This window comes from Chanodichthys erythropterus, chromosome 10 (assembly GCF_024489055.1).
Source record: "Chanodichthys erythropterus isolate Z2021 chromosome 10, ASM2448905v1, whole genome shotgun sequence".
In the NCBI taxonomy this organism is placed as follows: Eukaryota; Metazoa; Chordata; class Actinopteri; order Cypriniformes; family Xenocyprididae; genus Chanodichthys; species Chanodichthys erythropterus.
The window spans coordinates 21825835-21882163 of NC_090230.1; the positions used below are offsets into that span (position 1 = coordinate 21825835).

The 56329-nt window shown below is 36.4% G+C and overlaps 1 protein-coding gene across 1 annotated transcript; it reads right to left on the reverse strand.

The window, feature by feature from the left end:
- Positions 1–1020: 1020 nt before the first annotated feature.
- On the reverse strand, positions 1021–25740 carry LOC137028175 (SLAM family member 9-like). The gene is made up of 7 exons (XM_067396944.1): positions 25449–25740; positions 24984–25277; positions 24766–24885; positions 22703–22767; positions 1505–1588; positions 1273–1413; positions 1021–1146 (listed from the first exon to the last, which is right to left on the reverse strand). The coding sequence occupies exons 1-7, from the start codon at positions 25738–25740 to the stop codon at positions 1021–1023; spliced, it is 1122 nt and encodes a 373-aa protein (XP_067253045.1).
- Positions 25741–56329: the final 30589 nt, after the last annotated feature.

Below are 56329 nucleotides of genomic sequence, written 5' to 3' on the forward strand. Positions count from 1 at the left end.
ACAACACTTTCTTAAAGTAAAAGAGGTTGTTATTGAAAACCCTTACATTGTTCATATCACTTCACTTGCATCTTAATTATGAAAAAAAAAGAAGAAAAAAAAAACATTTTAGGTGTTTTAAATGTTTTTGTAGATAATAAAAAGTAAACTACCCAATATCACAAATATTTCAACCTCCCAAATGCAAGTATTTCTTCCCCCAAAATTCATTCACATAAAAGACCAGCAGAGGACAACAAGCAACACAACAATATGACGCCTATACCAAATACTAAAAAAGTGTAAAGCGTTTACATAACATCAAATAGGCAATACATTTTTTCTTACAATGTAAGAACACTTTCAGCATAAGCTCCTCTAACTGAATAGCTTACAGACACAAATCACAAGTCCATGGTTCTTCCTGTGCTGGCACTTTAATGTTGAGACAATACCACCTCAGACAAATTTCACATTGAACCTGGAAGGAAAATAGGAAATGTTGTTAGATTTATTTGCACAGTGTTGTAATTATTAAATGTAGTTGTGAAAACACATGCTTTCACTTAAAACGAAAAGTGTGTGATTATCGTAGTCTTACACAACATGAACTTTGCTTAGTTTCCTTTATTACTGTTTTGGATCTACACATGCTAAATATCTTTTTTAAAACAGACTATCATACCCGAATTTTTGGCATGCCTTTTCATTTCATTTCATTTGTACCAGTCAGAGAGTCAAGCATGAAAAGGGTGTCAGTCTGAGCATATACAAACTAAATTGGATAAAAAGAAACAAATAAATTAGCAAATAAATGTCACTGAAAGATCAAACATGTCTAAATGGGCATATGTAGTAGCTTATCATTGAAATTAGCACTCTTTTACTTACCACAAACCTCCAGTGATTTTTGGGGATATTGACAAAAGTGATGACCCCATCATATTGCTCAAAGTTGACCTGTTTATCAAAAATGTAAAAGATCATGTCTGTGCAGTGTACATGTGAAAATGAAATATCATAAGTAGTTGCACTCACTTTTCAAAATCCTTGCTGTTCCATCTGCTCTTTTGTGCCATTTAAAATGACACCTGTGGTGTAATGGCTTAGCTGGTAGAGATTTGCATCCTCCTTATTAAGTACAGTTCTGAAATAGCACTCAATAGTCTAAAATGATAAAGCATTTCAATTTGAATCACATTACTTGATTGACATACATTGAGGACAACATTTACTGTTACATACAAATATAATTGTAATTATGCATTTAGATTTTTGTTCTGTAATGTGTACCTCTCCAAATAACCATTCATGTGGCCTCAGTGCATTGAATTCCTTGTGATGTAAAAGGAACTCGAGATCCTGGCTAGGAGACTGAACAATTACAACTACTAGCAGCTCTGTATGTTCCTTCTTCTTCAATAGCATCTGGATCTGTAATGATATGACGTTCATAGAGTAAATAATAGCATACCTTCATATATGCAATTAATAGTTTAAAGTTTTGTTCTAATGACTTCATTACCTGTTCATCTACATGGAGTCCATCTGCAGGAGGCTGACATGCATCAGAACTTGAAGTTTCCACTTCCACATCCTTCTTGATCCTCTTTTTGGGGAGCAGGTATTTTATGTGGAACAGAAAAGAATTTGGATTTGGTGGATGGGAAACGTTCTTCCTTCTTCTAAGTTTCTTGAGACTGATCAAGGTTCAAAGGTGCCTCAGGTTGCCGCACAAGCTTTTGAGGAAGTTCAAGCTTGATGATATGCTCTGTATACCTCGCTTGTAGAGATTTGTGCATTTTTCTTATGAAGGTCCCTGGTTTGACTTTTTTTTCTTTATGCATTATGGAATGTTTGACAATTCCAAACCACCTTTCAATGTGACAGTTGGCATCTCTTGTTTTTGGTTGTTTCTTTGTTGTCTCCATGTACTGTTCATGACATTCATCCATCAGGTCTCCCAACAGCAAGCCACTCCAAAGAGGAAAGATAGCAAGGTATACCAAAGAGGACTGTGAGGATGCCTGGACAAAAGTATGGGTTGTCTTCTGTTGCCAACCCTGTGTCATCATCAACCATTTCTTCCTTCACCTCTTTCATAATCTGCTGAAAAAAGGCATAGAATGGTGATTTGCCACTGATGGTCGTTGCATGTGTTCTGTCTTCACTTTCACACATTTCCCAGTCTTCAGATTGGGGAGTTTCTTCCAGTGGCTCCTCTTTGGATCTTGAAATGACACTCTCCAAAATACGCAGACTTTCTTTGACGAGGTCTGTGTTTTGTTGGGTTGTGAGCAAGGCACATAATGCACAGAACACCTTTCTTGATTAAGTCATGTTGCTGGCATTTTGAAGTCTTGCAAAAGCATATATGGCAAAGTATCTCAGTCCTTTGTCATCTGTTTGCCTACAGATTGCCTGTCTGACAGCTTTCAGGATGTGAGCAGAGCAAATGTGTAGTACAATATATGACTTCATTTCATCCACTGATTTTTTTGTTCATGCAGAAGTTATATGCTCTGTTGAGGTAAGTGCTGATGTGCTCTTTGTTGAAAGCGAGCGTCACACTTTGTATTAAAGCCCAGCTATAATCAGTTTCGACCTGGTGAATTTTTATTTGGGTGTATTTTGATAAATGCAAAGTGAATTGCATGAGCCAAAATGTGATTGGTGGTACTGAGTGCTTCATTGGAGAGCATTTCACAAATAGGCAGTGGTGGTAAGATCAAGATGAGGGACACAGGAGACTTACTTCGCAAATGATGCACAAGAATGCTGATCCTCAACTCAGAGTACAAATGAACAATGAACCGATTCACACTGAAATGCTGTATGTAGCCTGGTATTTTGAAGTATTTTTCGTCAATGTCCTTAAATATTGTCTGCATTAAGGATATTTCCATCTTGATGTTAGAGTGTTTAATGAAGTCATATTAACTGAAGAAGTTCAGTATCAAGGGTCTAAGGCTGTTTTGATGCACACACACAGTTCCAGTTCAATAGCTTTTGATAACACACTCAGCCTTTCAAAAGAAGTTGGAAAATATTTATATTAATGTAAAGAACAGTTGAAAAGTGTTTAATGAAGTCATATTTACTGAAAAAGTTCAGTATAAAAGGTCTAAGGCTTTTTTTTTTTTGATGGACACAGACAGTTCCAGTTCAATAGCTTTTGATAACACACTCAGCCTTTCAAAAGAAGTTGGAAAATATTTATATTAATGTAAAGAACAAATGAAAAGTGTTTAATGAAGTAATTTTATCTGAAAAAGTTCAGTATCAAAGGTCTAAGGCTTTTTTTTTTGATGGACACACACAGTTCCAGTTCAATAGCTTTTGATAACACACTCACAGCTTTTCAAAAGAAGTTGGAAAATATTTATATTAATGTAAAGAACAAATGAAAAGTGTTTAATGAAGTCATTTTATCTGAAAAAGTTCAGTATCAAAGGTCTAAGACTTTTTTGATGCACACAGACAGTTCCAGTTCCACATAGTGCGCATTAGCGACATCTGGTGGTCAGACTTGTTTCTCTACCATATATAAATCATCTAAATCACAGATCTACGGTTTGAAAAAGCACTTGACCATAGCTTCGGAAGTCCGTGACATACGGAATCACTCTTGTCTTGAATCAGTTATATCTAATATAAACTAATCTCATCTAAATTAATTAATTTGTGCCTCGAAGCCTCGGTATCAACCGTCCCATCACCAGACTTAAGTACCATGGACAGTGAGTCTTTATCACGCTGTCAATCGAAACTTGCACTTTGTAGATGGTGCCTCAGATTAACGATGACGTCACAGCACTCCATAGAGGTAAGTGTGTTTGTTTGCTGTCGAGTTCTACAGAAAATTGTGTTGTACTTTGTGCTCATAACAGTCAGTAACGATAATAAAATTAGCCTTTTTTAATGCTGATTCACAAAGTTATTGAAAGCGGAAGTCCGAATGTGCGAATATAAAACCAACTTTACCCAAGTTAACTCGATTTGCGCTTTGCCGTGTGTATACATTGCTTCCTGATATCACGTGCACAAACACAAATAACAGTTATTATGTCCGGTCGAACAATGTATGTATTAAATTCAGATTGGATTGTGTTGGTAATAGGCACTTAACGTTACCTTACGCTAAAAGTAAGTTTCGTGCATTGAGCGCATTCTAACAAGTGCTTTCGAACTTCTTTCTGATCTGAATAGTAGGCTAAGTTATGAGGAAAACACTTGCGAGGTCCGACGGTTAAGCAGAGCGGTTAAGATAAAGGCAGGGGCGGAGCCAGACATTGTAAACATTCGGGGCTTAGCCCAAATCTATATTTGTCTAAAGACAATTTAATTTTCTATTAACAGCTTTTATTGACATGAAAGGAGCTTTTAGTGTCGTATTCTTGTTCAGAAAATGTACATTATTTGACACTGTAATTTGTAAAAGTTTGTTGGATGTATCTCCTCTCGCCCCCCCGGAAGAAAATTTAGTACATTTTAAGGTTAAATGCATCAATCTGGTGCACTCTGGAAACTCAAAATTAAGAGCTTCAACCCATGAACAGTGTGCAAATTCAACAAAGAAACAGCATTAACTTGTACCTGGACATTAAAAAGGGTTCAAACATCTTTTTTTAAAATACTTTTGTACTCATTTCTTTTTAAAAGATAAATCCTTGACCTTTTATTTTGATCACCAGATCACCACCCAGCCAGCACAGCATGGTGGGGCCCAGATGGGTGTCACCTGGGCTGCTTAACTGGGGCCCAGCCAGTTTTGTCCACGGTTTCCATGGAGGCCCCACATGGGTTAGCCCAGATGAACTGAACACTGCTCAGTGTGCACACTACAGGCTGTTAAATGTAACACAGAAACATGCTGGAGTTAATGAGATAATTAGGTGATAATGAGCAGAATCACCAAAAGACAGAGAAAAAACTATGACTTACTTCAACCACAACCTTCAATGAAATCAACTGAAGATAAAAGACATTAAATCATTCAAGATCTGATTAAACATCTCCACAAACAGCATTACCAGCTTCACTTATTACTAACCAGACTGACTTTATTTCTGACATTCATCTACAAAAGCTCTTATTGAGAATTACCAGAGGTTTAGATGTTGATGATTTGTTGAAAATAAGTTTGTTTTGATGTCACCGTGATCGAGGTCAGCGCTTACTTCAGTTAGGCAGTTTGAATCTTAATTGTTCTAGCAATAATGTTTCTTAGGCTGCTCTTGCTGTTTGTTATGGCAAAAAAAGCAAGTTTTGTTTAGCTGTTGTCAGCTGTTCAATGATATGACTCTAATAGTCATCATATTATGGCTTTGTTCATAGATTAAAATGTTATTCATTTTGTGCTGGATCATCTCCAGAACAACTAAAAAAAAAGTTACAAAAATCAGAGCAGAAGAATATATCTGAAAAAAACAATGGACATTAAATATTTTAAAACACCTGCAAAACTTGTTCACACACAGACATCAAGAATCAGTGTATGATTCTCAACAATGGTGACATGCCACAATGCATTCTGGGTGCCTTACACAAAACTCATCCATGGCTCCCAGAATGCATTGCAGCATGAAGCATGTCACCGTTGTTGAGAATCATATGCTGATTCTTGATGTCTGTTTAAGTGAAGCTTGCAAGGGGTTTTTAGTGAACAATGTATTTTTCAAACTTTCTAATTAAAATATTTCTATTGTTGTATTCAAGAAAAGATCTAGCACAAAGTTAATCATTTTTTGCTCATAAAAAGCTCAGTCACTACATCAGTGAATTATGCCACTAAATGATGACTACATCTTTATCATTTAGCAGGTGATCACATTGTCTCTTGCTTTTATTGCCATAACAATCAGCCAGAGAATAAATTAAAAGTTATAGGTAAGAGTCAAACTGGCTAACTGAAGTAAGCGCTGACCTCGATCACGGTGACATCAAACAAAACTATTATTTTCAACAAATCATCAACATCTAAACCTCTGGTAATTCTCATCTTTTGTAGATGAATGTCAGAAATAAAGTCAGTCTGGTTAGTAATAAGTGAAGCTGGTAATGCTGTTTGTGTAGTTGTTTAATCAGATCTTGAATGATTTAATGTCTTTTATCTTCAGTTGATTTCATCTAAGGTTGTGGCTGAAGTTGTAGTTCTTGTTTCTCTGTCTTTTGGTGATTCTGCTCATTATCACCTAATTATCTCATTAACTCCAGCATGTTTCTGTGTTACATTTAACAGCCTGTAGTGTGCACACTGAGCAGTGTTCAGTTCATCTGGGCTAACCCATGTGGGGCCTTCATGGAAACCATGGACAAAACTGTCTGGGCCCCAGTTAGGCTGCCCAGGTGACACCCATCTGGGCCCCACCATGTTGTGCTGGCTGGGCAGCTGATCGCGTGCGCAAATGTGCTCACTTCTCTTTAAAACACGCAGCACAGACAGACTGTATATACTTAATCGCTATCTTTTGCTGTTTTATAAAGGCACAAAGCCATATCACAGTTTCGATTTTAGCTCGTTGGCAAACGCAGTATGTTTTAAATTTTCAGTCCATTATGAAACGGTGGCGGCAGTACAGGGTCATTAATGGGAAACACTGAATGAATGTATAGCTGATAAATGTGCTAAAGTTGTCATATCGGTTGTTATATAACAAAAACCCTTCCACCGGACCGAACGAGAGTCTCGAAGCCTGCCGCTGCTCTGAGTGAGTGACAGGAGGCGTGGCTCTGTACAACCGCGGTGTGCGTGCTCGCTGTCTGAGAGAAGAGAGAGAAAGCGCTGCAGGTATGGTCGGATAGCCCATAGGCTACCGACAGCAAAGAAATGTATTCTATAGGCTAGATTATTTTTAAGGTCTATTTTTACAGGCTGTATGCAGTATATGCAAAGCCAAAGCCAATGAAATAAAGCAACTTATGATTTCGGGGGTTTACATAGGCTATTGTCCAGTTTCATATTTGCTCAGTGACAGTCATTACATTCGGGGCTTGACTCAAAACATTCGGGGCTGAAGCCCCGGCAAAATCGGCTGGCGCCGCCCCTGGATAAAGGGGCTTGAATAATTAATAATCAATATAACCTGACGAAAAGATATTTATTAAATGTTATCCACATTATATTTCATCTGCAACAGCATTGTGTACTTTTATAACGATGCGTTTGGTCATTCATTTTTAAATGCATCATGCAAAGATGAGGAGAGTTCTCTGCAAGAAAGACCCATGACAGATCAACGTGCGACTACATTTCTCTCCGAAACGGTAGGAAAATAAATTTAATTAAATGTGGAGGATTTTAACTGTGACAAGATGATTGACAGGGTAGTTTAAACAGTTAACGTTACAGTTTGCGTAAATAAGCGACAGAACGTCCGTTAAAGACGCAGTTATGACGAGGCATGTCCCAAAGCTTGTCTACTCTTCTGCTACACACTCAAAAGTATGTACTTTTTCTTTACAAAAACAGTAAATCCTTTTAGAACGTAGTATAAGTAGGCGAATTGGGACGCAGCTTAGGAGTACGACCGGTCTAAGATGGCGGCCGCAAATCTCAGCGCCCAGCGGCTAATAGGGCGTCTACCTATATGATGTCTATGGTTTTGACGCCTAAATGAGGCCGCGGCCATCTTAGCTGCGCGTCACCGCACGTCACTCCCGGATAACTGAAAATGGGCAAAGAGGCGGGGAGGTGGTTTGAGCTGATATGATTGGTTGCTGAAACCACGCCCGCCTAGCTCGACGTGACCATGTTAGCAGCAAAGGAGCTATCTATCTTAGATACGATCTAAAATATTAATGAAGATAAGTTTTATCATCAGAACGTTCTAAAGGTTTACTGTCAATCTACAGTGTTTTTTTAAGATATAGATCCTCCAACACCAGTAGTGTTGGGTGTGCAAATAACAACATGGAAAATCAAATGGGACTTCATGCCTTTAATGAAATAGAGATCGCGAGATGAATCCAATCTGTGGCACTTGGGTAAAATATGAGTGTCCATTGCAAAACAAAAAAAACATTTCACATTTCTTCTGAATGATCTGCTCTCTGTCATCGTTCTTCAAGAAAGGATGCAATCTGAACAGCCTTTATGTTGTAAAACTGTATATACGATCGTATCTAACAAACAAATGAGACCATGTCCAAAGTATATTTTTTTCAAAATAGTGCAGCAGTTTTAGTTATAATATCCAAGCAGTGCTGTCGGATTTTGATATCCTCCCGCCATTGTCATTGTAGTAAATCTCACAATCAAAACTTTCAGCCAATGCCACGATCCAACAACGTGTGTTCTGTGTCTCTTGTAACTGACCAACTTGTAAACATGTTTTTTTCTGCTATAAACTTGGCCAATTTAACATGGGACTCTATGAGATTCTCTTTTGGAGCCTGTCCCTAGCGGCCAGTCGATGAATCGCAGTTTAAGTTACTTCCGTATTGGCTTCACGAGAGAGAGGGGGAGGTTGCCGCTTGGTCCAAAGCAAGGAAATGGTCCTCACTGCAGAACATTTCCGGTTCGCGAACGAATCGTTCTTTTTAACTGATTCTTTTCAGTGAACCGGTTGAACCAGTTCACCAAATCGGACTGAATCGTTCCAAACAGTTCGCATCTCCAGTAAGCAAACACTAAGCCACAAATTACTACATTTACTCACTTTTTGACGTGCCTGAAACTACCTCTCGCAATAAACCAACATCCCGGAGTTATTCAGTTACTCCAACAGTACAGTGACTTAATCTGCTGTGAAGAGAGAACTGATGAGCACGAGCAGCAGAGTAGCTGATATGAGTGAGCATGCGCGGCGCACACGAACGAATGTACACGGCCTGTCACCGTTCTCGTTCTCGAGTCAAGAACGGGTTGCAACGGTTTTCGGATCATCAGTACACAACCGAGAACCGCTTCTTTCGGACATGTCCGATTTGAGAACCGATGAGCTGATGATACTGCGCATACGTGTAATTTTACAAGAGAACGAAAAGTACATTGGTCAGATTTTGTTGAACATCGAAAGTGTGATTTATTATAAAACACACTGGAAATATGTTTGACCTTTTTGTTGTTGTTTATGAAAGTTTATTGTGCTTTTCCAAATACACCATCAGAGCATACAAAATACTGTACATAATACTGTACATAATAAACTACATGTCAACATGATGATATTTTGTTCACAGATCAAACTAATGTTCAGAAATAATTCTACAAATTTAATTTTCAATATTAATTTTATTTAAAAAGCAATATAGTAAAAGTTGTGCAGTTGTGCTTTCAAGTTAATTTTTTTAAAGATTGGAAACTATTATCTATCAAACTAAACGTTTATTTGTTTTATAAATAATCCAAGGACAGATTATTTCATTTCTAAACAACATGATATAGAGATAAAAATGACGTAATCAAACTACAGCGAGAGCAAACAAGTGACTCCTTTTGAATCGCTCTCGCGGTTCTCGAATCTCAATCTCGTTCTCGAGTAGAACCGGTTGCAACGGTTTTCGGATCAGCAGTACACAACCGAGAACCGCTTCTTTCGGACGTGTCCGATTTGAGAATCAATGAGCTGATCCCACTGAGCAAATTACGTCCAGAAGACGTCTTTTTGAGGTCTTGTCTCAGGTTGAAAAGACGTCCACTGAGGGGCCAGAATGAAAGTTTTTATGACGTCTTTTTTTGACGTCTTCTGAACATCCGATATAGACGAACAAGCACAATCACCAAAGGAGAAAAATCACAATTTTTAAGCCACCATCGTGGAGATGAGTGTTTGCTTTAGTTGGGCTCTTGACCCTTGCCTTATTAATATTAGCGTTTGTTTGGGCAGTTAACTGAGTCATAACAGCCAGACAAGTAAAGAGAAATGATCAGGTGTTGGTTACGTTTTCACATAATCATTATTTGACCTGAATCACTGAACTCATGAAGAGCCCAATCTCTGAGTTAGATTTACATTATTGGTTACAGCAGAACTGTGATTCTACAGCACAAGATCTGCTTTATCAATATAATATAAAGGATTTCACATGATAAAAGTGTCTTTCTCTTAGGCACACACAGACATCAAGAATCAGCCTGTGAATCTCAACGACGGTGACAAGCAACATATTCTGATCAACAGATCAACTCTGAACATTAGAAAACAAGCTACTAAAAAGTCACATAAACGGAACAAAATAAAATATGAGAATAAAGGAAATTACTAAGACAATTAAGCTCATAATTTATTCATGCAGCAATGCATGATGGGAGCCATGGATGAATTTTGATTGGTGGCTCCCAGAATGCATTGCAACATGCTTTTTGATGGTCACCACTGTTGAGATTCACGGGCTGATTCTTGATGTCTGTGTGTGCCTAAAATGAAAATTTTTTTTTGTTCAACACACCTTTTCTGAAATCATTTGAATCATATTGTAAAAGCTGATCTTCTGCTGTAGAATTACAGTGATGCTGTAATCAATAATGTGAATCTAACTCAGAGATTGGGCTCTAAATGAGTTCAGTGATTCAGGTCAAATAATGATTATGTGAAAACATAACCAACACCTGATCATTTCTCTTTACTTGTCTGGCTGTTATGACTCAGTTAACTGCCCAAACAAACTCTAATATTAATAAGGCAAGGGTCAAGAGCCCAACTAAAGCAAACACTCATCTCCACGATGGTGGCTTAAAAATTGTGATTTTTCTCCTTTGGTGATTCTGCGTGTACGTCTATATCGGATGTCCAGAAGACGTCAAAAAAAGACGTCATAAAAACTTTCATTCTGGCCCCTCAGTGGACGTCTTTTCAACCTGAGACCTCAAAAAGACGTCTTCTGGACGTAATTTGCTCAGTGGGAAGTTCGGTTGCTTTTATGTAAAAAATAATTATGATGAACAAGACAGCCAAAGCACTTGCTATTTTTGTTTATTTATTTTTTATTTTTTGTCAAACCTGAAATAAATTCAATGTATGATTCATTTTTGTAATATTTATGATATTATGCAGATGTTCAATCACTGTCGGCATAAAACGGAAGATGCGATAGTCTTTTCTTCCTCATTGTGATGCATATCAAACAAAATGCTTCTGGAACAAGAACAAATGTAGAGTGGGGCTTGATTTTGTCCATGAGGAAATTGATTGGATGGTTGTGGCTTGCTATTGGTGGATCTCACGTGAGTGACAGGTTGTCTCGCCCTTGCGCCAGTAAACACATCATCATAAAATAGTAAAATAAATAAGAATAATCAATTCTGATTTCATGATTTCAGCTCTACTTTTGACTGACAGGTTGCTATATCACATAGTGCAGCCATAGGGTAATACTAAACACTTGTAAGTTAATGACACACCACTGAACTTTCTCAATTCTTTAAGGTTTATGTAATTTTTGACTATACTAAAGCATAAAAAATATCACAATACAATTGCATATATTTAGTAAACATGCTAAGTTCAACTAATTTCTCTGGAAAACAGCCAGAGATTGCCAGATTCTACCCAGCCAACCTGCGTAACCTCAATCTGGCAATCTGAGTGAGAGTCTGAGGAAGAGGGGGAGGGAGAAACAAACCTCTCAATATTTAATTTAGACTGCACTGCAGTTTCCATTTCAACTGCTCACTACATTGTGGCAGTATAGATATTTTCTGTACTGCCTCTGTTTATTTCATGTTCTCTGTCACCGCCTGTCACCTAAACTATAAGCATTAGGATTGGAGGAAAGGACTAATTAAGGGGAAGTGTGAAGGTATATATGGGCGAGGTTTAGAGACTGGAGGCAGAGTTCAACTGACCAGAGACGTTGCGTTTCCTTTGGAGGCGAGGAGGTGGGGTGCTACCTGTTTAGCCTGTCGCTAGCGGGTGTTGTCAGCCGGTGAACGCTCTTCATCAAGTTTGGGGACTGGACTGGAGAGTTGTACTATATTCCAAAAACATCTGCTTGGTGGTGCTTGAAAAAAAGACAGGCTGACGACGCCGATGTACCCGAGTCACAGACACCACCCGTGCTGCCGACTTGGTCAGTGTTGCTCTAATCACAGACATACATTTTTTCTTTCATCTTTCTCCCTCTGTCTCTCTCACACACGTATACACAGCATTATATATATATATATATATATATATATATATATATATATATATATATATATATATTTTTTTTTTTTTTTTTAATATATTTATTTTTTTTTTTTTTTTTTGTTGTTTTTATTTTTGTTTTGCTATTTGTTTTCAAAGTTGATTTATATTGAATAGTAATTGAAAGTTGTTTTTTTCTTTTTTTTTTCAATTTCCCTATTCGTTTAAAGTTGAGTTGTTTTGTTCGTAAAATTTGCCAACCTTCTAATATTTAATTAAAAGACAAAGAAAATTGCATTAAATTTATTGTTTTTCTTTATTGTATAAATGTATGTAACGGATGGTTTTTCTTTTGTTTATTTTATCTATCCGGGGTCATTATCTTATTATATGTGGCAAGTGCATACTTGTCTGGCACCCAAACTAATTTTTTTTTTTCCCCTTGAGGTTTTGGGAATTGAGTCAACTTAGGTCTGCGATCAACTACTATCAGTCCTAATGTAGTCTCGTGGTTAGCACTTAGCGCTACCACACTGAAGACCTGGGTTCGATTCTCTTTTTCTTTTTGTTGTTGGGCACCACCGTTACAACATATTGTACCTTTACACTGTCAGAATCATTCGCAGACTCAATCTCAAACTGATTCACACCGTATTGCTAAGGCCCTGGCTGCATTAAACTCTTTTAAACATACACTTGCGAACTTCCCTAAGCACTTCCCCTCTGGGGAATCACTGGCACCATTTTGAAGTACGTTCAACTTTGTCGAGTGAACGAGGGAAGTTTATTTGGACAGATCCTCAACACCTCGATTTTGACAGAGGTAGAGAGTCTACTCAACATGTACACTTCAGGAAGATCCATAGACCACAACAATGCAAAACGATTATGACATCACAGAAGGTCATGTTTAATTCACCTCAACCTATTTTTATTTATTTATTTATTTATTTATTTTTGACATTTAACTGCATTTAATAGCTACCTTAAGCTGACTGTTTTTCTACAGTAATATAGTTCATTGTATTGTTATCATTTTTTGTGTGTATTTTTTATATTTAACATAAATATATTACTATTTAATATTTGTTGAGAGCCTCCTTTGTGGCCTATATATATATATATATATATATACAAATGGTACACCTCACAGTCTTCTAGACTTAAAGGCCCACTGAAGTGCCTTGAAAAACAGCATTATTCATTGTGTTAACATAAACTGAAACAGGAAGACAGGGGAGTTACAAAGACCTCAAACTCAAACAAAAAGCCAAGAGTCAAACTGCCCAACTAAAGGAAACACTGATCACCAAAATGGTGACCAAACATTTTCAAAAAAACATCAACATCTAAACCTGTTAATTCTCAATAAGAACTTCTGTGATATTGAGTGATATTGATTCGATGCGGTTAACATTGACACATTCAGAGGTGGAAAGTCCAGGGTTCAGAAAGTAAAAGTCCTGCCATAATTTTATTCTACTCACTGAAGCAGTGTTAAAGTTAATGAGATAATTAAGTGATTCATTGAGTGATGATTGAGCATTATTGAAGACACCTGATGATAACAAGCAGAATCACCATAATCACACTTTTAAGTCACCGTCACAGAGGTTAGGGTTTGCTTTAGTTGAGCTCTTGACCCTTGACTTTTTAATATTATAAATTGTTTGGTTGTTGTAATTGAGTTGTAACAGACAGACACGCAAAGAGAAAAGATGATCAGGTGTTGGTTATGTTTTCACATAATCATTATTTGATCTGAATCACTGAACTCATTTAGAGCCCAATCTCTGAGTTAGATTTACATTATTGATTACAGCAGCGCTGTGATTCTACACCACAAGATCAAGATTTTTCCTTTTCTTTTCGTTTTTTAGTAATGTTTCAGAACCAAGACAGACTCAGTCAAAAAAGGTGAAGGCTCATTTTAAAATGATTACAATTTAATAAAAGTTTAACTGGTATTAACATGCAAGACTGACATTGATTTATAGGCCTGCAACTTGTACATGAACTTCTGTGTCAATGCCGGTTTACTCATGGCGATAAGGTAAATAGACCACAAGGTGGGAGTGTTTCCTTCGATTCCTTCATTCCTTCAAGAGATTCTTTTAAAATGATGGCACACGTTGCACCAGACTTAAAGGTGCTAAAGAGGATGTTTTGTTTTATACATTTTTGCAATATTACTTGAAACTGTCTTTACTAACTGATAAAAGACTATTTATTAGGTGCACTGAAAGTAATAATATTAATATACATCATCTGTGCACAAGGTAGGGCCTTAAAAACATCAGCCAATCGTTTACGCGATCATCGCGTAAACGATTGGCCCTCTGGCTTGTCAATCACTGCCGTGACGTTCCTTGTGAGAGACGAGCGCAGCTGCACGCTCCAGTTACTTTCCACACTCCACAGGCGCCGCATGCAATGTTTTTGTCAGGAGACAGGAATAACAACTGCAGATTAACAAAGGGTTATGACACTTACACGTTTTGTCTATTAAGATAATCTTTACAAGTTAAAACAACATAAATACATTTTGAAGCCTAAATAAAGTGGTCAGATATAAAAAGCTAACAGTAGGCTATAAACGGACTACAGCACACCATGGTTGCGGATCAACGTCACCACCACCAAGCTTCCTCAAGCTGTATTTAAAAAACAACGTTATTTAAAAACATGCTCGCTGATTATGATCTGTGCTGTTATGAATACTTATCCACTTTTTCATGAGAAATGTTGTCCAAATGTCCTGTTTCCCTTACGAAAAACTAGTATACTTCAAGTTCATTTGATCAAGTATACTAAAGTAATGTTCAAGTATATTTTTTAAGTATACTTTATGTAGTAGGTATAATATCAATGTACTAGTAGTAAACTTGTAAGTGTACTATTTTAATACCGCTTGGGACTAAATTGGCCCAATTGAAGTATACGTTTAAGTGTACTATAAGTGTAACAGTAGTAAACTTTAACTAGTTCACAGCTACGTTTCTCATTTGTACTGCATCTGTACTAAAAGTGAACTTATACTAGTATACTAGTAGTTTACTATTTTAATACTAGTAGTAGCTACATTTTTAGTATACGAAAGTACACTTTGAAATATACTCTCAGTAAACTGCTAGTTTAGTGCAAGTATACTTTTAAGTTTTCTTTAAGTGAACATGACATCACACTTATAGTTTACTTTTTATATATTATTTTTGCACTTTAAGCATACTTCTATGTTCCTATTTAGGTATTATTTTTTATACTTGAAATACCTTGAACTGTACTTTAACTCTTTCCATTTTAAAGACATTTTATTGTAGCTTCATGAATCCTTTTTATCAACACTTAAATATAAGTAAGTTTAATTTTTTATTTTTTTTTTTTTTTTATTTAAAGTAGATCGAGTCCATAAACAAGTCCACGTATAGGCCACACAGCAAAAACTGCAGTGTTAAATTAACTCTCCTGGGAGTACATGTGAGACCATACTCAAGAGTGTTAAAGTGTTAAAATAAGAGTGTTAAATTAACACTGAAGCGGTGTTAAAGTTAATGAGTTAATTAAGTGATTAATTGAGTGATGATTGAGCATTATTGAAGACACCTGATGATAACAAGCAGAATCACCAAAGGAGAAAATCACAATTTTTAAGCCACCATCGTGGAGATGAGTGTTTGTTTTAGTTGGGCTCTTGTCCCTTGACATTTTAAAATAAAATTTTATTTGGGCGGTTTTAACTGAGTTATAACATCCAGACAAACAAATGGAAAAAATGATCAGGTGGTGTTGGTTATGTTTTCACATGATCATTATTTGATCTGAATCACTGAACTCATTTAGAGCCCAATCTCTGAGTTAGATTTACATTATTGATTACAGCAGCACTGTGATTCTACAGCACAAGATCAGCTTTATCAATATAATCTGAAGGATTTCACAAACAGTTGTTCTGAGCAAAAAAAAAAAAAATCTTTCTCTTAGGCACACACAGACATCAAGAATCATCCTGTGAATCTCAACAGTGGTGGCCATCATAAAGCATGTTGCAGTGCATTCTGGGTGCCACCCATCAAAATTCATCCATGGCTCCCATCATGCATTGCTGCATGAATAAATTATGAGCTGAATAAATTATGAGCTGAATTGTTTTAGTAATTTTCTTTATTCTCATATTTTATTTTGTTCCGCTTATGCGACTTTTTAGTAGCTTGTTTTCTAATATTCAGAGTTGATCTGTTGATCAGAATATGTTGCTTGTCACCGTCGTTGAGATTCACAGACTGATTCTTGATGTCTGTGTGTGCCTAAGAGAAAGATTTTTTTTTTTCTTTTGCTCCGAACAACTGTTTGTGAAATCTTTCAGATTATATTGATAAAGCGGATCTTGTGCTGTAGAATCACAGTGCTGCTGTAACCAATAATGTAAATGTAACTCAGAGATTGGGCTCTAAATGAGTTCAGTGATTCAGATCAAATAATGATTATGTGAAAACATAACCAACACCACCTGACCATTTTTTTCCACTTGTTTGTCTGGATGTTATAACTCAGTTAAAACAGCCCAAATGAAATTTTATTTTAAAAAGTCAAGGGACAAGAGCCCAACTAAAACAAACCCTGATCTCTGTGATGGTGGCTTAAAAATTGTGATTTTCTCCTTTGGTGATTCTGCTTGTTATCATCAGGTGTCTTCAATAATGCTCAATCATCACTCAATTTATCACTTAATTATCTTATTAACTTTAACACTTTTCAGTGTTCTTTTAACACTCTTATTTTAAATGATTATGATTATTTTCATCATACTTCCAAGATGCAGAATCTTTGATTCTGAAATACAGTATCCACACCGGTGCGGTGATGGCAACCCACGTAAAGATGATAATTCCACAAATAACTGCAATTGCAGGTTTCAAACAGAGATGGCGATAAAGAGGCAAAACCTTAGAGGGGTGATGAACTGAGAAATCAAATTTTCCTTGAGCTTTTGGCATATAAGAGGTCATCATACTATAAGAATATCCTGTAAGTTTTAGAGCTGAAAACTTCCTTGTTAGTCCAATAAAAGCTTTAATTGACACCAGACCCAGAAAACGACAGGATTTACAAAGTGGGGATCTATGACGTCAAAGCACAGCAAGCACTGCCTCCGCAGAAGAAGATCAACGCCTACTTCATTCCTGCATGTTTAGCCCCACCCACCGATTCGCGCATGACATGCAATAGAATAGGGAGCCTAAGTAATATAGGCCTATGTTGTGCTAAACCGGATCGAGCTACCAAGCAATAAACATGCCGTTGAGGATTACAAAATATTGTGCAGTGCCTGGACTCGACAGTAATGCAACAACATGTCAGTAACTGTGTTAATTCTAATGCCTGATCTGATATTAATGATTCATGTACAGTCAGATGATCTTTGTCTGTGTGCCCAAAACTGTAAGTATGTTTTACATGTCTTTTAAGCTTATAGTTCTTATTTTAACACTTTAACACTCTTGAGTATGGTCTCACATGTACTCCCTGGAGAGTTAATTTAACACTGCAGTTTTTGCTGTGCAAATATACTTAGACTTTTGTCAAGTATACTTTAGTGCAATTTTGAGTATATATCTCAGAAGTACATAAAGTATATTTCTGAGAAGTATATAAAGAGTAGACTGAAAGTATACTTTCTTATTTTTAGTTTAAAAGAAGTATACTAATTGCACACTTGAATAAACTTCTTTTTCGTAAGGGTTGTCATGATGACGTCTAAAGTCCCAGCCAAAGGAAGTATTCCCTTTTAGCAATTTGAGAAACTATGATCTGGGTTGCATTTCCTTAATGCATCATAAGCATAAGTTGATGATCAACTGCTTTGGGAAATGCAGGCCAGATCATGATGGTTGTGTTTTGATGATGAAATTATCATCATATAATGGCCTGATTCACTGGTCACTTCCAGCTTTAACTGGTTATAAAGATGTTTGATTAATTTTCCATTGCAGTAAGTCTCTGATGTTACCGCTTGAGATCCAGCGGAGCTTTTATAATTTGAAGGGTTTTTTTGAAACACACACAGACATCAAGAATCATCATATGACCCTCAACAATGATGACAATCAAACAAAGTGCTTCATGTTGCAGTGCATGATGGGAGCCACCAATCAAAACTCATCCATGGCCAGAGGTGGACATTCCAGGGGTCAGAAAGTAAAAGTCCTGCCATATTTTTATCTCATCCACTGAAGCATTAATGAGATAATTAAGTGATAAATTGAGTGATGATTGAGCATTATTGAAGACACCTGATGATAACAAGCAGAATCACCGAAGGAGAAAATCACAATTTTTAAGTTACCATCATCGAGGTCAGGGTTTGTTTTAGTTGAGCTCTTGACCCTTGCCTTTTTAGTATTAGATTTTGTTTGGGCAGTTTTAACTGCATTAAAACCAACCAGACAAGCAAAGTTAAAAGATGATCAGGTGGTGTTGGTTATGTTTTTACATAATCATTATTTGATCTGAATCACTGAACTCATTTAGAGCTCAATCTCTGAGTTAGATTTACATTATTGATTACAGCAGCACTGTGATTCTGCAGAAGATCAGCTTTATCAATACATTTTTTTTTTTTTTTTTAATATAAGAGTTCTGGTTTTAAAAAAAAGCGCTCATTTAAACACACAAACATCAAGAATCATCCTGTGAATCTCAACAGTGGTGGCCATCATAAAGCATGTTGCAGTGCATTCTGGGAGCCACCAATCAAAATTCATCCATGGCTCCCATCATGCATTGCTGTATGAATAAATTATGAGCTAAATTGTCTTAGTAATTTCATTTATTCTCACTATTAAAATTTTGCTGTTTTTCTGTGACTTTTTAGTAGCTTGTTTTCTAATGTTCAGAGTTGATCTGTTGATCAGAATATGTTGCTTGTCACCGTTGTTGAGATTCACAGGCTGATACTTGATGTTTGTGTGTGCCTAAAAGAATTTTTTTTTTTTTTTGTGATAAGGACAACTTTTTTTTAAAAAAAATTCTGTATTATATAAGCTGATCTTCTGCAGAAGTGCTGCTGTAATCAATAATGTAAATCTAACTCAGAGATTGAGCTCTAAATGAGTTCAGTGATTCAGATCAAATAATGATTTTGAGAAAACATAACCAACAACACCTGATCATCTTTTAACTTTGCTTGTCTGGTTGATTTTAATGCAGTTAAAACTGCCCAAGCAAAATCTAATACTAAAAAGGCAAGGATCAAGAGCTCAACCAAAACAAACCCTGACCTCGATGATGGTGGCTTAAAAATTGTGATTTTCTCCTTTGGTGATTCTGCTTGTTATCATCAGGTGTCTTCAATAATGCTCAATCATCACTCAATTTATCACTTAATTATCTCATTAATGCTTCAGTGGATGAGATAAAAATATGGCAGGACTTTTACTTTCTGACCCCTGGAATGTCCACCTCTGTCCATGGCTCCCATCATGCATTGCTGTATGAATAAATTATGCAGCTGAATTGTCCTGTAATTTTCGTAGATTGTTCATGTTTGCTTTTATTTTTCTGATGTTTTGTTGTGACAGTAGCTTGCTTTGTGATGTTCAGAGTTGATCTGTCAGTATTTTGTATTTATGTGTTGTCACCATTCTTGGGAATCAATTGCTGATTCTTGGTGTCTGTGTGTCTGAACACAGATGGTTCTGTGCATAATGTATTTTTTGAAATTGTTCAAATTGTTGTTGGATCTCAAAGTTGTAAAACAGTATTGCCAGACATATGATAATTTTCCTATTTGTACGTTAATTTTGACCTCTGCAACGTACGATCAATAATGAAAACAAATCCCATAATGTACGATAATTTCAGAATTTTGGGACACTTCAAATGATGGTCATTATAATTGGCTTATACTGATTGATCTAGTTGTGGATCTTCTACGTCATGATTGTAAGGAGAATGTGAATGTTGTTAGGCATGTCTTCCATCTCATCTCATTACGTCTTCTCAGCCAATCATCATGGAGAATGACTCTCTCTCTCACGAGCTTAACGTTCCTGCCACAGCGCTTAGGTCAGTTGTTTTACAGCTAGTTATTTATCTATTGTGGTAATTTACAGGTCATGTCAAAATGTTATTGGTCTAGATAAATCTGTATTCTGTACGTTTGACTCGTCAAGTCACCTTTATTTATATAGCGCTTTTTCCAATGCAGATTGTGTCAAAGTATAGCTTTACAGAGGTAGAGGGAACATAATTTTGGCTGTACAGCAGTGAATCAGGTCATTACAGGATGATAATGTCATCATCAAAACATATTGTGACAAGATAATATTTTCTCTTGCCACAACAAATGTGCTTTACAATCACAAAGTTGGAGCAGCCATAAAAAAACTAATATTAAAAAGGGTCAAGAGCCCAACTAAAGAAAACACTGAACTCCATCACGGTGACTTGAAACAAAACAAAAAAAACATCTTTTTTGTCTTCCCTTCATTCTGCTTATTAGCATCAGGTGTCACCACTAATGGACAATCATCACTTAATTAATTACTTAATTATCTCATTAACTTTAACACTGCTTCAGTGTTTGTAAAGTGTGGACACATATGTACACTAAGGGGTGTTAATTTAACACTGGGGATTTGTTTCAGGATGTTCCTAGCGAAATGATCATAAAGCTGTATCTTCTTCTCAGAAGACTGAAGTTTGATCATCACATGGTGATGGGTGCATATTCCACACAACTCTCCTCTTTAACTTTCTGTAAAAAAAATAATGCATCACAAGATGAAATATTAAAATATTTAAAATGAGGCAAATTTATTTTTGAAGACTGATTGAGGCTCAATGTGAAATATTTTTTTTGTTGTCTTATAACAGTGATAATCATTGTTATTTGAACATGAAGCAGCTTGAGGTAATACCATCAAACATCTACTTCATTTACTGTATCAGTTGTTCTACTTCAGAACTCAAATGTTACATTGCACATCATTTAACGACCAAAAGTAGCAAAATTGTTAATCTTCCAAAACACTGTTTCCAAACAAATTTCTTTAAAATAAAATATTAAATAATTTACAGACCCTGTGACCCATCGGGGGGGTCATTAATCTTATTTTCTGATATAACTAATTGGGCAGTGGATTGCAGTTCCCAGCATGCTTTGCATGGGACTGCATTAGGAGATTAAATGTTAAAATTAAATGTTAATTTTATGTGTTTTTTGTTAGCGTTTAATGCTTAGTTATGTTTAGTTTATTAAAAAAAATGTGTGTGTTTTTGTGTGGTTATTGTGCTGATGAGTGAAGCTTGTGCTTAGGTTGCAGACAGCAACATGATGTCTATGGTGTGTGTTACTTTAATGAATGATTACTGTGCTAACACAAATATTGAGACTTGTTTCATCATACATAAGAAATAATTGACGACGAGCCGTTGAATTCTTAGAAAATAACGCACCCGAGGTGGTAATGCGGCCACGATGCAAAGTGGAATTATTCCGCTTATACTACGGTTACCACACCTCAAGACACTGTTTCAATGGTGTATTTCAAGACATTTGTCAGATTTTTGTCCTTAAAACACTCTTGAATGTGAGACTAATTTCTTAGGCATCTCATCCCAAGCCTCCGTTGCTAATTCCAAAACATTTCAGAACTAGCAACGAAGGCTTGAGCCTTGATAGCAGACTAATACAGTTGATACAGTTATTAACGCAGTTAGAGAGAGAGAGAGAGAGAGAGAGAGAGAATAAGCAGCATATGTGAATTAGCCTACCTGAGTCTGTGCATTTCTCATGGCAGCACTGTCTCTACTAATAGCGAAACTATAGGTTTATCTACCTCGAGAACCACACTCTAAAAACTGCTGGGTTAAATATGGACAAAACCAGGGATTGGGTTGTTTTCACCCAGCCATTTTTTCCAACCAATTTTGGATTTATATTTTTAGCCAGCAATATATTAATATAGTAAAAGGCATGTTTTTACTCACCCCCAAATAGGGGCAAATTTGTGGGGTATTTTAAGCTGAAACTTGACCAGACCAGAGACTTATATTACATCTTGTGAAAGAGGGCATAATAGGTGCCTTTTAACCCAACCTGCTGGGTTTGTCCATATTTTACCCAACTTGGGTTTTTTTAACCCAGCATTTTTTAGAGTGACACACACAGTTATTACATTGCTAGTGAGTCATGTATCTTTTAAGTTGCTAAACTATTTTACTATTTTATCTTCCGTACTATACAGTGCATGTGTATGTTTGAATTTAAGAGAGACAGCGCGGCAGAGTGTCAAACACTTCTTCTGGAACAACATTCATATGTCTTTTGTGTGTGTGTGTTTTTCATATTAAATGATAATTCTAAATATCTGATATGTGTGTTTGTAAGTGTGTGATTTTTATTATATAAAGACAAGCACACTCTAAAAAATGCTGGGTTGTTTCAACCCAAATTTGGGTCAAACCCAAATTTTGGACAAACCCAACCGTTGGGTTAAAAAAATGCATTTAAAAATTTAACCCAATGGTTGGGTTTGTCCATTTTTGACCCAAACTTGGGCTGAAACAACCCAGCATTTTTTAGAGTGCACAGACACATCTAAATCTTTCTTGCTGCTGAAATGAGACAGACAGAGAATAAATGATCTTACCCATTTATGTGGGTTTCTTTTGTAGAAAACTGGCTCAGTGCAAGTGATCTCTGCATGAGTCTGAACTGTTTCAACAATACAATGACATGCATTAAACAACAAAACTCAAAATGAACCAGTTCTTTTCCTTCACAAAATTATTGTGTGTGACATATTATTATTATCAAGGTACAAATTTAACTGCTAACGGGTTAGCTCACCCAAAAATGACATTTTTGTCATTAATTACTAATGTGACCTTCATGTTGTTCCACAACCGTAAGACCTTCGTTTTATCTTAGGAACACAAATTAAGATTTTTTTATCCCCCCCAGAAAAAGCAACGCAATTACTGTCATTCAAGATCCAGAAAGCTAAAGACATTTTTAAAATAGTCAACGTGACTACAGTGGTTTAACCTTAATGTTATGAAGCAACTTGAATACTTTCTGTGCACAAAAACAAAACAAAAATGAAGACTTTATTCAACGCAAATGTTTTTCATTTCCCTGAGAAAGTTTGCAGTTGCTCTCAAAGAACACAAATGTTTTGAAAGGGAATGCAAAGGTTTTCAAGCAAACACAACATTTTTCAAGAGAATGCAAAACATTTGTGAATTAACGCAAAAGCATTGAAACATTTTTTACCATCACCATGTCCCTTTAGGGGCTCCGTGTTAACCAGTGTCATTATATGCATAAATTCTGATATGGGTATACTCTACAGTAGTTGGCAAACACAATAACTACGCTTATTAGTTTGGTAATGGAACTAGAGACTATTAACTACAAAAAAAATATGAGAATAACTCTCATTAATGATCATTAAAGGATTATTTCACTTTTAAATGAAAATTACCACAAGCTATAATAACCCTCAATGCTCAACTGTCATCATACAATAGGTGTATATGACTTTCTTCTTTCTGATGAACACAATCGGAGATATATTACTTCAAAATCCTGATGCATCTAAGCTTTACATTGGCAGGGAACAAGACCAACGATTATGAGCTGTGAAAATGCATCCATCATAAACGTACTCCACACGGCCCCAGAGGGTTAATAAAGGCCTTCTGTAATGAAGCGATGTGTTTGTGTAAGAAAAATATCCATATTTAACAAGTTATATTTATTAATATAATAAATAGTATAGGGTAAATATACATTTATATACACCGATCAGGCATAACATTATGACCACCTTCCTAATATTATGTTGGTCCCCCTTTTGCTGCCAAAACAGCCCTGACCCGTCGAGGCATGGACTCCTCTAGACCCCTGAAGGTGTGCTGTGGTATCTGACACCAAGATGTTCTAACATCCACATGGATGGCAGAACCCAAGGCTTCCCAGCAGAATATTGCTCAAAGCATCACACAGCTCACATCTCCACTGTTGGCGCTTTCGGCGGTGGACAGGAGTTAGCATGGGCACCCTGACTGGTCTGCAGCTATGCAGCTCCATACACAACAAACTGTGATGCACTGTGTATTCTGACACCTTTCTATCAGAACCAGCAATTTGAGGTACAGTCGCTTGTCTGTTGGATCGGACCACGCAGGCCAGCCTTCGCTCTCCACATGCTTCAGTGAGCCTCGGCCGCCCATTACCCTGTCAGCGGTTCACCACTGTTCCTTCCTTGGAGCACTTTTGATAGATACTGACCACTGCAGACTGGGAACATCCCACAAGAGCTGCAGTTTTGGAGATGTTCTGACCCAGTCATCTAGCATCACAATTTGGCTCTTGTTAAACTCGCTCAAATCCTTACACTGCTCATTTTTCCTGCTTCTAACACATCAACTTTGAGGATAAAGTGTTCACTTGCTGCCTAATATATCCACCCACTAACAGGTGTCGTGATGAAGAGATAATCAGTGTTATTCACTTCACCTGTCAGCTCATAATGTTATGTCTGGTTGGTGTATCTCTGAATGTGTTCATCAGAAAGAAGAAAGTCATATATACCTATGATGGCTTGAGGGGGAGTAAGCCTGTGTTAATTTTCATTTTAAAGTGAACTAATCCTTAAAGATTATCAATTAAAATATTTAGTGTATAAGATTAGTATGTAACACTTGCCTTCTTGATCAGTTTTTCTGTGTTTCCTGCAGATGCAGAAGATCCCGACTGCAGCAACAATCAACAGAGATCCAGCAGAGATCAACACTATCAGAGAGACTGGAGAGTTTGTGTCCAGTGCTGTAATGATTAAGAAAGAAATGAATGCATTAGTCTGATCTACAACAGAAGATATAGATCAGCTCAGTAAATAATCACATATCTCAGCTCTGCTGTACCTGCACATGTGTGACAGAGGTGAGTGATGTCCAGATGTTGAGTCTGATTGCTGATGGGATTGTTCAGCACACAGCTGTAGGTGTTTTTATCCTGATATTCCACCTCCAGAGGTAGAGAGAGACTGATGCTGAGATCAGACACACTGATGCTGGACAATAAACTGTTTCCTTTGTACCAGGAGAGAGTCACATGACTCACATTCACAGCTGAACACACCAATGAACAATTTGATGATGATGATGATGAAGAACATTGTGAAGAGTTACTGCTGATGACAGGAACAGGCAGACGAGCTGAGAAACATCAGAGAATAGAGAGAAATATGGATAAATCTAATCAACAATCTTATTTTCGATTTAGTGTGTTTAATGTGTGATAATGGCAAGTAGTGAGTGTCTGTCATCTCAAGTATTTAAATGTTTAATAATGTTATAATAAAAATTGAGAAAAAAATCTATGCTCACCATAGACAGAAACACTGAAAGTTTTTGATGATGATTTCACTCCACTTATCTGTAGTTTATAATCTCCAGCATGTTCAGTTGTGATGTTTGTGATGGTCAGAGATCCAGTTTGATCGTCCAGCTTCAGTCTGTCTCTGAATCTCTCATAAGTACCATTATATGTGGGGAAGATTAGTTTCCCTCTATTGATTTTAGCTATCCCAGACTTTTCAGCTCCAGATGTCCACTGTATGTAGTCGTCTTTACGTATTTCAGTAAGATCAGTGAATAAAGTGACAGAATCTCCCTCCATCACTGACACTGAATCACCAAACACACCTGAAGAACATGAAGATTATTTTCATGACTATTCCAGACCTAGACATCAAATTTCACATTTCTGATTCTGGTCACAAACAGAGACCTGAATCAGTAGATCTCACAATAATGATTGATAACAGCATATGAAAATAGGCTTATTCCAACACTTGCAGCAGCTTTATTACCCTGAAACAGAAAAAAAAAAATTAAGTTGTAGAAATGTTTTTACAACTTACCGATCAGACTCCAGCAGCACAAACCGAACAAAACAAGCGCATAAAACATTTTCTTCAATAGTTTCGTGAAAAGTCTGACCTAGAAGCAAGCAAAGAAGCATGTTGATCTGGTGTGTGGATCCTCCTCCCCCAATCTAACAACATCAGCCCACACACACAGAACGCATGTAATGTATAGTTACATATAGATGCTCTCCTGACACTTAAAGCTTTAACTGTTCTTTAACTCTAGTGAACTTCATTTTTCATTCATTTCTTCAACTTTTCTTCATGCTTCATATTTAACATTTATAGTTTTTGAAAAGTAGTTGACTTTGTTAAATATGTAATAATACTGTGTGAATGTTGGATCAACTATTTCATGGTAAAATAGAGCCTAACACTATACGTTGATTTTAATATGGTTGTATATATTTATTCAGTTCTCAGTTTTTGTGTATGGAAAAACCAAAGTAAAAAGTTTCACCGAAGTTTAGCTTCTGAGTAAAACCGAAAGCCACTGCGGTCAGTTGTCTTCAGACGTGTGATTTGATCTCTTGGGTGGACAAACTTGTTTCTGAGAGAGGATGGTTATTTAGAGAGCATGTGTGCTTAGTTTGTAGGTGAAGGTTAGTTGTAGGTGAAGGTTTCTTCTTGCTTTTATGAACAGCTTTTTATGAAACGTTAAACCAAGATGAGAAACTGAGAAAAACAGAAACATAATTTCTAATGAAAATGTCATTGTTTTGTTTTTTTAAAGAAATTGATACTTCTGTATCAAGGTAGTAAAAACCATAAACAACATTTTCACATTCCAAAGGTTGTAGTTGGATCATTTATTTATTTTATTTAGAAATTTAGTCAACAGCTCACATTAAATGCAAAGTATTTAGCCACAATTATTTTATAAAAATGTGTGGTTTTTATTATTATTATCTTTATTGTAAAATATGCCGTAACATTGACACGAGTGTCAGTGTCGAAACATGAGGTGGGCAGCAAGCTACTTCAGGGGCTCCATGATGACAGAAAATGAGTGTGAATCCCTAAGCTGGCATCTAAGGAGCATTAATGAATCCTATTATTGCTGAACCTGCTAACCTGGAGTTCTTCAGTATGGCAAAGTGTGGTCCAAACAAACATGAACATGTGTTCATTTGTAGAAGAAAAGTCATACACATCTGGAGTACCTCTCAAGCATCCAATCAGCATTCACAAGGTAATACAATAAATTAACATGTTGAATGAAATTGACTGTTTCAAAGTAACTTGCTAATTGCTAATACAAAATTTATTTTCAATATTTTATTAATATATTTAGTTTTGATAAAATAAAGTTTTGATTAGCTATTGGCAGTTAAGTAGATCCAGAAAGCAGTTTATGCACACCAGCCAAACAACCACAATACGACATCCACCACAGAAGATTGTGTCTTTCTGGAGAGTATTAATAATTCCTTAAAATAATAATAATAACTAGAATGTACATTTTCTGAAGAAAATGTGAATGATGCTTGCAGTGGCAAAACTCGGCACTCGGTTGCTAGGGTGTTTCTAGGCAATTGCTAAGGTGTTTTGGGTGGTTGCTAGGCAGTTGCTAAGGAGTTCTGTGTTGTTACTAGGCAGTTGCTATGGTAACCTGGGTGGTTGCTAGGGTGTTGCTAGGTAGTTGCTAAGGTACTTGGGGTGGTTGCTAAGGTGTTGCTGGGCGGTTGCTAGGGTGTTCTGGGTGGTTGTTAGGCAGTTGCTATGGTAACATGGGTGGTTGCTAGGGTGTTGCTAGGTAGTTGCTAAGGTACTTGGGGTGGTTGCTAAGGTGTTGCTAGGCGGTTGCTATGCGGATGTTGTGGTAACATGGGTGGTTGCTATGGTGTTACTAGGTTGATGGTAGTTGTCACAGATAGTTACTATGGAGCTTCTATAGAGTTCTTAGCATGTTTTTAGCCCACTTAAGCATTTAGCTAATCACTATTAGCATGTAGCTATTCACTAATAGCATGTGTAGCATGTTGGATATCCAGTTTGCTAGCATGAGTCAAAAGAGTTGCTAAAAGGTTTGGTTGCTAGGGAGTGGCTTGGCAGCTGCCAATGATGATACTCCAAAGGCTGCTTGCCAGTATGAATGATATAAACCAATCCCTATTCCTCTGTTGTATTCAGATTTGAAGGTATCCCTCTATGCTTCGGGTTGCTAGGGTATTCTAAATGGTTGCTAGGGCGTGGCTATGAAGTCTTGAAGGTGATTTGTGATTGGCTGTTTGCTGCCTCGAGTCAAATGAGCCCACCCTCTTGTTTGTACGACACTCCTATCCAAAGATATTCCTTTGATCTTTTTCAATGGAAATCTATGGAACTTGTTGCTAAGGTGCTCTATATGGTTGCTAGGGTGTGGCTTGATAGCTTCACAATGATCCTGAGAGACTGATTGGTTGTCTGAGTAAAATGAGCCCACCCCCTTGTCTCTATGTGATCCAGAGTTATGTTCAATACAAAATCCCTATGTAATTTCCCATAGTAGGAAAAACGTTTCATTATTTCTTCTGTCAAGATCCATAAAGGTACTAAAAACACATCTAAATCAGTTCATGTTTACATGAGTACAGTGGTTCAATATTAATATTACAAAGTGATGAGAATATTTTTGGTGCACCAAAAAAAAACAAAATAACAGGTGCATCCCAAGTCCATAGTGTAGAGTGCGTCATTTGGGACGCAACTAACGACTTATTTAGTGATGGCCGATTTCAAAACACTGCTTCAGAAAGCATCAGAGCATAAATGAATCAGTGTATCGAATCATGAATCGGATCGCGGGTCAAACACGCCAAACGGCTGAAATCACGTGACTTTGGTGCTCCAAACTGCAGATTTGACACACTGATTCATAATGCTCCGAAGCTTCCTGAAGCAGTGTTTTGAAATTGGCCATCACTAAATAAGTTGTTATTTTGTTTTTTGGCGCACTAAAAATATTCTCGTCGCTTTATAATATTAATATTGAACCACTGTACTCACATGAACTGATTTAAATATGTTTTTAGTACATTAATGGATCTTGAGAGAGGAAATGTCATTGCTCCCTATGGAGGCCTCACCGAGCCATCGGATTTCAACTAAAATATCTTAATTTGTGTTCCGAAGATGAACGAAGGTCTTACGGGTGTGAAACAGCTTGAGGGTGAGTAATAAATGACAGAATTTTCATTTTTGGGTGAACTAACCCTTTAACAGAGGAATTTACTGTGAATATTCCTATAGGACCTGAAACTGATAAAAATAAAGTCAGACTGTTATTAATACTAGAGATTGCTGGTTATATAATAAATGTTTCAAAGGTGGTGGTGGAGACAATATCGACCCTGGCAAAAAAGTGGTAGGACATGTCCCACCCACCCGCAAATTTCACCTGTGTCACTGCATGTAAAAGTGATCGAGATTTTTTTTTTGTATTATTTGTTATATAACCAATGTCTCATGAGTGATCTTGATCATCATACAACCAATATCCTGATTCAAATATACCCTTCTTCTCTAATACATTTGCACTGGTAACCTACTAAACCCATTAGAAGATTTCTATAGCATAAAAACAGTAAATGAAAGGGTTAAAGGTCACTAAGGTTTGTTTTTTTTTTGTTTTGTTTTTTTGCACAGTGAGTGGAAACTTCACACATTCCCTTACTTACAACAGATGAAAGATGTCATTTCTTTCCCTCCATTTCAGAAACATTTCTCATCATGTTTTGTTGTTGTTGTTTTTTTAAGAGTCTTAAAAAAAATCCAGGAAGAAACTTTTCACCTACAAGCTAAACACACCTGCTGTGAATATACACTCTCACCTACAAGATGTGTCCACCCAACAGATCAAACCACATCTCTGAAAACTGACCACAGCTGCTTTCAGTTTGACTCAGAAGATGAAGCTCAGTGCAACTTGTACTGTGAGATACCAGACGGTTTTAGCTCTGTATCTTTATTTTGGTTTTGCACACACTATAATAGAGAATAGAATTAATATATACAACCATATTAAAATCACAAGGGTTAGGCTATATTTTTCTATGAATCTGGTATTCAGTGTTATTCTTCTACTTCTAGCCTTTATCAGTCTGATAAATACCTTTCAAAAAGTAGACTATGTTAACTGATAAAAACATATTTCCAACCATTAAAAAAGTTAGGCCCAGATTCACAAACAGGGCTAAGGTAAGCCAGGATTAGCCCTTAGTTCAACTAGGAAGTTCACTTGTAAATGTGCCTTAGAAAAAACATTACTGGTGTACATCTTAAGACAAGACAACGAGATTGATATATTTTAAGATTAAACACCTAGACAGTTAAAACCGCCCAAACATGCATTTTAGTCTGGGACTAGACTTAAGTCTTGTCTGTGAAACCGGGGGTTAAAGTCATAATAAGGGCCAGATAAACTACAACATTATATCATATGCAGATGCAGTGTGTTTCTTCCTATTTTACAGTAATGAAGCTGCTGCTACTGATCAAATTAGATTATTTTCATCTGCTGCTATCTATATCACATGAAAAATTATTGCGAGATCTACAAGTTTGATTTCGGGTCCCATCATTTATTTTTTAACACAATTTCATTAATCATAAACAGAAAAAAATTCAAGGACATTATTTAGTCAAAATGCGCATGAACCCTGAGAGCATTTAAAATTCAGTGAGCCTGTTTTATCTACTGATCTAAACGTCTTATTTATTTTAAAAATAATAATAATCAATTATTAAAAAAAAATATCCAGCATAATTAAACTTTTAGCTTTATGCTGTTTTCATGCTTTTGTTTTCAGAATATAATGTAATTTTACACATTGATTTTGCTCCACTGATGATAAATTTAAAACAAAGACCAAATGATTGGTTCTTACACATCTGTCTGTTTATATATTTCAGCTTTCATCTTGTGTTATGTCTCTGCTGCTGTGAACGTTTTTCAGTTCATATGTATATGACAAAAACTACAGCTGATTTCAGGCTTTGTAAACCAAGGAGAATTTATATGTGACAAAACCTCTTCATGTTCTCCAGGTGTGTTTGGTGATTCAATGTCAGTGATGGAGGGAGATTCTGTCACTTTATACACTGATCTTACTGAAATACATGAAGATGAAATAGTGTGGGAATTTGGAGCTAAAAAGTCTCTCATAGCTAAAATCAGCATTGGGAAACAAATGTTCCTGTCATCAGCAGTAACTCTTCACAATGTTCTTCATCATCATCATCATCATCATGTTCATTGTTGTGTTCAGCTGTGAATGTGGGTCATGTGACTCTCTCCTGGTACAAAGGAAACAGTTTATTGTCCAGCATCAGTGTGTCTGATCTCAGCATCAGTCTCTCTCTACATCTGGAGGTGGAATATCAGGATAAAAACACCTACAGCTGTGTGCTGAACAATCCCATCAGCAACCAGACTCAACATCTGGACATCACTCACCTCTGTCACACATGTGCAGGTACGACAGAGCTGATATATGTGATTAGTTACTGAGCTGATCTCTGTCTTCTGTAGTAGATCAGACTGACAAATTCAATGAATATCATTACAGTCTCAGTCTCTGTGATAGTGCTGATCTCTGCTGGATCTCTGTTCATTATGGCTGGATTTGGGATCTTATGCATCTGCAAGAAACAAAGAAAAACTGATCAAGAAGGCAAGTGTTAACTACTGATTTTACCTAGTATTATAACAAATAATTCATATTGACTTATGAGTAGTTGTTAGATCAAAATCTCAATCATAGGTAGAATATTTGTAGTCTCAGTCATCAGTTTAGAAACAGGCACCTCAACCCTGTGATGTGTGACAGCAGCAGCGCGAGATCTCGGGAGAATCAGATCAAGTGTGGTATAAAGCATTCTCAGATTTATTCAGGAAGAAGGGTCATATTTATAAACATAGGTCAAACAACAATCTCCAGGATGGCTTGAGCATCCAATCATATGTCTTAAGAATCAAACCTTACCATGTATGGCATTTCAAGAAATATAATAATAAATAAGAAATGTATGTGCGTAAATGTGTGTGTGTGTGTGTCTTCAACTTCTGGTTGTGTGTGAGAGTGTTGGTGTGTCCAAGGACTACTACTCCTTATTTTGTCTAGGTAGTTACATGATGTGCACAATGGAAAAATCTCAAGACACAAAGAAAGTCAAAAAGTGAAGCCCAAGAAATAAGAAAGTATTTAACAGTAGTATAGTAGAGTTCAACTAAAGTTGTATTCGTTGGCAAAATGGCAATGTTATTAGTGTTATACAAATTGTATTTGGAATAATAAAAAGTATGTTCGATTAAGTGGAAATAACGAAACAGTGGCAATCACAAGAAGTCAGGCATGTAAGGCTTATTAACAGGCTCAAGCTTTACATATCGATACTTATGCCAATTAAATGAGAGTTATTATAACACTACTTTATGAGATTCTACTTTACTTTTTTTTTTTGACAACTGAGAAGGCGTGATTCTCATGACCCTGATTCACCGTGACCCTGTCCAAAGACTGTCCTCTCGGACCCCCCCCCCGTCTGCATTTGATTTATAAATCATCTGAAAGGAATGTCTTTTTTTAGTTTATTATACTGTGTTAGGGGCATTGTGCACGTGCAATTAAATTTCTTGATGCTGTTTTCAAAAATGACAGCAATAATATTTAATGCCTTAACTTTGACAGCCCTAATATCACATAAGTCACAAAGAAACCGATCTAGTTAAGATTGAGTTTTGTTGTTTTAATGCATCTGTTTTTGTTGTTGCTAAAACAGTTCAGCCTCGTGAAGAAGAGATAACATATGCTGATCCTACATTCCTCAAAAGAAAAGTACATAAATCGGTAAGAGAATTTATTCCTAATTTATGTTCAGTGTTCTTGGAGAGATTGAGCAGTGAGATGGATTTAGATGTGTGTGACTGTGTTTGTATAATGATCGATCACACACAACAGCAGCATATCTGATATTTATAAAAGCCATAAAGATCATCATTCAGTGCCAGAAAAACACAAAAATCTGCTCTGCTTGGGAATGTAGTTCCATTTCTTTTTTTTTCTTTTTTTTAAAGCAACTGACAAGCATTGAAAGAGCACAGGATCTCCAAACGTCACCATCAACACTACAGACTTCGGCTTTCATCTTAAAAACTTTTTTTTATTCGTAATTTACCATTTCCAGAATTATACAGATTTAGTCTCAAACAAAACGATTAAGTTGCATTTTACAAATTTAAGTGGACTGAATATTGTGCTAGTTTGTCTTAGCAGAAACTCGCTATGTTAAACAGTCTGACAGGAAACAGGAAATGATGCACATATTTCTGCTTGTTTGCACGACAGTTCATGAGCAAATGTGTGTTTTTTTTAAATCAGCCAAACTTACTTTATAACACCATGGCTGCATTTTGTCCATTTTTTTTGCTGACTTCTGGCAGATTGGATCTTGTTACACACATAAACACATATGAAATTACTTCAATACATTTGTGAATCACTGAAGTCAGAAAGACAGATGCTGTGTCACAACCAAATCTGTCTGCTCTTATAGGGTCACACTTTTTTTTTTTTTTTCAGAAATCATAAAATTTTTTGTTTTTTTAGTATTATCATCTTCTGTGTGATGTTTTTTACAGAACGTTAAAGAGGAAGATCATGTTGAGTATGCGCCTATTGCCATGAGAAGATGATCAAACTCTTCTCTAAGCACAAGACCAGGAACCTCCTGCGACAACCTCAGGTTCAGAGTCTGGTTGAGTTTTGGTTGATGCGGCATCAGGAAATGCAGTAGGATCAAAGTGTGGTACTTCATGAAATGATCTCCTAAAAACTTCAAAAGAATGTGTCTTGTAATATGAGGACGTTTAATAAATTATTTAAATCATATGGCACATTGGAGCATTTTTAAAAAGACCATGTGTGCAATTTTTTTTTAAAGGAACACTCCACTTTTTTTGAAAATAGGCTCATTTGCCAACTTCCCCAGAGTTAAACATTTTACCATTTTTGAATCCATTCAGCCAATCTCCGGGTCTGGCGGTACCACTTTTAGCATAGCTTAGCATAGTCCCACCCACCTCACCTGGGATCCAGTTTCCATTGACTGAACTTTAAAATGACGCTGTGTCATGATTGTGACGCGTCGGATTGAGGAAGTAAAGCATGTCTTATTACTCTGTAAGGATTTTCTCAAGATCTACTAGTCGTAATATGTAGTGTTTGGGCTCGTTTGAATCGAGACAACCTGCTCTAAATAAAACCCAAGATAAATTTCCAAATCAAGCCAGTCGAAATAACGTGACTCAAGTTTTTTCCCAAGAGATCCATTAATAAATTTTATCTCTCCTTTCCCATACCTCCCAAAGCCAAGGAAGTATAGCCTACACTTTAAAATATTTAATGATATCTACCCTTCTTCAGAATTTCTTAGACATAGATTTAATATTGACCACAATAATTGTACTTTCTGTGATTCTGACATTGAAATGACTGTAAATATTTTATTTGACTGTATATTCAGTATAGCTTTTTGGTCTGATGTGTATGAGTGGCTTAAAGTTTCTATTAATGTGAATTCTCAATTTTCTAAAAATGATATAATTTTTGGTATTATAATGGAAGATACATATTCAATTTTTACTGAATAATGTTTTTATTTTGGGAACATTTTTAATTTACAAATGTAAGTGCCTTAAATCAAAGCTATTGTTTTCAGTTTTTCAAAAATAATTTTGGTTGTACTGTAAAATTTTAAGGATGTTAAACTGCATAACAGGAAAAAGACTTCTTAGCTTATTGAGTAAATTTAAACATGAAGACCCCACTGTGTAATTTCTCTTCCCCCCCACCCCCCTCTTGTTTTACTATTATTTTTTGTGCTCTTTTCTATTGGATTTTCTTAAGATTCTGTACTGCCTTATTTTACCTTTCTTTCTGCAATTAAAAAGCCCTGCTCTAAATAATGTGATTTACTATGGTTTATGTTTTGTAAAGTTATATAGCAAAACAATGCAAAAGCTTCATCTGTGTATGTGCATTGTGCATCAGTTTGACTTCTTAACTTTAATGTTTCTCTGGCTGTTGTAATTGTGTTTCTGAAGTTGAAGTTGTAGTGGCCTGATTCAATGATCTCAATGAGCCAAAATCTCTGAGAACATTATTTAGATTTAATAATTTCACATTATATGAGTTCTAAAATATCACTGCATGAAATTTTTTTCTACTTTAATATTTTGAACATTTTTGATTCATGCAAAAAGAATTATACAGGATCACATAGACACACACAAACATCAAGATTCTGTGTATGATCCTCAACAATGGTGACACAATTTTCAGATAAATCAACTCTGAGCATCACAAAACAAGCTACTATAGACACACAGAGGGAATCAGGACACTCCATGATGATTGAATCACCATCATTAAATAAACAAATTCATCTGATCAGAATTTCAATTTCAATTCTGTTGTATACATTTTGCTGCAACATTCTAAACAGTTAATTCTCATTAAGAAGTTTTGTATGAAAGAAAAAAAAGTCATATTGGTTTGCAATAAGTGTGGATAACAGAGGTGGACATTCCAGGGTTCAGAAAGTAAAAGTCTTGCCATATTTTTATTCCACCCACTGAAGCAGAGTTAAAGTTAATGAGATAATTAAGTGATAAATTGAGTGATGATTGAGCATTATTGAAGACACCTGATTATAACAAGCAGAATCACCAAAGGAGAAAATCACAATTTTCTATAGTCACCATCACAGAGATCAGGATTTGCTTTAGTTGCGCTCTTGACACTTGACTTTTAAATATCAGATTTTGTTTGGCTGCTGTAACTGAGTTAAACAACCAGACAAGAAAAGAGAAAAGATGATCAAGTGGTGTTGGTTATGTTTTCACATAATCATTATTTGATCTAAATCACTGAACTCATTGCTCAATCTCTGAGTTAGATTTACATTATTGATTACAGCAGCATTGACTCTTCTGTCCTGCTTGCGCATGCGCTGTTGCACACGCACCATCCGTGCGGTCTCAAAATTTGGGCTGCATGTGGACGGGGTGTGCGGCCGACCGCGGTGCACGAACGCGGACAGCCGAAGTATACCCTGGGCTTAACGGGAGGTGTCCACTGGCATGGGGTGGGCGGAGCAGAGTGAGCGTTTTCAATTCATTCCTATGGAAATCGAGCTTCACAATTCCACAGTGCACCTCACGTGCATGAAGCTTGAAGCATGAAGAACGACTTCCATAGGAATGAATTGAAAACGGTCGCTCTGCTCCACCCGCCCCGCAACTGTGGCCACCTACCGTAACTTGGACGTTCCGGCGTTACACGCCCGGGTCCTCTCGGTATCACTGGACGGCCTCCTCTCAGCCCATCAGCAGTACTGTATTATGTGTAACTGTGGGGGTGCGACGGCTTTGCCTCCCTACTTATCCTCTAGGCCCCCTTTGCGCCTGAGATAGGTTCAGTCGTTCCCTCCTATGGAACGGCGTGATTGTATTCATTCCCCATCTGCAGTATGAGTGAAGTATCGAAAGGGAACATACTCGGTTACGAACGTAACCTCTGTTCCCTGAGATACGGGAACGAGTACTGTGTTTATTGCCGTGCCATGGAGCTGCACAACTCAGTGTCGTTGCTTCAGTCGATTGACCTGATTTCCTATGGCGAGATGCTCACTTATATAACCAGACATTATGGCAGGCTCTGGTGCACTGCACCGCCACAGCCTCGCGCAGCTCTGTTGCACCGTCATTGGTTCAAAAAGATACACTGCTCAAACCAATGGCCGTGCAGTTACACTGCGTTATTGAAAAAGGCTTTGGTGAATCAGAGAAAAAGGGAGTTTTTTACCCATCCACAGTACTCGCTCCCGTATCTCAGGGAACCGAGGTTACATTCGTAACCAAGTACGTTCTCAAACCTGTCCTGGAGGAGCAGCAGCCCTGAACATTTAGTATGTCTCTCTATATCTGACACATCCAATCTTTACTAATAATCAGTTTTGGTAGCTGTTTTTGCTAGTCACTGGTCATTTTATTATTATTATTATTATTATTATTATTTTTAATGCCATGCATTTCACCCTTTTTTTAGTTTATTTTTTTAGTGAACATTGTCTCAGTAAACAAGATGCTGCAAAGAAAATGAACAGTATAAGAACCAAATCCTTTGTACACCTTCCCAGAAATTATATTTATGTCTATAAGACAAGTCGTATAGGAATCTTTGAAATTGGTTCCAAAATATGATAGAAATTCTAATTAGAATCCTTTAGGATTGTTTGACAAGGACATGGTATCAAGGACGTCACCCAGTACGTTCAGAGACGGTCACGATGTGGAGTTCTTTTAAGGGTTGGGGGACATTATTTTCGTGGACCTTTAGGGGACTATTTCTATAGGATGTCCTCTCTATGTCTCTACACTACATTCCTATAATGTTTGCAGGACCTTTAGGGGACCAACATAGAATGTTACTGCAGCACTTCTTTCACACTGGTTCTTGGTCTGCAGATCCTTAAGCTGTCATTTTGAAAGCTCTGCGTAAGGAACAATGGCTCATGGTGCAGCACTGGATATAAATAGACTTCCTGAGGAAAAATGTGGAAGTGACCGTGCAGTCCATTGAGCTGTATACGCCAGCCAGAACCTTTGTGAGTGGTTTAAAGAAATGCCAGGTATCCACTGGTCCGCAAATATAGAGAAATGACAGATAGCAAGGATTTATTAAGTGATTGTAATTTATTTTTAATTATTATTTTTATGAGAACCTTCCATTTCACCTAGGTGACATTTCAAATGGAACATCCCCATCTATCTAACGGGGAACCATGGAAACATTTTGTTAATGTCCTCTTTGTAACATTCTTATGTGACCATAGAATAACCAAAATGGAACGTCCCCCTAAAGTCATATAAGGAATCTTGAACTGCAGCATTTTCATTACCAAAAGAGGACATTTTGGGAACAACCCTAATGTTCTGTAAAGGTTCAGAATTTTCATCACCTTTAGAGAACTTTTAGGGAACATTTATATTGCTTTCATTTATATTGTTAATCCCTATTATTTTACATGGCACCAGATGTGGGCCTCCTTGTCTGTCTTATACTGTATATGAAGTGAGTCGAGGGCAGTGGGGGCCGCATCCATGTATTTTCAAGGGGCCTAGAATTTAATAGCTACGGCCCTGGTTGCACTGCACTGGCATCACTGACAATCGCAACAAGCCTACATTCTAGAATGTATAGAGATACATAATGATCACTAAAATGTATGGTCTCATAATGTATGATTCAGTGTTTGAATAGTTATTTCTGAAAGCAAAAATAATTGGAAACATTCTTCTAATTTCCATTGTAAGAAAATATATTTAAAATAAATATAAATATAAAATGTATATTTTCCTATAATTTCCTTCCTTTTCTTATAGTTGTCATAATGGGTTGTAAAAAACAGCAAAACAAAAACAGTCTTTAAATCCAAACAATGAACACACATGAGATCACTGAATAGGTTTAGCAAAACAACCTTGTAATGTCTGCCTGATGGCAGAAGTGCAAACAGATTGTGTCCGGGGTGGGAGGGGTCTGTGATGATGTTACCTGCCCTTTTCTTCACTCAGTACAAGTCCTGAAGGTTTGCAGGTGCACACCAATTATCCTTTCAGCTGTCCTAACAGCCCGTTGCAGTCATCTTTTATCTGATTTGCAGGCTGACCCAAACCAAACAGTTATATAAAGTGCACAGAACCAACTCAATAACAGCTGAGTAAAATTGTGTCATCAGAACCTGTGGCAGGTTGAACTTCCTCAGCTGGTGAAGGAAGTATACAGTCTCTACTGGGCCTCTTTCACAGTGGAGTCAGTGGCTGCGTCCGAAACCGCCTACTCAATGAGTAGGTACTTAATATCAATAAGTACTTACTTAACGAGCGCTAAAAGAGTAGGTACTTAACAGCCAAATCTCGTTGAGTATGAATGAGATCCGAGAATAATCCGCCATGTTGACGTTATCATGTGACCTACGACGTTATCGCAAGCGCAACAACTTAAAAGATATGAATGACAGGCTTAATTCATCTATCTGTAGATATCTTGATATTGATCAAATTGCTTATTTTGTGGTCTTGTTGAAGACACAGCTGCCAGTAATTTTGTAATTGTAGTACAATTAATATATATTTGGGTTAATTTAAAGTTCTTATATTTTTAACTACTAATGTGATTTATTTTTTGTTACAAAAACCCAAATTCGTGTGAATATATTGTTAATTTCTTTATTTTATATGCAAGAATGTCCATCCACAAGCAAAAGTGGCATAAATCTAATTTGTTTTCCACTTTTTCTTGTTGAATTAGCTCTAGTTTCACCCCTCAGGCTTATAAATTATAAACAAATAAATAACTTTTATGCATTATGATGTATTCAAAATATTTAATCTTTTCATCATGCTTTATGTCTGTGTATATAATCTCAAACTATGATTTATACAAACCCATATTTGTTTGTTTTTTGTCATTATTATTGTTCACTGTTAAAGATACAACCATGGTATTTTCCCTGATCTTGTATGTAATTATAGGTCCTGCAATAAAAATAAAGATATGAGTGACAGGTGCACTAACACCTCACAGCACCAGTAACTCAACCCTACCTAGAGCGGTTTTCCTCAGTGTTAGCAATGTCTGAAGCCAAAGAAGACATCAGCAGCTGCTCGAAGATCTCACCTTTGGAGAAGACTGATTTTATACTCAAAAAATGTAAGTATAAACTACTTAAAATTAAGATTACTCCAGAATGAATTGCTCTGCTAGCACACCCCAACACTTACACACAATAGTATTGATAAATGCTGACCAAAACTTAATTATAATTACTTTTCATTTGACTTCTTTAGTAAAACAAGCAAAATGCAATGTTTTGTTATATGACAGCTGTGCATGAACACACACTAGACAAATACAGCTCATGTGAATGCATCTCCATTTACAGTCAATTCATGCATTAATTCATTGCTTAATAAAGTATATAAATTGACTGATAATAGCATAATTAATAAATAAGTAAAGGATTAATAAAAGCCATCCCATCCGGGAACTCCTCGACTACTCATTAATGATTACTGAGGTTTCTGACATACTTAATTGCTCGCCTACTGCTTTTTCCCTATTATAAAGAAGGTAAGTAGGCGGTTTCGGATGCACTTTAAGTAGGCGCAAGTCCGAATCTCGCAAGAATTATTACGTCACCTAGGTAATTTTCGCCTACTCTTTTTGCTTCGGACATACTTAATTGCTCGCCTACTGCTTTTCCCCTACTAAATAGTAGAGAAGTAGGCGGTTTCGGACGCAGCCAACGTGATTGTCCCACTTCAGGTCCTGAGAGATGGTGGTGCCCAGGAACCAGAATGACTCCACTGCAGTCACAGTGCTGTTCATAATGCTAAGTGGGGGAAGTGCTGGGGGTTTCTTCTAAAGTATATGATTATCTCCATTGCTTTGAGTGTGTTCAGCTCCAGGTTGTTGTGACAAGACAGCCAGCTCTTTACAATAACATATGTTAAAATAAAATGAAAAGAAAAACAATAAATTTTTGCACAGTTCAACAGTGAAGACATTAAGTACAGTAAACATCTGAAATCTCTTTTTAAAAAGTAATATTCTTGTTTTAACAGTAAACACATTTATAAAATGTGAAAAACCACAAAGCTATGACACCCCAAACAAACAAACAAAACCAAAAGCATCAGTGTGGATATTTTTCAATGATTCCTGTTGAAAACACCAGATGCATTTTGGTCGATCTGACCATAAGTGGACGACACTAAATACAGGTGTAAAAGGGGTCTAAAATGCTTGAAGCTTGTCCACTTCTAAACACTTCCAGAGGTAGTCGAAAACACACTCGACTGGATTGTTTTTTTAGTGTAAAGGCTAATGTGGTCGAATGCATTCAAACAGCCACAAAAGACATACAGGTTTTTAACTTTGTCGGCTGAAGAGCCAAGTTTGTCTTGAAGATAAAAAATGTACCAATCACAATGTTCTCTCACCATTCCTGATTTCTGCTAGTCAATTTCTTATCAAAACAATACTCGAGTTACTCGACTACTCGTCGTTCATGCTACTGTAAATGAAAAGACATGAAATAGTTCTTATCAATAAATGTTTATTTATTCATAACCGAATGCAACAATTATAAGTAAACTCTCAAAACATTATAATTATGACATTAAATATTTTAATTTTCATGTAACAGAGTAAAGCCAAATAAATAGCTGCATGCAACATTTTGATCCTAACATTTGCGTCGTATATGCAAACTATATGTGCATGCATACAGTAATTTAATAATAACTTATAATAATAACTTTAATATTTACCAAGTTTTCAACAGTAATAACAAGAACGAAAAGAAAATTACATTAACCGGCTTGAAACTTTATAGACTAACACAAGTCATCGCCGCTATCCAGGGGTGTATAGTCCAGGGGTCAGAAAGTAAAAGTAGATTCTGCTGTAGAATCACAGTGCTGCTGTAATCAATAATGTAAATCTAACTCAGAGATTGAGCTCTAAATGAGTTCAGTGATTCAGATCAAATAATGATTATGTGAAAACATAACCAACACCACTTGATCATCTTTTAACTTTGCTTGTCTGGCTGTTATAACTCAGTTACAGCAGACCAAACAAATTCTAACATTAAAATGTCAAGGGTCAAGAGCTCAACTAAAGCAAACCCTGATCTCCATGATGGTGTCTTAAAATTGTGATTTTCTCCTTTGGTGATTCTGCTTGTTATCATCAGGTGTCTTCAATAATGGTCAATCATCACTCAATTAATCACTTATTTATCTCATTAACTTTAACACTGCTTCAGTGGGTGGAATAAAAATATGACAAGACTTTTACTTTCTAACTCCTGGACTTTCCACCTCTGCTGCTATCGTCCTCTCCCCACAAGCAGTCTTTGGTCGAGTTCATAGATCGCTGGTTTGCATTTAGAAATAGAAGCGCATCGAGACATCAGTAGTGAGGGAAACCTTCTTGCCTTTCATTTCAGATGCAATGTCCGCTTTTAGAGAGTCATAGAGAACTACTTTAAAATCAACCCAATCACATGAGAATGCTTATCAATAGTACGCAAGTGTAATCTCGTAGAATATATATGCCAAAATGAGTTTTGGCGTGCATATGATACACACTTTATGGTGTACAATATAGGCACGAACCCCACATCACTAGTCCTACCCAAGACTACCAAGCGTATTATATACACGCCATAAAGTGCGTATCATATGCACGCCAAAACTCATTTTTGCGTATATATTGTACAAGATTACACTCGCGTACTATTGATACGCGTTCTCATGTGATTGGGTTGATTTTAAAGTAGTCTTACAGAGTTGGCAAATTACGATATTTTTGTTATCCTTGATGAAATACTTCCACACTGATGCATGGTGTCCGTTGGTGATTTTTGCATTTTGAATTAATTTATGGTTAATGCATGCTCGAGTAGTCGATTGTTTCCGACAGCGCCGACTAGTGGTTGAAGTAGTCGATCTCTCGACTACTTAACTAGGCTATGCAAGCCCTATTTTTAACACACACTCACAGCATTCAGCGTGATCTTGCTGCTGACAGAGTAGAAACGAAAGCTGATGCTCTCTGTATGCTTTTCGTTGTCTCCAGGTGCATTCATATGTAAATTGCGCACTCTTATTTTGTCCATTAGATCAAAAGATCTGAAACCCTCTCCTTGAAGAAATCAGGACATAAGTGGTTGAAAGTGGACAAAAGAGACTAGATTAAAACACCAGGTGTAAAAGGAAAGGTTTCTCCCTCTTCTACTTGTGATCAAATCGACCAAAACGCATCTTAATACCAGGTGTAAACAGGACCTTAGGGTTGACCAATCAGTTTGAAAAAGGGCTTTCTGGTTAAAATATATGTAGGGACACCAGCATTCAAAACTCAACATACGGTCAAGATGCTAATACGAACATTGTAAAGATGTAACATTTACAGTCTTTCCACAGTATCTGGAGCACAGACTCATTTCAAGACTTGTGTGTTGTTTAACTGGCCCTAATGTGGCATTTGCACACATGTCTCTGAAGAGCACTTGCATCTTGCAATATTAATGATTATGAATCTGATCAAAATAGCTTATGCATTATTATATATTGCAGAACATATGTTGCTGCTAATGGTTAAAGAAACAGCAATGCAGGAAAGCTAGAGATAATTCTGCACTGTTGCTGTCTGGATTCCTTAAACAGCTCTAATAATCCCCTCCACCATACATACTGGAAAACCTATTTGGTGTCAGCAGTGATTAATAACCCTTTCTGAATTGTGTCATCCATACCATTCGTATGTTAAAAAAAAGACATTTACATAAGGTTTTTTCCTAAAACATCACAAGAGAGCAGCACTCTTAAATATGTCCATTTAAATTATTGGTGTTTCTATGTAATGATTTCTGAATGCAGAAACACATACAGAACACCTAAATGGGTCATGATCTGTGCTGTTTTATAGTTTTATAATGTTTTTTGCGGTGCACTTATAATGTTAGTATGCTTTTTACATCAAAAATTATCCTAATTTAGAAATAAATGGCATTTTTCCTACCCAGATTTTAGCCTCTGATTTGAAAGCTCTGTTTTAAAGGATTAGTTCACTTTGAAATGAAAATTACCCCAAGCTTTACTCACCCTCAAGCCACCCTAGGTGTATATAACTTTCTTCTTTCAATTTGAACATAATTGCAGAAATATTAATAAATATCCTGATGCATCCTATAGCTTTATAATGGCAGTGATGGGGTTCAATGAGTATGAAGCTGAACAAAGTGCTTCCATACACATTCATCCATCATAAACGTACTCCACATCCGGGGTGTTAATAGAAGGCCTTCTGAAGTGAAGAGATGCGTTTGTGTGAGAGAAATATCCATATTTAACAAGTTATGAAGTAAAATATCCAGCTTCCGCCAGACTGCCTTCTGTATTCAAGTTACATAGAAAGTGTAAACTGATCATTTACACTTTTCACGTAAGTTGAATAGGGAAAGTGTTGGACAGAGCGTAAGCTTTGTGAACTGCTAGAGTTTTACACTTTCTGCGTATGTCCAATATGGAAGGAGGCTCATGCAGAAGCTTGATATTTTACTTCTATATTTAACAAGTTATGATTTTTTTTTTTTTTTTTTACACAAATGCATCGCTTTGCTTAAGAAGGCCTTTATTAATCCCCCGGAGCCATGTGGAGTACTTTTATGATGGATGGATGTGGATGGAGACACTTTCTTCAGCTCATTCTCATTGAAAACTATCACTGCCATGTAAGAAAAATGATGAGGACACTGAAGATCTCGATTAAGAAGTTTATTGCAGCGCAGCAGTGACAAAGTACACGTAGCACCTTGGAGTCGGAATGAACCCAGAACATCCAAATCTCAAACCTTTTATCCTGTTACAGTTCACCACTCTTCATGTAAATGTAGTTTCTCATGTTTTACCAGTTGTGGTCTGTATGTTAATGAAGTTGTGACACCTCATTGTCTGAGAGGATTCTCAGGGTCTCACACCCATTCCCATTCTACAATTGATGACCATTTGCTCAGGATTTGATCAACCAAATGGTACATAAACAATATACCAGTTGACTTTCTTCTTCTCTATGATAATTTTGGGGATGAGCTCATTCTAAAATATACTTTGGAGTGCAATCTGGGTCGAGGCAGACTACAATTTCTTACAGCCATTATAAAGCTAGGATGCATCAGGATATTTATTAATATTTCTGTGATTATGTTCATCAGAAAGGATGGCTTGAGGGCGAGTAAAGATTGGGCTAATTTTCATTTCAAAGTGCACTAATCCTTTAAGGGGTGTGTCTGCTGTGAGATGTGTAGCCACCGCGCTGGACTACTGCATCTTCTGAGGCAACGGCAGAACCGTAGGAGGCTTGTACGAGTGGCTTTATTCCACGCTGTCGTCTCTGCTGGTCTCAAAAAATGGCACTTTGCAACAACACAACCTTGTTTCTGCAGCGACTTTCAGCATGTTTCCTTTAACAACGTCTGTCGTTTACATTTTATGTGGTGTGAAAAGTCACATACGGAAAAAAAAAAAATTGTTTATAAATTGCATTTCATGTGACATTTTTTTTTTTTTTGCTAAATGCTAAATCTGATCAGATTTTAAAGGGCACCTACTATGCCCCTTGTAATATATGAAATGTAACATATAATAATATAAGATGTAATATAAGTCTCTGGTGTCCCCAGATTGTGTCTGTGAAGTTTACACTCAAAATACCCCACAGATCATTTATTATAGCTTGTCAAATTTGCCCCTATTTGGGTGTGAGCAAAAAAAACACTGTTTTTGTGTGTGTCCCTTTAAATGCAAATGAGCTGCTGCTCCCCACCCCCTTTCCAGAAGAGGGCAGAGCTTTAACAGCTCATTCATTATAAAGAATATAACATGAAAAAAATCATAAAATTATAAAAGAATGCCTATTTTTTAATTCATTTTTTGTAAAAATTGTATAGGGTCGCTAACGACCCGAGGTGTGTATCAGTGTACCTATATTTTTTCTGCACAACAATAATTGAATCTTAGATGACGGAATAAGTGCAATTCACCTTTATTCCACAAGGTGGATAAGACACCAAGGTGGTGTCTGATACACAATGCTGAAGTGACGACTCTTTCAGACAGAAAACGAAATAAGAAAAACATGAAATGGCTTAGCGATTTACTGCAGAGCAAGTACTGAACGCAATCAAATATGACTGTAACTGTCACTGGATGGATCTGGTGAAGCTGTTAGTGATTGAAATATTGATTTTGAAGATGTTGAAAATTATATAGTTCTGAGAATATGTTTGAGATCGAGAATAGGCTCATATTTGCGAACTCAAACATAAAACTAGCCTATTATTTGCTGAATTTACTGGGAAATGAGCTCTGATGAGGACAGTGATGATGGCAATAAACATCTGCTCAAACGGAGCCCTTTCAAGCTCCAAAAGGTAACAAAATATGATTTATTTTATTCTTCTGTAATTGTTACTCTAGTATCAGAGGAGTTTTATATTATCGCGACAGGTAGAGATCCTTCCGTGTTAGATATAGATCCGGGTCGATAAAGACCCGAATATGTAAGAATGATTGGCGAAACAGTCATGCATTTAAGGGTTAATGTCTTGTCTTTACAGAAAACATAGTTTTTCAAGACAATCACATTTTACACTGTTCTTTACAAACGCTTTGGTTTAATGGGGATTAAAAATAAAAGGAGTGGGTCGATTTTTATCATTGTAGGGTGGTTGTGTTGTTCACACACTGCCAACACACATTTATATCCAAACACCATGTAAAATTGGATATTGTATAATAGGTGCCTAATCAGTTATGCACAAAAATCAGATTTGGACTGACAGGCTGAAATCCTATTCAAATCACATTTCTGGAAATCCATTTCAGTTTGACCGCTCTGACCAGATTTCGCATGGTTTATCTCACTTTCTCACAACACATAAAATGTAAACATTAGACGTTGTTTTAGAAAACATGCTAAGTCACTGCAGAAACAAGGCTGTGTTGTTGCAATCTTCCGGACATGCAGAAAATGATAATATAACAGAGACAGGTTTTGAAACCGGTGGAGATGACAGCACAGAATAAAGCCGCTCATGCCAGCCTCCTATGGTTCTACTACTGCCTCACAAGATTCAGTAGTCAAGCATGGCGGATACACATATAGACAGTATTATTTACAGCATAACAATATGTAGCCGCTGCTGTATCTATATTGCAAACCCCTCCATGTTGCAGTTATTAACGCAACGTCATTGCCATACTATACTCATCACGCAGATATTCCAGAAAACAAAACAGTGGCATGGACATACAAATGAGATCAGAACAGTTGTGATACCCAGTGTGGACAGTAAATAATTGAAGATCTTTGTGCTGATTCTGCTGCTGTTGATCTTTATCTTATAAACTCCAGAGTCTGTGGGTCTGGTGTCTTTGATGGTCAGAGATCCAGGCTGATGCTGCAGTCTGTTTCTGAATCTCTCTTTACACTGTTGATCTGTGCAGATCTTACTCTGATCTCCAGTGGTTTCAGTTATGAGAATGTCATTCTCCAATGTCAAATACCACCTTATATTTTCTTGGTTAGTTTCAACACCAGCGTTTAGAGTGATTGATTCTCCCTCCATCACAGACAATCTCTCTGTATCAACACCAGACACACCTGGAAAAGAAATTAAGAGTTATTTTAAGCCAAACTAAACTAAACAACAGGAAAGGAAATCTGTCTGGATTCATAATGTAGCACATGCAAACAAACAGTACAAGAACATCATTGATTCACACATTTACTCATCAGACAAACATACATGAGTCTCATGGACAATCTTAAAATTAAAGGGTTAGTTCACCCAAAAATGAAAATTCTGTCATTAATTACTCACCCTCATGTCGTTCCACACCCGTAAGACCTTCATTCATCTACAGACCACAAATTAAGATATTTTTGATAAAATCTGATGGCTCAAGTGAGGCCTGCAGAAAGATCATTTACTTTTTCAATGCCCAGAAAGCAATATTTAAAACGTATTATTATAAAGCGATGAGAATACTTTTTGTGCACCAAAAAACAAAATAACGACTTTTCAACAATATCTAGTGATGGACGATTTCAAAACAGTGCTTCATGAAGCTTTGAAGCTTTACAAATCTTTTGTTTCGAATCAGTGGTTCAGAGCGTGCATCAAACTGCCAAAGTCACAGAAACTACTGAAATTTCAAAAAATGATGACGTAACAAAGCCTCGTTTACTGAAATCACATGATTTTGGCACTCTGAACCACTGATTCAAAACAAAAGATTCATAAAGCTCCTAAAGCTTCATGAAGTAATGTTTTGAAATCACCCATCACTATATTGTTGAACAAAGTCGCTATTTATTTTTATTTTTTTTACAAAAAGTATTCTCATCACTTCATAATTAAGGTTGAACCACTGTAGTCACATGAACTGTTTTAAAGGTGCCCTCGAATGAAAAATTGAATTTATCTTGGCATAGTTGAATAACAAGAGTTCAGTACATGGAAAAGACATACATTGAGTTTCAAACCCCATTGCTTCCTCTTTCTTATGTAAATCTCATGTGTTTAAAAGACTTCCGGAAAACACTCGGATCTCAACATAACACCGACTGTTACGTAACAGTCGGGATCATTAATATGTATGACCCCAATATTTGCATAATGCCAGCCCATTCGACGCATTAGACAAGGAAAGGCAGTATTAACGGCTGGATCTGTGCACAGACAAGGTAAGCAAGCAAGAACAACAGCGAAAAATGGCAGATGGAGCAATAATAACTGACATGATCCATGATATCATGATATTTTTAGTGATATTTGTAAATTGTCTTTCTAAATGTTTCATTAGCATGTTGCTAATATACTGTTAAATGAGGTTAAAGTTACCATCGTTTCTTACTGTATTCACGGAGACGAGAGCCGTCGCTATTTTCATTTTTAAACACCTGCAGTCTGTATAATTCATAAACACAACTTCATTCTTTATAAATATCTCCAACAGTGTGTAATGTTAGCTTTAGCCCATTAGCCATAGAGCATAGCCTCAAACTAACACAGAATCAAACGTAACCATCTAAATAAATACTTTACTCACATAATTCGAAGCATGCATGCAGCATGCATGACGAACATCTTGTAAAGATCCATTTGAGGGTTATATTAGCCGTGTGAACTGTGTTTATGCGATGTATATATAGTTGAGAGCTCGTGTGGCAGAGGAAGCGCATCTCTTAAAGGGGCCGTGCTGAAAAAATCAGTGCATAGTTAATGATGCCCCAAAATAGGCAGTTAAAAAAAATAATTTAAAAAAATCTATGGGGTATTTTGAGCTGAAACTTCACAGACACATTCAGGGGACACCTTAGACTTATATTACATCTTGTAAAAAAACAATCTAGGGCACCTTTAAATATAACTTAGGGTGAGTAATTAATGACACAACTTTAATTTGTGGGTGAACCCTTTAATGAACATTATAGGGGAGAGAGGGGCACAACCTCGTCACTTTTTGACTTTCTCAGTTTCCACATGGGGATCAGAGTATATTTTTTCACATTAATTTCACAGGCCTAGTACAAATATGTGTTTTTCATGATTATAATGTAAACCTTTTTCTTTATTTACCCTGAAAGAATGGAAGTGAAATGTGACAACATGCCCCATTGGTGGGTCACGTTGTAACATGACAATATGTCCAGTGTTGGAGGTAACGCATTACAAGTAACTTGAGATACATAATCAGATTACTTTTTTCAAGTAACTAGTAAAGTAAGGCATTACTTTTAAATTTATGATAAAACATCCAAGTTACTTTTTCAAATAAAATAACTGTTTTCCCATTTATAACGGCATCCCAGAACAGGAGACAAACAGATGAACCGCTTTACATTTCTTGAAGAAATAATTTCTGAACATTGCACATTTACTCTCAGTCTTTATTCACCCGTTTCCCGTGATTTCATAAAAGTTGTTCATGTGAATTATATCACTAACATCATAGAACAGCACTGTTCTAATAGCGTGTTTTGTTTATTTTAGAGCACTTCACATCTTCACTTCGAGAAGGGGACGCCATTTGTAGGGGTGTTCCAAACAAAAGTGAACTGAATCCCTTCATGAAGGGTCCTTTAGTGAAGTTTACATGCGATGGTCACTTCGAGGAAGCGTTTTTATAATTTATGGTGACCCAGCGAATACTTGTGATTAATTCATTTTAAAGCTAGATGGCAGAAGAGTTCAAATTAACAAACATAGCAATTCAAGTTGTTTTATCTGCGATAGGCTATTCCACACATTTGTGTCAGGTTATGTTTAAATAAGTTTAATAGGTTAGGTTTTTTTTTTAAAGATGAGAACAGAGAAAAGCACTCACACACACAAACATTTTAAAATAAATGTATCTTTATTTGCAGCATTTGCTATAATTTGCTATTTTAACAGCAATAATAAGACATTTCTGTCGTAAGAACAGCTAATTAGCTGATGGACACGTGCTGCGTTTATAACATGATAGGTGAAGATAAATAAGAAATTACGCTGCTCCCTTCTCCAAGTTTTTCTTCCGCAAAACGCATTGCAGTTCCATTTATTAACCGCTATTGTGCCAAAAATGAAGACTGCAGCATTAAGTAGCCTATTTGTCTCCGATTGTAACGTTACATAAATAAGTCACCACAGTCCCATGTGAATATGGGAATTTCCAGTGTTTTTCACTATTTGAAGCGTCTTCCTTACGTGATAGACCTGATAAACATTAGTTTGTAATCAAATATATACGCCGTGGATTGGCTAATGATCCGATCGGCTTGATTAGAGCACGGGGATCGCATGTTAATGCCAAATAAACGCAGCCAGCACAACCCGTAAATACAGTTCTGTCGAATATAAAGCGAGCAGAGCACAACACAACTCAGTCAGGACACTTCCGCTTTATCATGAGAGCCGAAGAGAAACATACAGGTCTAAATGTCTTACCACAGTCACGTAAACACCAAAGCAATGAGGGCAAAATAAGGAGAAGCATTTCCACTGCTTTTCCTAAAAATAAAATGCAGTTGTTTTTTAAATGTAGATTCTAATCCATTAAAGTGTTCTGTCGTCGACCCCACTAAAACAAAAACAAAAACAAAAAAAACTGAAAGTAGCTTTGCTTAACCAATGGGAGACACCGCACCCATTGACGTAGTGAAAGCCATTAAGACGTGATCAATTGTAAAATTCTGTGTAAAAAGTTATTTTATGGTGTTAGAATGTATATTACAATACTTGTTCGCAACTCACAGTGTGGATATTATTATTTTAAAAATGAAGGCTACTGTTAAGAGCTGGATGAATTTAAATATTAACCTATTAAGCTTTCAGACACACAAACAAGACACAATCTATATAGTAATACATACAAAATAAAGAGTTCTAAGTGTACAGGGTCAATAACATGTTTACATAAGCACAACAAAGGCTCTTTACATCACATATTAGCAGCATCAATTATATCATGAACAGATCTACTATCCATCCTAAATAGTATGTGACATTAGTAATATTCAATACTATTTAGGGCGGATAGTATGCACATTGGGACGCAGGGAAGCTCTTCCCTCTGCTGAAACTAGGCTCACATTTATGATGTCATCAGATAAGGCCTTAAACAATATTAAATGCAATACCTAACTTTGAACAGAAGAGGTCACTTTGCTACAACTTGTTGTATTACTTTAATGAGCACATTGTTGTGACTAGTTATTTGTACACATATTTATGAAATGCATAACTTGGAAACAGTCACCGATAAAAGCAGATCACTCTAAATTGTAATGTAGATGTAGCAGTTTGTGACGGTGCGGAAGTCCACGAGCCTTCCAGCATCCGTGCCCATATTTGGAAAAAAAAAATTAAGTGAAAACTTATAAAAAGGACATCAATTTGTAAACAGGGTGTGAAGTATTCGAGAGAGGAAACAGAATGCACTTACCACTTACCTGGTGAAGCAGCTCCAGCTCTTCCGTGACACGCATCGCAGCATCTGCCATGGCTAAACTGGAGTGAGACCGAGAGGTTTATTGCTAATACTGGCTACGGAGCAAGATCGTGCCGTTTCCCTGCAGAAGAGTGCAGAATGATTCGTACCAGCTCTTCTGAGACGACGCGACTCGCATCTGCCGTGGCGAACGAGTCGAATAAACAAAGCAAAGCCTTACTCCTAACAGTAGCTGCAGACCTGTGCCGTTGTCCTGCAGAAGGCAGGAAAATCCATACCAGCGAGTAAAGGTATTCCATCTCCATGCACGTCCTCTGAAAACTCTCCAAACTCTCTCGAAGGCCTCACCACAAAGAACAACCCGCACACACACACTCACCACAACAATACGCACACACACATAATATACAAAGTCACGCATTCACATCTTTACTTTCGTTATTTCGCTTATTGGCATATTGTGTTTTTTTGAACTTGGGAACTGTTGAGTTTATTTAATCAATTATTTGCCTCGCTCCTTTTGTGGTTGTGTTTTTTTTTTTTTCCTTTCTCTTCTTAGTTTTTTATTATTTATTTTTTGTGTGGCTCATTTTGGAGTTATAATGTGGAGAAAACTGGACACCTGAAACTGTGAAACTGCCGTTACTACTACCCAGGACGTGAATATATGGAATTGTTTTTTTTTTCTTGCTGTTATTATTTTGGTTGAATGTGATATCTGTGGTATAATTGCATTGCAATCTCTTTATTGTTTGACTAAAAATATATATATATATATTCACTTGAACTGCATACTTGTTTGTAAAGTTTTTTTTTATTATTTTCATGTAACTGGTATTTTATACCTGGCGCCCGAACTTTATTTGGTTAAAACCAAAAAAATGTAAAAGATTAATTTTGGATGGGCCGCCACCGTTACAAGTTTTACTCCGGTTATGTTTTGTTGCTCTTAATGATGAAGACAATGCGGATTGAGGACCGATATAAAGTTGGTTTGACGTTGGACGTTTGACATTCGTCAGAGATTCAACTTCGAAAATACTTCAATAGATCAATAACGATTCAGTATAAGAACAAAAAACAAGTTGTGTTTGAATTGTTTGAAAAAGTAGAAGAGGACACACAATGTAGTTTATGTGTTTAATCTGCTTTGCTGTATTAGAAACCTATTCATTTTGTAATGTAAAATAGCAGATAGGGACCGTCTACAAAGTACAAAACGAAGAGGAAATACGCTCAATTTTTCCATCCATATACTTTACTCTTGGGAAAAAGGCGATCAAACTGTGTACACAACTTGAAACATACACACACTCAGTCTCACCTGGTAAAAGACTGTAAATGTTACATATTGGAAAGAATAAAAGTAGTGGTAATAGCAATGTTATTAAGAAAAAGAAGTTTTACATTTTGAGGAAAAACCATAATATTCAATCCCAAATTCAAATAGTGTGATCTATTACTATGTCCTAAAAGAACTGCTTTCAGTTGGTTTTACTATCATAAGTGATGCAAAAGCAATGCTATTGAGATTCAGATGTGATAATACATTTGTATAAAATACATGTAGACTAATTTTTCAAATATAGATGTTGTGTGTTGTTGCTGGATCCTAGAAGAACATTTTAAGGTTGGTTTCATCCAGGAAACAATAGCATAACATGTGTTATTGAAAGCAACAATTGTGAAAAATCTCGCAAAGCCTCCTAAAGACTGAGCGTTATTACTGCCCCCTAGAGGAGCATGATGAAGTTGTTCTGACTGAGTTTGACATTCAAAATTTAAATAAATTCATGTAAATTCATACAGTGTTCAATCTCAACTTCACAGGGTGTGTCCTGTTACTGGATCCAAGAAGAACATTTTGGTTTTGGTTTTATCCACGGAACTGCAGCAGAAAACATGTTATTGAAAATAAAGATAATACATAAATGAATTAAAAATAAATACAATGCTCTGTTTCAACTTCAAAGGGCGTGTCTTGTCTCTGGTTCCTAGAAGAATAATTTGATGTTGGTTTTACTGTCAAAAGTGATGCTGAAGGCATGCTATTGAAACGCAATAATTGCGAAAAATCTCACAAAGCCTCCTAAAGACTGAGCGTTATTACTGCCCCCTAGAGGAGCATGATGCAGTTGCTCTGACTTAGATTGACATTCAAAATTTAAATAAATTCATTTAAATTCATACAGTGTTCAATCTCAACTTAACAGGGTGTGTCCTGTTACCTGGACCTAAAAGAACATTTCCATGCAGGTTTTTATCTCATTTGTAAATCAGGGTAAATGCTATTGAATTAAATTCAAATCTGATAATAAATTCACTTAAAATACATACAGTTTTCTATCTCAACTTCAAATGTTGTGTGTTGTTGCTGGCTCCTAGAAGAACATTTTAAGGGTGGTTTCATTCACAGAACTGTAGCACAAGGCAAGCTATTGATATTCAAAGAAAGACATAAGCTCAACTCAACTCAACTTGTATTCTAACTCAACTTTAAATGCTGTGTGTCGTTATTGGTTCCTAGAAGAACATTTTAAGGTTGGTTTCATCCAGGAAACAATAGCATAACATGTGTTATTGAAAGCAACAATTGAAAAAAAATCTCACAAAGCCTCCTAAAGACTGAGCGTTATTACTGCCCCCTAGAGGAACATGAGGCAATTGTTCTAACTGAGTTTGACATTCAAAATGTAAATAAATTCATTTAAATTCATACAGTGTTTAATCTCTGCTTCCCAGGGTGTGTCCTGTTACCTGGACCTAAAAGAACATTTTGGTTTTGGTTTTATCCACGGAACTGCAGCAGAAAACATGTTATTGAAAATAAAGATAATACATAAATGAATTAAAAATAAATACAATGCTCTGTTTCAACTTCAAAGGGCGTGTCTTGTCTCTGGTTCCTAGAAGAATAATTTGATGTTGGTTTTACTGTCAAAAGTGATGCTGAAGGCATGCTATTGAAACGCAATAATTGCGAAAAATCTCACAAAGCCTCCTAAAGACTGAGCGGTATTACTGCCCCCTAGAGGAGCATGATGCAGTTGCTCTGACTGAGTTTGATATTCAAACGATTAATAAATTTATTTCAAGATCATACAGTGTTCAATCTCTGCTTCACAGGTTGTGTCTTGTTACTTAGACCCATAACAACATTTCTATTCATATATTTATGTCATTTGTAATTCAGGTTAAATACTATTGAATTAAATTCAAGCCTGTTTAATTCATTTTAACTAAAATTAACAAAGCTTATTAGCGATTTAAAACACGTTTTAATCCAACAAAGCAAACATGCTTTACAAATAATTTAAATCAGTATTTACATGGTATAACAGTAGTAAAAATATATCTCTTACAACTCACATCTATGCCCTGTGACAGAGCAATAACCAGGTGGTCACCCATACTGCAACTGGTGAAAGAGCTGTTTACCTCATCCCAAGCGTAGGTTTAGTTTTGTTGGTGTAACTTAATGCTTTCTAAATGTTAAATAACACTTTTACTTCAGTACAATAAATTAATTTTAGATGTAACCACATAAGATGTAAACACATTATTTTTTTGCTGTGTGAGTTATGTGTTTGTGTGTGAACATTGCATGTGGGGAAATATGCGATTATTTAATTGGATAATAACATTGTTTTTTTTTAAAAAAACAAACAAACAAAGAAGTTTTCTTCTATAATTCTGTGACTAAAACCTTTTCTTTTTCTTCTTCTTTTTTTTTGAGCCAGCAACAACACACACCCTTTGGAATTTAGATGGAAAACTGTGTTTTAAATTAATTTATTAACAGGCTTGAATTTAATTCAATACCATTTATCCTGAATTACAAATGACATAAATATATGAATGAAAATGTTATTTTAGGTCCAAGTAACAAGACACAACATGTGAAGCAGAGATTGAATACTGTATGATTTTGAAATAAATGTATTAAACGTTTGAATATCAAACTCAGTTAGAACAATTGCCTCATGTTCCTCTAGGGGGCAGTAATACCGCTCAGTCTTTAGGAGGCTTTGCGAGATTTTTCTCAATTGTTGCTTTCAATAACACATGTTATGCTATTGTTTCCTGGATGAAACCAACCTTAAAATGTTCTTCTAGGAACCAATAACGACACACAGCATTTAAAGTTGAGTTAGAACACTTTATTTATTTTCACTGAGCTCATGTCTTTCTTTGAATATCAATAGCTCGCCTTGTGCCACAGTTCTGTGAATGAAACCAACCTTAAAATGTTCTTCTAGGAGCCAGCAACAACACACAACATTTGAAGTTGAGATAGAAAACTGTATGTATTTTAAATGAATTTATTATCAGATTTGAATTTAATTCAATAGCATTTACCCTGATTTACAAATGAGAGAAAAACCTGCATGGAAATGTTCTTTTAGGTCCAGGTAACAGGACACACCCTGTGAAGTTGACAAAAAACACTGTATAAATTTGAATTAATTTATTTACATTTTGAATGTCAATCTCAGTCAAAACAACTGCATCATGTTCCTCTAGGGGGCAGTAATAACGCTCAGTCTTTAGGAGGCTTTGTGAGATTTTTCGCAGTTGTTGCGTTTCATTAACACGTCTTCAGCATCACTTTTGACAGTAAAACCATCAGAAAAACATATTTTTCAATGCCACTGTAACATTGGGCTTGCTTGGCTGGAGCTAAATTCTTATATTTAGCTTAGTGATATCAGTAAAGTTGCATA

Bases quoted from the DNA above. Each gene is read 5' to 3' on its own strand.
- LOC137028175 (XM_067396944.1), bottom strand. From the start codon at position 25,740: ATGGAGGGAGATTCTGTCACTTTATTCACTGATCTTACTGAAATACGT. The intron at 24,886-24,983 runs GTACAGCAGAGC...TAATCATTACAG, and splicing joins CCTCTGTCACACATGTGCAG to CACTGGACACAAACTCTCCA. The intron at 22,768-24,765 runs GCAAGTGTTACA...TTGTTGAAACAG, and splicing joins CAGAAAAACTGATCAAGAAG to TTCAGACTCATGCAGAGATC.